This window comes from Diplotaxodon limnothrissa, linkage group LG9 (genome assembly GCF_057381915.1).
Source record: "Diplotaxodon limnothrissa isolate DT_005_m linkage group LG9, D_limnothrissa_male_GT1.1, whole genome shotgun sequence".
NCBI classification, from domain to species: domain Eukaryota; kingdom Metazoa; phylum Chordata; class Actinopteri; order Cichliformes; family Cichlidae; genus Diplotaxodon; species Diplotaxodon limnothrissa.
Genome location: NC_140604.1, coordinates 21,977,000 through 22,048,529, shown reverse-complemented (window position 1 = coordinate 22,048,529; position 71,530 = coordinate 21,977,000). Strand labels below are relative to the sequence as shown.

Here is a 71,530-nt window from a genome sequence, read left to right as displayed (position 1 = left end):
GTGTTGACTGAAAGGCGGCAGTAAGAGTGATTTTAAATAACACAGTATGCTTAAACCAGGTAGATGCTCTGGGAGAGGAAGGGTAATTTTCATGTGACTCACTGTCATGAATTGATGCAGGAAAAAATTCAACCCATCACAGTCAAAAGAGGGGCCTGATATAGCTCATCAGAGCACAGCTCATCAGGTCGATTCAGCTGACGGAAAGGGCTCAGAATCGCAAAGAAAACACAAGATCAAAGACAACCTGATTACAGGTTTATGATACCAGAGATTAGAGAATGATACTGGAGATATTTTTGTGCTGCTAAAACACGTGTTAGATATCAGAAGAAAATTCAAATAGTGATTAACAAAGAGAAGTAAAAATAGGAACACCACAGTATGAAAATCACCTCAAAGTAAAACTGTGTATCAACAGTACAACTACTCATTATGTTGAAAAATCACTTTGACATGCTCTTTGGAGCTGATGTTCACTCTTCATGATCACACATGATGGTGATTTGCAAGAGAAAACTTGCTTGCTGAGATAAATTCCTGGGTAATTTCTTTTTTTATTCATCAGTACTACCTCTGTTTCCACAGCATTGGCACTTGAAGCACTAGAAGCACTTTGAGCAGCAATAACTTTAATTAATTGTTTTCTGTGTGACATTATCACTCCCTCACATCAATGTGAAGGAACACAGCTGTCTTAAGGTCCCACCACTGCATTTCAATCAGGTTGAGGTCTGGACCTTGATTCTTTTCTTTTTCAGCCATTTATTTTAAGATTTGCTGCTGTGCTTGTGATCATTGTTCTGTTGCATGACTCAGTGTCAGGCAACTTTTCGTTATTGAGCAGAAAAATTTGACTCAAGAATATTTTTAATAAACAGAGGAGTTCATGGTCAGTTCAATGACTGCAAGGTGCCCAGGTCCCCTGGCTGCAAAACAAGCCCAAATCATCATCCCTCCACCATCATGTTTGACAGTTTGGCTTCATGTATTCAAATGATATTGTTCCAGAAGTCTTGTAGTTTACTCAGATGCAACTTTGCAAAACTAACCTGTCATGTTATCTTAGCAAAGAAAATACTTTGCGATACAAACCAAAACCAGAGATTGTTCAACTTGAATTCAAAGGACTCAAAGCAATCACAAGGAAGTTGTTGGTATAATACTAATTTATTTCACCCATCAACAGCCAGATTCTTTTTCTCAAGCAACAAGGATTTGCCTTGGGTCACAGACCAGTCCCTCGGCCTAAGAGGTCACCCAAGTTAGGAAATCATCAAAACTCTTTTCAGTTATAAATGTCTTATTCAAAGAAATCTGTCTGCTACTTGCCGAGATATCTTATACATTCAGTGTTGAACCAATGACTCCATGGACTCCAGGAGAAATCTATCAATTTAACTTTTAAATTCACTTTTTCCTTATTGGAGTTTATGCACAACACTCTTCAAAAACTAATTACTTTAACTTGGAACAAACTAACCTTCTACTCTGTTGCAATGATCATTATTCATTTTGGCATTGGAGTTTCTTTGCCTTGTCTTGATTGATGTTTTCATATTGTATTTCGGCTAGTGCATATTGGCGAGGGCGTGCATGGAGGTGGTCTTAATGACATTTTCCTTAATAGATGATTAAATATAATATTATTTATGCACACCTTTCTGTGCTCTGGTCTCACTGGGTATCTTGACTGAGACTCATAAAGGGTCATTTTAATTGATACTTCCAATATGAATTATAAACTTTATCATGTTGCTTTGACTCTTTTTTATTTTACCTTTTCAGCATTTTGTTGCTTTTTTCAATTTGCTTTCATAAGTGGAAGAAAATGAAAATGCTAATAGATTATGTTTGTTTTCCGTTTGTTAGCTTTTTTTCAGTCTAACTCACCCAAGTCTACCCACACCATTTCTCCAAGGATGTATGAAACCAGCTTGCCTTTATAGATCAGAATCAGAATCAGAATCAGAATGGGTTTATTGCCAGATGTTGAGGTTTACAACATTAGGAAATTGCTGCGGTGCTTCAGTGCAGACAATAAGAATTAAAGTGCTATGTAGAAAGAAAGATATGTGCATGAGATATACATGAGATATATACATGAGAATAAGAATTATGAGTGCTACGTAGAAAGATATATACATGAGTGCAGGTGGTGATCAGTGCCAGACATGAAATGATGCAGTGACACAGCGTAGGGTCATGTGTTAGTGGCGGGGACAGTCATGTGGTTATTGTTCATGTGTCCAACAGCAGAGGGGAAGAAACTGTTCTTGTGGCGAGAGGTTCTGGTGCGAATGGACCGGAGCCTCCTGCCTGAGGGGAGCAGGTCAAACAGACTGTGTCCAGGGTGAGAAGGGTCAGCTGAGATCCGGGCTGCACGCCGCAGTGTCCTGGAGGTGTACAGGTCCTGCAGAGATGGGAGTCTGCAGCCAATCACCTTCTCAACAGAGCGCACAACACGCTGCAGTCTCTGTTTGTCCCTGATAGTGGCTCCAGCGTACCACACGGTGATGGAGGAGGTGAGGATGGACTCGATGATTGCAGTGTAGAATTGCATCATGAGGCTCATTAAGGTAGATTATACTCCTAATCTTTTTTATAGTTTACAATAAACCAAGAGCAGTAAAAAATCAGTGGGTGGAAACAGTAATTTGACTTCCAACACTAACATCCCCGTGGCTTTTGCAGTATTTGCGGACCATGTGCACTCACTCCTGACAGGTGTACAGTAACACAGTGCTCAGATCCACTCTGACAGCTTCTCAGTCTCTGCCAGATGAGTTATTATAGGGAGATTCGACTCATCTCCTTTGTTGCAGCATTTAGAGGATTGCCTAAAAACAGTGATTCTCTGTGACAAACACATTTTCCTTTATAAAAATTATTTCAGGGAGTATGAATGCCAGAGCGAAATGTCATGTCAATTTTTGTTTGCTATCAATTAGAGATGGACCGATTTGATATTACGTATCGGTATCGGTCCGATACTGACGTAAATTACTGGATCGGATATCGGAGAGAAATAAAAAATGTAATCGATCCATTAGATATCAAAAAAGCACCTCACAAAACTTGCGACACGGCGTAACTCTCCTCTTAACCGTAGCACGTTGGAGCAGTATGCTCACGTGATAGAGCGGCTGTGTGTATTTGTAGTTTCGCTACCAAACCAGCATTTCATCTCCGAGGAAGTGATCCCAGAGAGAAGTAAAGCAAGTGTGTAAGTTGATCTCTGAATGTTTGTAAAGCATTCCCACGTTAAGCTTAACAACCGATATATGGAGCGACTGCCTCTTCTCTCCCCCTCCCTCTCCTGCTGCTACTTCAATCATGAAACTGATCAGTGATCAGCTGATCGGCTTTTCTGTCGCGAGTCCGTCTCTCTTGTTTGTTTATCTTTGTTTTATTTATTTAATATTACTTTTTACACCAGGATCCTTTTCTATGTAGCTGACGGCTGGTAACTGTGCAGGGGCGGATCTAGCAAAGTTTAGCCAGGGGGGCCAATAGGGCATGAACAGGGAGAAGGGGGCACAAAGACATACTTTTCTTTCTTATTCTCATTTAAAATGTCTAGCTTTTATTAAATAATTATCTGAATCTTACACCCAAAGTTTTAATCTGATGTAAAATGAATAGAAGTCCATTACTGTATATAGTAACTATTAAGTCTAATATACCCTAGTAAGCTATACTACTTTTTCCTTTGGGAAGGTACCATCTGTGCAGTCTGCCGTTCTGTTGAAGAAAGATGTTGAATCTATTTAATTATTCTTGAAAAATAATTTATTTCTGTGCATTTTTTTTTTCACACTGCATCAAATTAAAGTTGATTACGTCGATTAAGCATCATGAGGTGGAGGGTGGTTCCTTATTTTTTCTTTTTTCTTTTTTTTTTTGCTGGGAGTTTTAGAGCCCTATTAGTTAGGTTGCCTACTCTTTAAAATACCAGAATAGGGAGGATGGAGTAGGTTTAAGTTTATTAGATTGATCAGTATTGCTGAACTATGAAATATTTTGGGTGCAATGCATTTTTTGCATACAGGTATAACAGAATAGCTTTAGTTTTTTTTGTTTTGTTTTGTTTTTTTAACTTGAGTATGAACTTATACAAAAAGCAGCAAGATATTAAAAAACTGTTTTATTGATTAAAAAACACACTATATCGGAAGTTTAATTCATATCGGTATCGGCCGATATCCAAATTTATGATATCGGTATCGATATCAGACATAAAAAAAGTGGTATAGTGCCATCTCTACTATCAATAGAAAGGCACCACAGAAACACTAGGAAGACTAAGATAAGAGATAAGATAAGATAGAACTTTATTAATCCCTCGGGTGGGTTCCTCTGGGAAATTCGACTTCCAAAAAAAGCACAGCAATGACCGAAGTTACAGTTACAGAATTGTTATATATATATATATACACACACACACACACACACACACACACACACACACACACACACACACACACACACACACACACATATATAAATACAGAGACAAATATAAATAAAATATACAAAGGGGATAAATAGAATAAATAGGAATAAAAAATAAAAATACAAGTGAATTGCACATTTCAAGTATTGAGTCTATTGCACTGTTGACTATTTACAAAAAGTATTGCACAAGGTATTGTACAGTGAGGTGCAGAGGCACTACAGCTTAGTTGTTCCCTCCTTTGTCCTCCTGTTTCCCCTCCCTCTCCCCTCCAGAGAGGAGTTAAACAGTCTGATGGCGTGTGGGACAAAGGAGTTTTTAAGTCTGTTAGTTCTTGTCTTGGGGAGAAGCAACCTGTCACTGAACAGACTCTTCTGGTTGTTTATGGCCGTGTGCAGAGGATGCCCAGCATTGTCCATAATGTCCATCAGTTTCTTTAATGTCCTTTTCTCTGCCACTGTCACCAGAGTGTCCAGCTTCATGCCGACCACAGAGCTAGCCCTCCTGATCAGTTTCTCCAGCCTGGATGAGTCCCTCTTTGCTGTGCTGCTCCCCCAGCACACCACAGCATAGAAAAGTACTCCAGCAACCACTGACTGGTAAAACATCCTCAGGAGCTTCCTGCAGAAAGAAGAAAACAAAAAAAATGTTCTGTTTGCATCTATATAATTGTTACTACTGAACATGTATAATATAGATAAATCCATTATAATATCAATGGACATGTTTTGGTTTAGCAACAGCCAAAGGGCGTCAAGTTTGGCATCTCTGATGTTGTCATCTTGTTTTGTGAAATCAAACAGGACATTTAGGGTGCTAATGCTATTGCTAGCACAGACTAGCTAGCTTGGTTATGAAGAACAGATTGTCCACTCCTGGTGAAGTGTGAATTTCCAAGCTCCCAGTTGGAATTTTCAATTGGAAAATCCACTTGAGTTGGACTTCCAACTCAAGAAGTCAAAGTAGTCCCACGTAAAAATCCAAGATGGCGGCAGTCAATTGTTGTCTATTAGCCATACACAGAGCACTGACCAGGCTCTATTTGTGAATATGTGGTGATGGTATTTTTAAGTGCCAAAAAAAGAGAACTCCCCAAAAAGCAAAGCATTGTGCTGTATTGCTGGTGATGCATAATGCTCCGGCTTGCTAAGGAGCAAAACAAATCCTGTTTTTTGTTGCTTTTTCAACTTTGCTACTGAAGCGCCTTTAACTTTACTGAATGCAGAATTACTAAAGAAACTGATCTTAGTTCAACTAAATTGTAGAACAACAAAAAGGACTCCACCTCTTGCTAAAAGTAGCATGCAAAACTTTACACATTAATGCAATTTAAATTAGTGGGCTGGTTAAAAATTATGTTTTTTGTCTTGTGGGGGAAAATTAGACCAAAAGCCGAAATCCGTTTATTCCAGGCTGTTTATCTCTGCTGTACAGGTGAACATTTCACTGTGGAGGATTTACGGGGATTGAATCACAGTCAGCAGACTGACCACTTTTTCTGTAGCACCAAAAGTTGCCACTTTGTATTTGCACAGTTACTATCTTTGTTTCCAGGTTGCTGTATTATCCCCTATTTCCTCGTGTGTTAGTCTTGAAACTGTAGAACACAGCTGTTGAAGTTTAATCTTCTCGTGGTGTTAACAGAAACTGATTTATTTTTGCCTTAGCGTTCATGGATTTTTCATTGACATCAGTGACTTTTTTTGAAGGCTTTTGCAAATGTGAAAGTACCCAAAGTCTGTGCATGCTTATTATATAGACTTAGCGGTCCAGAATTTAAACAGACAAAAAATCCCATCTTTTTATGTCTTTTAACACTGTTATGTTAATACTACAGCTCTCTCATGTATCTGTTATTAGGGCTGCATGAAAAAGATTTGATCTAACAAGGGGGAAAGTGAAGGGAAAAACACAGTAGTACCTTATTTATGAATATCTACCAACAATTTCTCATTGTTTATATCACACCAAAAGTCAAAATGTGTTTTTGTGACAATATTCTTTTGCTGTGCATGAAATAGAGCCACATCCTAATGAAATGAGAGAAAACAGCTGAAAGATTTTCACTCATGGTGCTTGAGAAATTAGCATTGCGGGGGACACTGTCACTGCATTTTCACTGGTTTAGTCAGAGCGGGCACATTTTTCTTGACAGGGGTGTCGCTTGTTCTTGTGCAAATTATCACAGCTTTATCACACTGTGCATGCTGTAAACACACAAAGAGTTTAAACGGGCAGAAATCGTGACACCTTGGACATAAAAATATTGGCAACATTGTTTGAAAATTACCCAACATTCTTATCTATCTGTGTGTTAACGAAACATAAACTGCATGCTTATTCTCTTCCCGCACATCACAGCTCTGCGTTTCAACAAGAAACTCTGTTTTATCTAACAGAAAACTCTAGAGCTCCTCTCATTTTAACATGTAAGACAGACATGGACCTATAGGGATTCTGCATTATTGCACTAATGAAAGACATAGCTCACAATGGGTCACATTCATCTAGCTGCTTTGAATAGTGGTCATTGAAAGCCAAAGGCCAACATTAGATTAGTGACCCCCTTTACTTTCTATCAAACAAAAAACTATTTGAAGTATCTACTTGAACCACTTCCTCTGGCTCTAAGGCGCATTTATTCCTACCTCTGACTCATCGCCATGTCACAGATTCTCCTTAAATGACTTCAGCATACACCACGCTGCCCAAGCTCTCACTCACAGTAAAATCACAAAGTTATTCATCTAAGCCAGGCAAACAGAGGACAGGAAACTTAAATAAACCTATGGATCATTTCTCCTAACACCTGATATGAGCATGAGGTCATAAGGAAAAGTGTATTGTTTAAAATAATTAAAGATGTACTTTTATTTATGAATCAAGGCTGCAATAATAAAATACAGTTAAAGGCTGAAGCAATGATGGCAACCAATTTAAGGTTGAATGTTTTGTTGACCCATCGTTCCACCTCAATTATTTTCCTTTGTGAGTTTTTCCATTTTCAGTCACTTTCATCATAATAAATTCTGTAACTAGAGAGCTCTGTCACTTGGGCACGAGGAAAGCTTGCTAAGATTTGTACACTTCATATCTTCTCTACAGAAACCTCACAGGGATTAGTTCAGCATTAAGTAACTTTTGGCTGTTAAAATGAAAGAGTGGACCCACTTTGCAGACCTCAGCATCAGTCCGAGGAACTCCTTGAAGTCACGTCACTGAATGTCCTCATTGAATTAAACTAAATTTGTGTTAAAGAATAATTTTCAACTATCATTTTATTGAATCGAGCAAAGTGAAGAAATGTAACACATATCATCTCAGGCTTTCGTGCCTATTTCTAATTGACTTTAAGCTCAACTGGTCCATCCCCGGGCTTATGACACTGACATCAGGGCCAGAGAAGTGATGGCTGTTTCAGTCAAAAATGTTCAGTTTATCATGTAAAATATGTGTAATGGCTTAATAGAGATATTTATTGTTTTAAAAAACACACTACAGTTTGTGTATGTGGAGACCAGAGACATTGTGTGGCCATCTGTTCACAACTATATTTAAAAAAAAGATTGTAATCTTCCTGACGTGAAGATGTATATTACCTCTTTGTGAACCATCTTTCTTCTCAGAGGGGACGGGCATTTTGAGAGGAAATTTGAGTCTACAAGTCCTTGAATGTCTGCATCCAAAAAAAAACTTGTGCCTTTAGAAATAAGCAGCCAGTTTCACCAGTTAGAGTAAAAAAATTAAAAGGACTGAACATGAATCACTGTGAGTCACTCAAGGATAAAAACAATAACAAATAATTAAGACACTGGGCTGCTGCATGTCACAAAAGTCTAAACACAGACCCTGCATCCATTAGCAGTTTTGAAGTTATTCAGGAAGCCACAGCTCTGGCTTACCATAAAACACTGCAGCAACTTTTTACACGCCATAACTTTCAGCCATTTGCATGTTTTGGTCTTCCAACTCTCTTCAAGTGCAGGTAGGGTTGGACAGATGAGGGGCCGCCTTGGATTCCCGCTGTTCGGCTGACTCCGTGGTGCGCATCAGTCTCATTTTCAGCCAGTCCTTAGGACCAGCTCCAACACCAAGTTTCCACCACATGCTCTGCTTCATTAGTGGGAATCAGGCTCTTCCATAGATTTGCAAACTTTCAAGTTTAACATCTCTATTTCTCTGTTTCCCAGTGTTACCTCTGTAGCCAAAGAGCGGCTAGCTCTTCAGCGTAAGCTATCTGTTCCCATCAAGCTTGTCCTGTCCCTTTGACATCCCTCATCTGAAAACCTTTCAATTTAATTTTTTTATATACTGCCATATCATTATAACATCTTAGGCACAAAGAAAACCTCTCCCTCCTCCAGACATAAATCAGACTAGCGGTCCCCCCTCTATGCATTCTTCCCAGACAAACCAAGTGAGCCACCTCACCCACGTCAAACATAATCCTCTGGAATATTTCTGTGGAACTCCTCACCTGGACTAACCTCTCCTCTCTCTCAGTCTGCCCTGGGTTTTGCTTCAGTCCACTTTCCTTTATTGCCATCTTGGCATGTGACATTCTGATTAATAATAAAATAACTAAAAAGTTAAGAGTTACAGTTCCTGAACAAAAAGCTCGTAAATATTTTTAAAATGTGCTATTTTTTGTTTCACAGACACCCTTTTTAGATTATAGAAAATTTGTGTTTGTGTCATTTGAGGCACGCTTCTCTGTTGTGATTTCACTTCATTACTTAAATCACGCTGCTGTTATTGTGTATATGCTGCTGTTATTGTGTATATATTTATTTATATTTCTTCATACATTCTTATATAGTTCTATATTGTGTATTGTGTATTTTGTTGTACAGTTATTTTATTTTCAACTTTAATTTATATATTTTATCTTATTCTCCCAGTTAAATTTACCCTTCATTCTAATTTGTGTTGTACAGTTATTTCATTTTTAACCTTAATTTATATTTTATTCCTTCCTAGTTAAATTTACCCTTTTTAATTTTTCATATTTATTTCCTATCTTATTCATAGCCTTTTCCTTTTTTGTTTTCTTTAGGTCACGAGCAGTTGTCCAAGCATTTCACTACATATCGTACTGTGTATGACTGTGTACGTGACAAATAAAATTTGAATTTGAATTTGAATAATAAAGGATTATGGGCCGCCAGCCTAGTAAAGGAACTGATGCATGTGAGTGGGCATGTATCTGCCACCCAGAGTCCTCCTGCTACATTTGTCATAAACAGACTGCTGAAAATAACAGGAAAATGCCAATGGTGTTAACTGTGAATTACCTACTGTTTTGTGGGCGCTCATGATGATGCAACAAGGCATTTTTCCAGGCAGTAAAGTAAAATAAGGAAAGATCTGCATCCAGCAATATAGAAGAGATTATATACTGTACTATGATGCAAAATATTAACTAAAACAAATTAAAAAGCAGTAAGTAATAAATTTTAAAAAATGGTTTAATAGGACCATGAACAAATTCATATAAATTCAGTTTTATTTATATAATGCCAAATCACAACAACAGTTACCCTAAGTTGCTTTATAATGTAGGGTAAAGACCCTAACAATCAGATGAAACTCCTTTTTAACAGGAAGAAACCTCCAGCAGACTCGGGCTCAGGGATGGGAGGGAGACAGGATAAAAGACACACTGTGGAAGAGACCCAGAGATTAACAATACCTAATGGTTAAATGGAGAGTGGTGTGTTAGTGCACAGAGTGAAACGAGGTGAGTGAAGACGAAACACTCAGACTCAAACACAGAAGCAGAGACTACGTCTGTCATGCAAGAGGAGAACATAACAGAAGTCTTAACAAATAACTTGGAGAGGCTGAGCTACAGTACTGTGCAAAAGTCTTGACTCACTCCTTGTTTCTTTATATTTGTCTTCCAAGGTCTTGAGCAATAGTTCTCCAGGTTTTCTGAAAGACTTTTATGACCATTAACACTGAACATGAATCAGTCAGTGAACTATTGTGTCATAAAGCATAAAGCTCTTATTCAAAAACAAATTTTCTACAAAAAAACCACCAAAGACAACACAGATAGACAAGCATGAAATAATGTTTTTGCACTAACAACATTAATTCCCAAAGAGATATTGGCTTAAAAGTGAGATATAAGAGTCTGACTGGCCACTACTTCATTTTACAGCATGACAATGATCCTAAACACCCAAAACAGTTAAACGATACCTAGATAGAAAAACACACATAGACTGGTAATGGATTGGCCTCCCCAGGACCTAAACTTCAGCAAACACCCAAAGAAGACTTTGAATGTCCTTCAAGAAGCCTGGAGATCTATTCCAGAAGACTACTTAACCTCCTAAGACCCGAACTCTTCCACAGCATGCATTTTTAATTTCTCTTTGATATTTGGGCATATTGGGGCCCGATGAATGTACAAACAAAAATTACCAGATTTTTTTTTTACCTTATTTTTGCTTTTAAGAAAAATAAGAGCCACATATGAGGGTATTCATTTAAAATTTTGATAGAACAGTAGCAGTATGATGTCCTCGTAAGTGGATATCAGGCACATGTAGAGGAAAATTTGGTATTTTGGTCTAAATAACCCAAAATGTGATGTCCACATATGTGAACGCCAAGTCCTAGGAGGTTAAAGAAACTACAAGAAAGCTTGCCTAAGAGACACCAGGCTATGTTCAAGGATAAAGGTGGTCAAACCAAATATTGACTTTAAAGCTCATTAGATTTGTACAAATTCCATTTTTTCCCTTATATATGCTGTATTTCCATGTATCTCTGTGTATTTTTCCGATAAATCGCACAGTACTATATATATACACAATAATGAGATATAGGTGAAAACAATCAGGGAGTAAGAGGAGGGAGCAAAATTAATGTAAAGCACAAGAAGATCAACCTTCAATATAAATAATGTAAGAATCCAAAAGGCAGTAATCACAGAGACAAGAAGACTCACACTGAACATGAAGACAGAGACAAAGCAAAACTGGAAAATAAACACAAAGTCAGAGAGGAAAGAATTAGTAGGGAAACACTAAACCAAGAGTTTGAAAAACTTCACGAAAAATAGACATGAAACAACAAAATGACAATAACTAAGCATGCCTAGTGTGAGTACAAGAAAATAATTATTATAATATGATGTGTTAAATTTGTTTAGATCAGAGGAATAAGGAAGAATTTGTCTGTGTTTTAAGTTGGCTTAGCTGTAGCCCTGAGAGTGTGTGTAATTGTTTTGAGAGAAAGGAATTTATGGACACTGGGGGTCTGCCTGCCATAGAAGGAGACAGGAAGCTACAGTTGGGGGTTGCTGATGCTGATGCTTGTACTTTTATTAAAACTCATAATTGTTATAAACTTAGAAGTAGGTTTGTAGGAGACTCTCCACCATATCTGTAAATGTAAGACAACAAGAGGCCAATGGCCCAGTGGATGCAGAGTGGGGGTCTCAGTGTTTGTAATATGTTAGCTCTGTTTTGTATGTTGTCTAAAGGAATTTGGTGTAGCTTGGGTGAGGAGATTACTTTTATGACCCCCAGAAAGTCACGTATACAAAGACACATACACACACAGTGCTTTGACTGTTACGACACGCCCACACCTACACGCACACTCACTCACGTGCACTCACATAGACATACGGGTACGCGCAAATACAGGCACTCACATGGTCGTGCATACACACAGACACAGTTTGCAGCACACCATGGGGTTTTATGATGGGGTCACTTCTACAAAACTGTGTTTCACAGACAAAGCAGTGAAGATCTGCAGAGGGACACCGGCCTTGCACGTCTTCCCTTCTAGAAGATGCATGCTTAAATGAAGATGAATAAAGGTGAATAAAGGTTTTGTGAAATGACTACTGAGTTCCGGTGCCGTCTCTGGATGCTTCGAGGAATAAAAAGAACCGGGGTGAAACTGATTTCGCAACACTAGCCCTAAGGTCCTTTCAAAGTTAGGTGGTGTGTTTTTCCCTGCAAGCTGTTGTCTGTAAATATAAAAGGTAATTTTGTTTAACAGGCTGGATATTCGGCTTGTTATTCTATAAATATGAATGAGGCTTCTGATAAATTTAATCAAAGCAGAGAAAACGCCCTTGCTCACTCACTCACACCCTCATCCATTGTTTGCTACAGAGTGGACTCGGTGCACTGCTCAGTGCAGCGCAGACCACTGATGATGCATTATTAACACTACAGCATGTAACACTGCTCCACAATAATGTGTCGAGTATTCACGATTGTCTTTGTTACATAAACAAACCAAGAACATCTGCACCACATTTGAGTCCATGGACACAACAACAAGGGCTTTTTTGTATAAGAACGTGTCATTTTATTTACACCCCTCCACCTACACAAGTGGCATGTTACTGGAGCTGCAACTACACAATTGTATTCTGTTTGACAGTTTATTAAATGTAACCAGTTTAAATGTGGTGGATACACTTATGAGTTATGCTTTTTTTTTAATATATGTATGTAAGGTTAAACAACATGCATACATTATGTGACAAAACCTTGAGTGAAAACAACATTTCTGGGACTCTTTACGATTTAATTAAAACGTTTTAACACTCTGAAGAAAGCTTTTTATCAATATGACTTCACATTTTATCACAATAATGCTTTGTTGTTACAGCATTATAGAAACACAATAACTGGAATTGTTCAACAGGAGTAATTGAAGTGAAGGACGAAAATCTATTAGCATATTTAGGTTGACTTTGAAACAGTAACTCTGGAGCTATTAAAGCAATTTTGTGAACTTAATGTGTTTGTACAAATGAAACAGTTTCCATTAATATTTAGCAAAGAGTAACAAATCCATGTCCTGTTAAATTCTTTATTGTCAGCCACAGTTAGTGTTTTTTTTGCCATTTAGACTCCATAGTTTAGGGAAATAGAAATATATGTGTGCTTTTATCACTGTTTGTGCTAATCACTGCTACCACTACTTGGACTGAGCAAGATTAAGAGGCATAGGGTGACAGCGGCTATGATGCAGATGCCTCATTTCTTTAAATTTTGCTAGGAAGAGGAAAAATATGTGGAGCAATTTATTGAAACATGCAGAAACATACATGGAAATACAGCATATATAAGGGAAACAACTGAATTTGAACAAATCTAGTTCTCCAGGTTTCTTGAAGGCCTTTCAAAGTTTTTCCTCGAGGTTTTTGTTCTTTTCTAATCGCACACTCCTTCAGTAATGTTGAGGTCTGAGATCTAGGGAGCGCAATCCATGGCTGAGAGGGTTTTCGAGTAAAGAAATTTTGATTCAACAAAAGGAAGTGTGATAAATTATGTGTTTTTGCAACAGGTGGAGGAGATAGCAGAGGCTGATCGGCCCAAAGAAGGCAAGCAACAAGATGACTGGACAGTATTAAGATTGTGGGTGATGTAAGGAACAAGAAACATCCTAACACCCAGGAAAGCAGGCAAACGAGTGATTATAGATCTTCCTTATTGAACTTACACATAAACTTAATTTGTCTGATACATGTAGAAACAGTGTTGGTTCATTCCTTAAATCAGGTGACTGAATGACTCATAGATGAATGTTAAGTGACTTAAAAAATTGTCTTTTTTGATCTACTTGAGCATTCAAAGCTCTTTATGTAAATGCCACACTCACCTGTTCACACCCATTCATTCAAGCAGTGTTTTCTGCACCTATCTATCTAACACTCTCACAAATTCATACACTGATGAATGCAATGGAGAGCGACTTGAAGTGTAGTATCTTGCCTAAAAACACGTAGACATGCAGACTGGTGGTTGGATCCCTGGCTGCTCCAGTGTCCAATCTTCTGGCTGGTAGATGACCTGCTCTGCCTCCTGAGCTACAGCCATCCCAAAATAAAGAAATAAGTGGTGGCTCAAGACTTTTCCACAGTATTGAAGTAAATAAATATATATAAAAATAAATATTTTTTAAAAATTCAGTTCATTTCCATATTCACATTCATCTCGTTTCTTTGTCAAAGCCACAGGGGCCCACAGTGGACACGGGCAAAAGAGCCACAGGTTCAAGACCCCTGAGGCAGACAATCATTTGCACCACCACACCTTCCCAACATTTGAACTTGGTGTCCAGTCCACAGCATGTGTATGGCAGCACCAAAGCAACTCCGAGATGCAAGTGACTGTGACAAAACAGCATATTTGACAACCTGGGAGAGAGAACAGCTGGCTTTTAGTCAAGAAGACGAGGCTTAAAGAGGCACGAACTAAAAAGGCTTTTTTCAGACGGATAATGAACCGAGGGGCTTTTTTGCCATGAATAAAATTACAAAGCTCTTGTGGAGTCTTGGAATATAAATAAAGGGTAGAATTGAGCATAATGAGCCCCCCCTTTAAGTTAACAACTGCTGCCAGTTTTGTTTTTTGGTTTTTTTGGTACCTACTGATTTCCTCTTGCATTTTATGCAGATTGTGTAGAAGTGCCTTGCAATTCCAGGCAAAAAGCTTTCAGGGAATCATTTCTGTGACCCGAAATGCACAAAAAATGAACATAGTCAAATTTTACATTAGATAGTTTAAAGTCTCGCCTGAAAAACTTCACTTTAATATTTCGTCACTGCTTTCATTTGCAATGATTTTCAGGGGGTAGAGCCAATCATACTGCTGCAGCAGAAATAAGAGTCATTTCTGGAGCCTGTTTTAAATGTACAGTACTATATATAATACATCTATATAGTACTGTGTATATTTTTTTTTTCCATGAGAACAAATACGATGGATCCTCGACAAATCCTACCAACCAAAAAGGTGGAAGCCGAGTTGCTGACTTTATTTTTTTCTATGTCAGTGCAGCAAGCCATCACTTTCTCAGTCCAATTATTTTGGAGGAACATATTCCATTTCTCCCGACCTTCATTTTAACTGAGAGGGATCCCTAATTAGTTGCCATATTTTTCAAGTCGCTGTCCGCAGCAGATGAGGTGAGCCTTGTAATAGAGTAATAGCTGTGGCAGAACATTAAACCTTAACAGGCTTCCAGAAAGATGTTAAAAACAGCCCGAGTCCACATGACTGCCCGACTTTGAAGAAAACACCAAAATGTATGGTGTCACTACAGTCCTCTGCACAAGATGTGTGAGCATAGGAGACAGAGAGCAGGAGGAGAAGGATGGGGGGTGGAGAGGAAGGAGGAGGTATACACTCAGTTTATAATGGAAGCCAGATTAGAAATCAAAGAATGATGCAGTGAATCATTTTAGTTTGCAGAGAAAAAATACACAAAAATACACCAAGGAATCAGCGCCAAACGCAAAAGAGCTGCAGTTTTGGGGGTTCTTTTTGGGAGGGGGGTTGTCTGCTGTTGCCTTTTCATGTGTTTGCCTTCCTCCACCTTCTGCTGGAAACTGTTCCTCTTTGGCAGCGAATGAGGCGTGAATATGAAGTACCTTGGTACTTGTCACTCCATTGCCTGCTCTCTGTGCTTCTCATTACAACTCCTTCCCCTGGGAATGCATTCTCACTGCAGGGCGAGTGTATTCAAAAGCTTTGTGTTATGCTAGGTGTTCCTGTTGTTCTTTGCCTATGAGTGTATATATAAGCAACAAGCACTTTTAAAGGAGAAAAGAAGCACAAAACAGAGCTTTTACAACTATATTATATAATGTATATTTAACACTGTGGCTGTATTGTGTCATTAGAGGACTAAGGAAAGTGTATTTGTTGGTGTAAGTGCTGAAAAATGTCAAATTCTGTTTGTAACTGTAACTAGACTTGCAAGAAGCAGTGGCAAAAATGCAAATGCAATGGTGTGAAAAAATGTTTGCCCCCTAAACCTAATAACTGGTTGGGCCACCCTTAACAGCAACAAATGCAATCAAGCGTTTGCAGTGACTGGCTGTGAGTCTTTCACAGTGTTGTGGAGAAATTTTGAACCAGTCATCTTTGCAGAATTGTTGTAATTCAGCTGCATTGGAGGGTTTTCACCTTTTTAAGGTCATGCCACAGCATCTCGATCAGTTTCAAGTCAGGAGTTTGACTGAGCTACTCCAAAGTCTTCAAGAATTAGTATACTGGGACATTTATACTTGTCTTTAATGTGTGGTTTTATTCAAACTGTGAAGCACTTTGTCACTGTATGTTTTAAAAAGTAAAGTCAGAGTAGCCTTGTGCTGCACAAGTTGAACAACAGGGTATAACAAGAAAAGTGTCCTGTTGAAATTAGAACTTTTTCTAATTAAAACAAGAAGAATATCTCTTTTCATTCTGCACCTTTTTTGTTAATAACAAGGCAGTTTCCCTGATTTATATGTGAGCATCGTATTTTAACCAATGGACATTTCCACCAGCCCAGAACTGGTTCTATTCTAGGGGGCAGGGATAGCTCAGTAGGTAAAGTGGTCGCCCCATGATCGGAAGGTCGGCGGTTCGAATCCACTTAACGGCTACCCTGAGGTACCCCTGAGCAAGGTACCGTCCCTACACACTGCTCCCCGGGCGCCTGCTTAGTGGGCTGCCCACTGCTTCACTGAGTGAATGGGTCAAATGCAGAGAAAAAACAAGTAATTTCCCCATGGGGATCAATAAAGTATCCATTATTATTATTATTATTATTCTGGTTTAATAGCTGAAATCTTGTTTCATGGAGAGTCTACGGTGGCTCTGAGAGGTCAAATGCACTGCACCTTAAGAAATCACCACCAAATAGAAAACCGCTGCAAAATTAATGGAAGCCAAATAAAACACCACAGAAATAAAAAAAACAAACAATGCAAAAGTAAAATGAAAAAATTATTGTCACGTTACTGGACGCAAGAAAATGACAAAACAGCGACAGAAGTGACAAAGTAACTGTAAATGGCTCATAACAAGTATTATATCAGTCATGAAATTAAAACTCACATTGCCTGCATCTTCTTCTTATTCACAACACGAGTTAATACGTGTCTCAGTGCAATCATTCGTTTTGGTTTCTGTCACTGCTTTTCTGTCACCTTATTGTTTCCCCAAAAAACATTGTGTTTTGTGAGATTTTCATATTTCTATTTCCACTGTGCTTTATTCCACTTTCTGTTGTGTTTTGCATGCTTTCGCAGCGTGTGTTTGACCTCTCAGGGCCACCGTACAGTACAAGGCTTTGACAGAAGTTACTTAAAAGGAAAGAACAAGACATTTTAGGTATCTGTAATATCAGTTCACCTGACTCAACTAAACCAAACTAAAGGATATATACCAGAAACTTGCAGTCAAACGATACAAACTACCACCTTGCTTGGTTTTCACTGTTTGCTGTAAAAAAAAAAAGTCTCTTATCATGTCGGAACGATGGATCTGCTACGGCTTGGTGGTAATGAGGTGACACCCTGGTTCACTAACTCCAGAAAAGAAAACTTTTTTTCTTTAAGTCTTAACTCTGATAGTAAGCCAGTCCTTATCTCTGAACATCAGTGTCCAGCATCACTAATGCCGGCTAACAGAGCAAATCCCTGCAGCCGAGGCTCCAAAATCTTCTGCAAAGCCTTCACAGAAGAGTGGAAGCTTTTAGAGGAGCAGATCTATGCCCGTGGCTTTAATGTGAGATTTTTACAACTCTCATTTGTGTTTAGTTTTAGTATTCACATATACTTGTCACCACAGTGCTATAGGTGTCATCAGATGTGTCAAAACAAGTCAAGCAAGTCATAATATCACACAGATACAGGAGGAATATAGCACAGTCTTCCACACGGGGATCTGGAAGGTGGATGAAGCATTAATCAGCATGCCTGCACTGTCAGTAAACATACATTTTTAATTCAGGTCCTGAATAAAAAATAAAAGTGTTACGCTCTACTGGAAGCCCTCCAAAGGTAATGTTCATCATTATGATTCCACCTCCCTGCTGCAAAGAGTCATATAGCGGATGTTCATTGTGAGCATCTGTCACAGGGTATTGCTTTCCGCAACAACAAAGAAAATGACGGCGGCAACCAAAACTTTAAATATCTATGAAGGGCTCAGAGGGAAAACAAATTAAGACACTTCTGAAGTTTTCATTTCATCGAAATGAAAGTGTCTGCCGACTGATGACGCCCCTCCTTTAAGCTGTATGCAGTCGGAGGTCTTCTGCTCCTTCTGTTCTTCTGATCCCTGTAGTTGCCTGTGGCTGGTTAACATTGTGGCAAACCAATTTCCTCCAGTAAGAACAGTTTGCCAGAAACCAGCTGCAGTTCTCTGACAGAGGGAAATGTGTTTCTATAAATGCACTGAAGTTCAAAGAAGAGAGGAAAAACTTTCACTCATCTGTAAGTGGACTATTTTTTACACTAAAGACCAGATTTATAATGCAGAAGATGTGATGTTAGCCTAAAAGACGTTGTCTCTTTGATGCGAATGGTGAGTTTTTAATGTCCCCAAGTGGCCAAAACATCAGTGTCATCGTATCTTATCCGGCCCACAGTTCAGCACAATTCACAGGTTACTGTAACATGTGAAGTACTGAGAAGTCAAGGAGCTCACAAGCGGTCACACCCCTAAATGAAAGTGTTTGAGTGATATTATGTAATATGAGTAGTGACCTTGGCTGTAAAAGACATAAAATCTTCTAAAACATCACCATATCATGGCACTGACAATATTTATTGATGTCAGTGTAAGGCCCAAGGCACACAGGCCTAAAGACCAACTGGTACCCACCAGTCACTGTGGACAAATTTATAATTCTGACCAGCTGTGAGCGGTTGTTAGAGGTTGCTGGCAGTTCCTGTAAAAATTGATTGCTTGAGCCCCTATTACACAAACCTAGAGACCTCAAGATGTTTAAACATGACGGTTTCAACTGTAAAAAGGTGCAACTTTTACTTCAAAGTCTGATGTTCTCCATTTGCAGTTTGCACTCTTTCAAGTTTCACTACAGTTTGTTGGATAGTTAACAAATGACAGTCAGTATCTTCCACGCAATCTGTGGGTGACTCTGGCAATGTGGTGGAAACCAAAGATAGCAAGACAGCCACAAAAGATCTCGTTAGTCCTTGGTTACTTATAGTTTAATAATACAATATTAACAATCGATCCGTTCTTTTTCTTCTACTTATCCATGTCAGGGTGACAGGGATGCTAGAGCACGTCCCAGCTGTCATAGAGTGAGTGGTGGAGTAACCAATAGCAACCTGTCCTAGAACTCATGCAGATGCAGAAATTCACACCTATGGCCAATTTAAAATCACCAGCTAACTTAACATGTGCATCTTTGGACTGTGGAAGGAAGCTGGAACACCCGAAGGAAGCCCACATGGGGCCTGAAGAACATGCAAATTACACACAAAGGCCCCTGCTGGCTGGTGGATTGAAACCCAGGAACCTCCTTGCTGTGAGGAAACGGCGCTAACCAGCCTTTCCCTATGCTGCCGAAAAGATTAAATACACGTTTATTATAGATTAAGGCGGGACATTCCTGATCCCAGGGGGAACATTAATGTGCGATAAAGTTAATCAAATTTGCTCAACCTTTAGCAGCTGCAACATTAAAGTTATATATGAGAAAATCCACAAGTAATTCCCATCCAGTAATATATGAGCAAGGCTTTCATGTGCTACTAAGTACTCTGCTTCTGCATGTCTACTTTCACTTAGAGTCCCAGGATTAAGCCACATCTGTCAGCTGTGTGGATGTGATTCACCCGAGGACACATTCAGGTATATTCTTCAAAAAAACATACTGTGCAGCAGTGCCCTGCAGGGGCCTTCGGGATATTTCTGGCTCCCACTCACTCAGATATGCAACAGCCCAACATGGCCAGTCAAGCTGCAGAGCTGATAATAAAAAAAAAGGAAGTGAAGTCATTATAGTGGAAACTTCTGCAACTCTGAGATAAACTCTGGCGAGGAGTTCGCAGTGTGTAACTCTATTTTAAATCACTGAGGAAAAAATGAGAGAAAAACAATTACTTTCAACTCATTTGAAGATTTTTTACTCACTGCCAAAGCAGGAGTAATGACTTTTAATGAAGATGGTGAAATAAGAGACATAATAACGGGAGCGAGTGTAGCTGCACATTTCGTGCGTTCCACTCTGCTGGAAACTGCCTCGACAGACAGCTGGGTGGGTGATTTACTGAATGTCTTTTGGAAGGCTGGATCATTTTGTACAGGGCTGCAAGCTTTGAGACTGATACCATACTGAATTGAAAATGATACCCATATCGGAGAGCCCTATTGGCTGTCAGGTTACAGGCGCTTGCATCCATGTGATAAGATTAAAAGATTCACACATGTGCTTATAACTGCATGTTCCAGCAGTAGATCACAGTAACAGTTATCTCACCGGAGAGCAGGCGGCATTAAAGAGGCAATTCCTCTTAAAGATTACTAGAGCGACGAGATGTTTGATTTATTGCGAACCTTAGGGCGAGAGACTCTGTGTGTGTTGAATATGTTTTATAGCTGCGTCACACATACAAAGTGGAAAGGCATGGGCATTCCCCCTCTGCTGCCAGCCAAGCAGCTAGCATATTTCCACAGCTGCATATGCCAGTTCAGCTGAAGTGCATAATCTCATTTCACAAAATGTGCTGCACAGTGAAAAAATAAGCATATTCAGTGTGATTAGTTTTCCTCCCCTTTGCATGTACCAGGGCATAAACATGGTTGACTCTCATTTACAGTCAGGTATTTTAACATGGCAGTCTATGGAAATTGACTGCCAGCTTCAAGTGGCCATTCAGGGACAGCATTTTTTTTGCACTTGTGGTTTGGCTTCATTTTTGCAGCCTTGCGACGTCACTGCAGGATAGGACTCTACTGCAGGAAAACATTCTCTTTTGGTTAGATTACGCAACACTTCAGAATAATACAGCATGAAAAGCTGCTGTTTCCGGAATAGATTTTATCTTTTAAATTGGTGTCCACAAGTTCAAAGACTACAACTGCAGACAACAAAACTGTGTTTTCTATATTACCTTTTGCAGTCTGTTTTGTGTTCTTTTTTGTGACCCAGGGTGTTTTGCACTCTGCAAATAACACAAAATTTTATTTAAGGCTTACTTTGAAATTATTTTTGAACTCTGCCTTTAAACTTTGAATTACAGTGTTGAAAGAGCCACTAAGATCCTTCACAGGTATAAACACAGCATTTTTTGCTGTAGGAGTTGGAGCTGATTTTAACTGTATGCAGTTTGGTCATTTCACCCAATGGTTCACAACTTGAGGGCAATATTCATACAAATGGTCACCATGAGATGATAAATGTGGCAGGAAATGCTATTTCTGAAGTTTGTATTTACCTGTGAAGCTTTAGCTCCAAAATAGTTAATTGCATGTTTGCTCTACATGCAATAGATCCCTGGTTCAAAAGCAAAAGAAGACACAACCCCAACCTGAAATGGTCATGAGCCAGCGTACTACTAGAGTTGGTCCAGACCCTGGATAAATGTGACAGTTGTGTTAAGAAAGACTAGAATGAATGTCTCTATTTGCTAAAACTACTGATAAATAACATACATTTACAGTCCTGATTTCTTCCTGCATATTTTCTATGTACACATAAAACCGTACCAAGACGTCAGACATGGTGGTGGTGGTGTGGTGGTCTGGGGCTGCTTCAGGACATGGGTGATTTGTTGTAATTAATGGAACCATGAATTTTGCTCTCTAATAGAAGCTCTACCTGAAGGCAAAAGTCCAGCCATCATTGTGTGTCACGGTCCCTGGGTCTCATGCCCTTGGTTTTGCGTTTTCTGTTAGTTCATTATTCCTTTTGAGTTTTGAGAAATAATTTATGTTCATGTTCTGTGTTATTTTATACTTCTTTATTAATGGTGTTATTTTGTATTTTCTTGTGTTAGTTATAGATGACTTCAGATGTATTAGTTCCCTTTAGTGTTCCTGTTCTGTTCTTTCAGTCTTGTGTTTGGTTAGTTTTCTACAGCTGTGCGCCTGTTTTCTCTTCCTTCATTACCTTCTGTGTATTTTGTCTGAGTCTCCATGTGTCCTTTGTCAAGTCATCCCTCTAAGCTGGGGGTTTCCTAGTCCCATATTTATATGTTTAATGATTTCTGGAAACCTTGGATTCCCAGGCTTGCTTTGTTTATTACTAACACAGCATAACATGACAGTTTGGCCCCAAAGCTCAAGCACACTTGGGTTATGCAGAAAAGTAATGATCCAATATACACCACCAAGTCCACCTCTGAAAGGCTCGAAAAGTAAAAAGGAAGGTTTTAGAGTGTAATTAAGTCAAAGTCCAGACTTAAACCAGATTGAGATGCTTTGGCGTGACCTAGAACAGGTCGTTCATGCTCAAAAACCCTCCAATGTGGCTGAATTCAAACAATTCTGCAAAGAAGACTGGGACAAAATTCCTCCACAGTGAAGTGAAAGACTCGCTGCCAGCTACCAAAAAGGCTTAATTGCAGTATTTGCTGCTGAGCGTTGCACAATCAGTTATTAGATTTGGGGGACAATTACCTTTTCACACGGCGCCATGTAGGTTTTGGATAACTAAAAAAATCCTTAATACATGAAATCATCCTTTAAAAGCTGCATTTTGGATTTACTCTGGTTATTTTTGTCTAATTTTCTAATTTGTTTGATAACGTGAAATATTTAAATGTGAGAAATATGCAAAAAAAGTCAAATACTTTTTACAGGGCTGTAAAAAATGATTTGAGATGTTCTATATTCTATAGCAATTTATAATCCAGTCACACTATTAAGCATTAGTGAGGTGATGTCATTTAGAAATACACCTATGTTTACCCATCTGTTACTGTGACACCATGTACACCTATCACTGCAGTACATGGTGTTACCACCCGACTCAGAAGCTGCAACAAAAGTATGGAGACTGACACCAGAGTTTCAAAAAAAATAGGTTTGATTTTAAATTATTTTAAATTACATAGGTTTACATGGATTGACGCACAATAAAAAGTAGCATTCATCTAAAAAGCTCCAGCGCATTTTCTTAACTGCAGCATTATATGTGACTCTGTTTTAGTTTTATGCACAAAAGCCTATTGCATATTCTGAAAAGACAAATAACTGAGTGGTTAAATGAACTGTGTAGAATAAATGGTTAATAAAAGCCAGAGATTTTTAGAGATAAAAACTGATCTAAAATCCTGGCTTCAGCCCAGCATGAGGACAGATGGGTTTATGCAGCCTGCTCTCTACATAAAGCAGAATCTTGTCATGGCTGAAGAAGTGCAGTGATTGCTTTTTATCATTTAGATTCAGTTTAGTTAACAGTCACTTAATCGAATTTTACTTCTCCTGATTTGCCCTCCATTGGGCTCAGCATCCCCTGGGGGTCTGCTGCTAGGCCCCGGCGTTTTTAAATAGAGCGCCGCTGCCCTCTGGTGGATTCAAGTGGTGCTGACCACACTGGGAGCACACTAGGTGCAGATGTTGATTTGGATCTTCCAGATGTTTGATTAAATTAGTCAGGGTTGTGACGTCTACAGCGTCTTAATATCTGCCACCACTGACTCCAGAATCCAAAAATGCACCCAGTAAAATAAATGCATTACCAACCAGATTATGAGTGATACAGGCAACGATTTAAGAATATATTACGTTTCTTCATAATTCAATTCAACAGAAATTGACCCAATCGCAGAAACTTTATTGATTATATACCAGCAGCATTTCATTGCCTCCAAAAACAAAACCCCCCATGAATAATAATTTACAAGAATCTCTGTTTATTATCTGTGCCACGCAATAGACTTCCTGCCCCATCTGTCAAGAAGAAGCCATTGCTGTAACAGACAGCGCACATTGTGTTCTGGCAGTTAATGCATGGACGCAGAAAAATCTTTTCACACTTGCAGGAAACGCATGCGCATAGAGGAAACCAACTGGTTTGTGTCAAGCCGAGGCAGACGGACGTGATCGAGCCAAAAATCACCTGTATTCTGGCATTCATGGTGACACAGTGAGTACACATTTATATTTTTATAACAGAGAGGGCGTCTTAAAAACGACTGAAAGCACGACTGGTTGTGCAGTTTTTCTTCTTCTTCTTCTTTTCTTTTTTGGAAAATAAGGCGGGTAGTTACAGGGTCCAGTGAGGCTGAAGCATTCTTATCTGGATGTTCCTCCAGCAACCAGGAATATTAGAATTAATTTCTAGACAATTTGTGCACACTGTCATCCGTGCTAAAATAAAATCATCGATCATTAAACGAACCTAGATATTAGCAGATCTGCTGCTTCTTTTTGCCTCTAAAGGGAGAGAGAATAATGTGAGTGGACGCGAAATTATCAGTATTTCTGATCATAATGATTGCATTATGTTCCTATAAATGGCTGCTTGCTGTAGGGAGACTGTTTTCCTTGTATCGTGTATCCTCCCGAGGATGCGATTGCTGCGGTCCAGGAGTAACGCCTTGTCGCTATCATTACTGCTCATCCCTCACAGATGGAGAGGGGAGATGAGGGAGAGAGGAGGGGGGGGACAGGGGGGCGGGGGTTGTTGCTCATCACATTGGGTTTTGTTACATTCAGCATAATCCAGCAAACCCTTGATTTAAAAAATCCACTGGCTTCTCGAGCTGTTTGCATTCATATATTTATATATTTCATGTCGATCGCTGTTGCATTGTGCAAAAGTTGATCGTGAAGTGTTCGCGCATTCCGCAAGACACGTTTATTCACCTCAGGTAGTTTCAATTTAGCAAGCACGGATTTCAGCACGAGATTTCCGTATCATTTAGGCTTGAGTCGCTTTTTTCCCTCCTCTCAATCCTCCTTAGAACTGCGCGCCGGCTGTCAGATCTCTAATCTCTTGCGATTTCTTGGACTGTGATGTTTTGCGTGTGATGCTTCCGCTTAATGCGGTAATGATCTTCCAGTGAAACCTCTCCTACCACCATCACCACCACCCTGCTTTCCGCGCAGCTCTCTCACTGTAGTCTTCTGCTTTCAGCCCATGGGCTCAGAGCGGGAGGAGATGCGTAAGACACAGGTGCAGGTTCATCAAGAAGCAGCTGCCAGTGTCCTCCAAGCGCGCACCAGAATGGGAAACACCCCCACCAACGCCTCAAATGCCTGCTGCTTCTGCTGGTGCTGCTGCTGTAGCTGTTCCTGGTAAGGAGAAACACTCCACTGAATCCCACACATCCACACACAGATTTATACACTGATGACTTAAGTCCTCTCATTAATTACATTTCCTTAAATTTCACGGGTTCATGAGTTTTGCATGAGTTGCTAGCTGTTGTTGTGTGGCCGAGATGAATCCTGAACTCACTCAAATTTGGTCCAGCAGGACTGATTGGTGTCAGCTGTAGCTAATTTCACAGCTAATAAGACTGTGGGACTTAAGCAAGCAGCGGGCATATGGCATGCGTGTGTACAAGGAGCAAGATGTCAAATGGTGTGGCTACGTACAATTCGGGAGGGAGGGTGTCGTTTGCAGCTGGTTGGGGGCTGCATGCAGTGAAAGAAGATAGTGAAGGGGAGGGTAGTTGCCTTCTTCAGCTAGTGTAGGGCTGGGCTTAGGAATGCAAGGTGCTGTTGTTGCTCCTGAGTGAGCTGCTGCTTTGAGTGCCATTGTCTCCACGCATTATTCTATGTCTCTGCCACAGCCCCACTCAAGTGGATCTTGTTTTTGAGCAATTTTAGTATCTCTGTTTTGCTTTCATGTCTCCCACTGATCACCAATTGTTATTGTGTTTAAGGCACCACACTCAAAAAAATAATTCATTGGATGAACTTAATTTCATCTTGCCACCTATATTCCACCTAAACAAATCATGTTAAATCAATCCATCTTGATTGTGTTGTTTCAACACTAAATATGTTTGTAAGTGTAACATAATTTAAACATTAACATTCAGTTAATTTGATTTTTATTCAGTTAACATGTTTGTACCAAGTTAGTCTAATTAAATTAATTTAAATTCATGTTATATTGTTTAAACACTTTGGCACATCAAAAGTCAGTCTTGTTACATGAACTAGTAAAATATTTGTTTGTTACACCAATGTTAATCTTGTTGAATGAACAAATGTAATTTATGTCTGTAGTACTTACACCAATCATGTTTCAGTTAGTGTTTGTATTGCTTATGTAAACATTACTTTTAATTAAATTAATGAAACATACATAAATGATAACTTGCAAAACCATCTTTTATTTTGCTTGAACATTCTTAAAACAGTTGGCAGGATCCCAGTTCAGCCTAGCTTTCTCCCCTTTAACCATCTCATACCAAGACCACAGAACTTCCAGATCAAGACATGCTGACTGAAAGAAAAAATACAATACAATAACCCTAACCCTAATAATAAAAATGAAATAAGTCTGTTGAATAGTTTGCAGACAAAAAATATTATCCCCAAAGCAACTTTCGTAAAATGTAGTAAAATATGCATTGCAAACAACAATATGAATTTTAACACAATTTAAAGCTCAGACATAACATTCAACATTACTATAATATTACAACATTACTATGTTGCTTGCATACATTAGTCCTCCATTTAATCAGGCTGTATCCATTAATAGTGACTTTATGCTATTTAACGTGTGGAGAAAACATTCAATTTTGAGCATAACTGCTCCACTCAAACAATTTGTGAAAACCAGTGTGCATTTGCCTTTGTAACAATTGCCATCTGGCAAAAATCAGTGTTTACACTTAAACTGTATAAGACTTTAAGTTATGAACAAACAATCTTTGTATAATAGCCGCAGAGCAAACCACATAGTTTATATGAACATTTTATAACTTACAATTTTAAACTTTAAAACAGTAAACACATATTTGCATTGCAGAAACCTTGAAAAAAAAATATCTGGCTTGCATGAGTCCGTTTCAAGCTCATTCACCCCATTAGCTTGTTTTTTAGGAACTGTGCCTTGGATGACAACCTCTGTCCATCCAGCTTCATGATAATCTTTTGCAAGACTTCAAAAGTGCATTTGAGCTCCGGTGGGTAGCTTAGGTTCAGACAGTATATCAGTCCAAATAACAGAGCACAAGCAATTGCAATGCTCCTCAAACCAGTGAGAACCTCCACGCCTTCAATCAGGACACCGATGTTCCCTGGGTCATCTCCAGGCTCCGCACCCTCCTGATGTATGACATACACTCCCATCACAGTTTGTTCCATGGCTTCAGTGTTGGCCTCAGTGTTCTGTGACGTAAAATATAATAATACATTTGTTTGAGTCTACATATGAAAAAAATAAAGGAATTCAGCAATCAGCGTGAATATGCTGATATATTTACTAAATTCTATGTCTCTGGTTTCACACCTCAGAAATTTGACATGAAACAAAACAAGGACCAATTGCAATATCTTTTATTCACACGTGGTGTCACATTTTACCATTTCATATATCGAAATTACCCATAACTCCTGGAGCAAATTACATAACACAGAACAACTTGTGAATATAACTGACCGTATATTCCTTCACAAGTTTCTCATGGTCTTCATTCAGGTAGACACACAAGGACTTCAGGATGCATGCTCGTCTTGCATGTATTGTGTCATCCTAAGAAAAAAGGGAATCCATAATGACAATATTTAACTTTTAGGCAGCAGTTTGAAAAAGGAATACTTAGTTTGGAAGAGTCCAAAAGGCCACATGGTAAATAGACTGGTTCTTATATAGCGTTTTTCTACTCAGAGCACTCAAAGCTGCCTTTATACAACAATTCATTCACCCAATCACTTTTTCTAAACTGTTTAAATGGCCTGTATTTATATAGCACTTTACTAGTCCCTAAGGACCCCAAAGCGCTTTACATATCCAGTCATCCACCCATTCACACACACATTCACACACTGGTGATGGCAGCTACATTGTAGCCACAGCCACCCTGGGGCGCACTGACAGAGGTCGAGGCTGTCGAACACTGGCGCCACCGGGTTTAGTGCTTACTGTCTAACATTCATACACATTCACACTCCGATGAATGCATCGGTGAGCAACTTGGGGTTAGTATCTTACCCAAGGATATTTGGCATGCACACTGGAGGAGCTTGGGACCAACCCGCCAAGCTTCTGATTAGTAGCTGACCTGCTCTACCACCTGAGCTACAGCCACCTCAAAACATCTGTCTAAACCAAATCAGACACAAAATGAGGCAACACTAATGTTTTTTTGGGGTTTTTTTCCCCCATTTTGATCAAAATTAACCATACGATTTTATCAATTACTTATTAATATAAGACTGATGCTTATATAATTTGTATAAGATATGAAAACCTCTTAGGACTTTTGCCTACCATATGTATAGATATCTTTGCTCATAAAATTGCCAGATTATGGGCATAAAAAGTTCTTAAGCACAGATCTAACCCACCTTAGAGATGGCCACCATGATGTGTCTCATTTTTCTGCCAGCCACCCCACCTTTGCCTCGAAAGAGCTCCATCATGCGTGGAGTGTACAAGTCTAGCTCATAAAAGAATCTAGATAGCAGCGGTACTGTCGATATGCGCAGGAATTCCTTGTCAATCTGAAAAACATGAACAATGCACTTATAATATGCACCAGAGGAAGGACATACCAGGAATTATTAGCTGTTTTATCACTATGTTATGTCAATATTAGTGAAGCAAGAAATAACTGGTCAACCATAAACACACTCTAAAAGTTAGACATATAGGACATGCACCTCTTTCTCGGTGAACAGAGCTGGCCATCTGCTTTTAAAATCTGCAATAAAGGGCTGTCCTTGAATAACTTCTTGCCTTCTGTACGAAAAAGTCTTCTGCATTTTCATTGTCACTATATTGTCATTGTTTCTCTTCTGAACCTCTGAAAGCAGTGCAATTCTCTCTTTTTCCAGGCTGTCAGTGGTTTCTCCTTTTGGATACTGCGGACAGTAATTGACTTCTGCTCTTCTAGGCTTTTTCACATTCAATGCTGCCTTACTTTTGTCTTGGGCCTTGTTCTTTAGTGAATTTACCAACACCTCAGCACAGCCCAGGCCTCTCAGTTTGGTCCGGACATTGGCCATTTTATACTTGAGGCTAATTTTCCAACCATAACAGCCATTAAAGGATCCCTGCTCCCTCAGACAAGGATGCTGTTTGACAAGGGCTTCTGCAACTTCATTCAGGTCATTGTCAGTTGGATAGACTTTAAATTTTATTATTTCTTCAGCCAGCCTTTCTAAAAGGTGGGATTTCAGTTTTGGTGAGGGGGTCAAATGAGTTCCACCAGCAATGAACTCAGCATTGGCCTTTTCAAGTTGCAGTTCAGCCTCATAGCTGAAACGAGGGACTGTGAAGACACTTGGCCACACTGACAGTCTTGTAGACGGTGATGAACCTGACGATGAAACGGGCCTTGTATTGTCTGTGTCTGAAGAGCTTGAAAAGGAATGTGTTGGACTTCGCACTGGTTGACATGTCACTCCATCTTCTGTAAAACTTTGCAACTGCACACTATCCAAGTATACAACCTTTAAAGTTGCTTTATCATTAATTTCAGAGATCGCAGTCAGATTTACAAAATCATTTCCGAAATCAGGATCTTGATATTGAAGACGAAAATCCTGTTGCACTCCAAAATTTGTCTTTATTTCCTGACACAATTCCTCAATGGAGTCTGATATCCCAGCTGGTAAAATTAGTTTCCTGGCATCATCTTCTCCGAGAATGATCCTCAGTCTTATGGGCTGGGGCATCATGCTGACCTGGACAAATATCAAATATTTAAAAAATAAATAAAGATGTACTCATTGACTATTGTGCGAGTGTGTGTAACAAATTCTAATGTCAACGATAATTTGATGATGTCACCTTGGCCTCGAGGAATTTTTTTACTGGAGAAGTGAATAGTGCATTTTCCAGATTTGTCTTGCATTCTTCTAATTAATGACAATTCTTGCATAAGATGCTTAAAAGAAATCTACTCTCACTAAATTAAGTAGCAATTGGTCTGCAAAGTATGATGTATTATTTACTGTGCCAGGTGATATAGGGGGAAAATACTTACAAACATCACTCCTGTTTACCCTGCAAGTTAGTGTGTCTCTTCAGAGTAACCAGACGCAGGCCTCCCACTGAATAGGCAGCTAACGGGTAGTCATCGAGTAGTTCCCCATGCTCAATCAGAGACACCTCTCTCGCATGTGACATGTCAAGCTCAAAAGCTCTGAAGTGCTCTCGATACCAAGCAGAGAACTTTTTTACAAAAAAGTATATTCTGCCATGCAAAATAAAAATCTGCAGAATTTCTGCAAACTCTGGCAAACCAAATATTTGCCCATGAACAACTATCATTCCTGTGCTGTAGTTCATGCCATTGTATGACACGCTTTTTGTAATATGGACATCAGTTTCATCTGGTAATCTTTGCTTTATAGCTACTGCGATATCACTTTTCAGAACATCAATTGGTACTGATGAGCCAACATTTACCATTAAAGGTGTCTTATGGTCAGAAGAGTGCAAGTCAGAGGCAATCACGAGCTGATGTTTTTTGGCAAGTGTAACAGGTATGTTCTTAAAACAGTTTGTATGGCGAGCAATTTGTTTAAAAAAACTATGTTTCGCCTCAAATCTCATTGTCCATTTGTGGACAAGAGGCCCAAAATGCCGAATCAGAGCAGGGTAGTGCTCCAAATAATGATGTTTAGGGAGAAGACTGTTGTTTGGAAAAAGTTCTTGGTATCTCTGGCGATGTTCACTGATTTTACACTCAAGGTAGGAAATCGACTCATCAGACTGGACAGGGGCTACAACAAGCTCCACAATGTCCTTCAGATCCAAAACAATATGCCATGCAGGTTCATCCTCTGGAACAAGTGGACCAATAATTAGAGGCAACAAACGAAGCAGAGACCAATTTTCATGTGCATTTCCACCAATATTTTTTTTTAATGAGAAAGTCTGGGGAATTGCATGAGGCCGGTTGGTTTTATCTGCCCATTTATACTCAAAATTTTGGATCAAGTTGTTAAGTTTTTCTAAGGTGAAATACTTTTTAGAGATTAAAAAAGAAAAACAATGCGCAAGCTCCACTGGTATTATGCCCTCTAGCAGATCATGTGCTACATCTGGAGGGTAGCCTGCAGTGACATGAAAATGGCTCAGATTCTTACTCAAAATACAATCTCGCTTAACTCCACAACAAGCACTTGCTGTTTCTTGTGCACGCTTCAAATGGAATTCATGAAGTTCCGGTGTTCTATGCTCAAAATCACCAGCAGTCACTGACTTTATTTCAGATTTTTTAGCTGTACAGAATCTGCATATGTATTCAGCAGAAAAACTTTCCACAAAACCTGCCAGCCCATGGGCTCCTAGGTTGTCAGCTATGACGCAGCTCACAGTTCCTTTAATACACTCGTTCAACTGACTGATGAACACACCATGTTGCTCCAAAGTTACCAGATCTCTCAAAAGTGGATCAAAGACTTTTTCAAACCCAAATGTCCTCAAATCTTCACTCTTGCAAAGGATTGCCAAATAAATGGATGAAAGGGCTGAATGAGAACCAGGTGGTAAATTGCCCAAGACCCAATATACACCACAAAGCTTGTGCTTTTTCCGTGAGGTCCCAAGAGGATTACAAACCTCAAAATCATCAATATAAAGGTTAATAGAAATTCTCAACTTCTCACCATCTAGAAAGCTATTTCTTTTATAATGCTCCCCATCTCGAAAAGATCTGTAAACCCTCTGATCACCATTCAGATTCTCTCTATTTTCTTGAGCTATTTGTTCTTCAATCACTCTATCCAGCAATTTATTGTGACTCAATATTTCCTGCAATAACTGTAATAAAGGGATGTACTGAAATGACTTCCTTTGGTCTATCGATAAAAAATACTCAACAGGCTCTACAACCCTAAAATTTTGTATGTAGTATAGTTTTCTTTTATAAGGAGTGGCAAGAGGGCCACACTTTCCCAATATTTTAGCCACAGGGTTAGAAACACATACAGAATTTGCAAGCTCTTCAATAACAGCCTGACTAATATGGAGGTTATGGCTCTTAAAAATTTCTGTAATTGTACGCTTTGTCAGAGGTACACTAGCTGAACTCAACAGAAAAACTAACTCCTCTAAGAACTCATCTAATCCTTTTGCTGGAACATGAAATATGTGTTCCAATTTCAACAATATTACTGCTAATTTCCGTTCAATTAGTTCGGGCTGATTTTCAACAGCACTATTATCACATTCTGTCACTGACTCACTTTCAAATTCACCATAGGATACATCTTCAGAACAGCTAGCCCTTACATTATCAGAGGACTCTATCACTTGAACTGGGTCCACACGTGTAACTACACTGGCTTTAAAATCTTTAAGTGTGTGTGGATGATGCTTCCTCTTTTTGTGTGTATAAAATGTATTGTAAATATTTGTCTTGAAAGGGCAACCAAGAAACACACAACTAACTGTCTCGTTACTTCGCAGATGTGTTCCAATATGGACAAAAAAATCTCTCTCAGAGAAGACGTCACTGCAGTCACATAACTCACATTTAAAAGTTACTGAACTTGAAGCTGTCTGTGTAAACTGAGATGAATGAGCTTTATAGACATGAGTGTTCAGTCCACTCCAAGTCTTAAATGTGCACGGACAATTAACATATATGCACAGATAATGTTGACCTATTCCGTAATGATGATGTAGTTTATAATGTTGAAGTAATTTGTACCTGCTGCTCTCTCTGGTAACACAATGCTTGCACTGCCACATACACGTCACTGATAAAAAATGAAATATGCATTAGAAAACGTCAAGGAGATTAAACTTCTGCATCATCCAAAAAAAATAAATAACATAATAATAATAATAAGGCAAACATGAACTTACCATGTATTGTTGAGGAGGTGCATAAGAATCTCAGAGCATGGGAATGTGGCTTTATTTTGTGATGTATTTCTGGGGAGAGAAATTAATTAAAACAAAGTTATTACTCTGACAAATTTGTGTTAATATCTACATACTGTGAAATGTGAAGACTGTTACGGTGCGTACACACCGAACGCGATAGACGCGACCAGAGCTTCAGGTTTACATGTAAAGTCAATGGAGGAGCACGATGAAGCGCGACTGGGGGTCCAGCTAAACTTCGGAAGCAGATTTGCATTGAGAAAACGCTTTTCTGCCTACTTCACATGACTGACGCCTTTGAAGCGCGAAGTAAAATACGCGCTGCAGTTTGTGTGGTGCATTTTGTGCATTCGCGCTTATCACGTCTACCGCTCGAGTTGGTAAAATCTGCGGGACAGCAGCTTCTCAAACTCGGCAAGGGACAGAAGGTGGTACAGCTGAAAGCGGCCGTCATCCAGACGGAGCTTCTGGAGCAAGTGGTGAAACTCACCAAACTGCTCACGCTTGTGGAAGACCTGATGGACCCAGGTACGGTGAGGACGTCCTTTAGGCACTGCTCTGCTCTCCACAGCAAATAGAGAAGGGAGACTCTTTCTTCAAACGCTAGATTGACAGCTGCCATTTTAATAACATACCGTCTGGCACTACTTCCTCCCAGATCTCTTCTTCATACGCGTGAAAATTGCATATAAACCTCGACCAGTTCATGCTGGACGCGCTTCGAGGTGCAAATGTGCACGAGATCAGCTAGGGGCGTCTATCGCGTTCGGTGTGAACGCACCGTTAGTCAGCCTAATGCAGAGCACCAGAGAAACTATAACCCGAACAAGTATCCACCTAAATCATTCTGAATTCGAAAACTAAGTGAATATATTACAAAAAAAGAAAATGCACATGCAATTATTGTGACAGATTTTATCTTACTCCTTGTTATTAACTCCCCTAAACGCTGGTTTAGTTGAATTAAACCTTTCATCAATCCAGTTAATGCGGTTGCCGCGACTAAACTCCACTGACAAAAACAGGAATTTTAGATAGAGCATCATAAAACACTCATAAAATCACCCAAACCATGTCGGTCAGTCTTACCACTACTACCAACAATCACCAACTCCGGTTAAGCAGAAAGTAACCTGTCATTCACGGAGCTATATGCGAAGACGTAACGGCTCTACGCGGCTTTCCCGCTCTTCAAAGTTAGCTAACTCCAGAGAAGAAAAACAGTCCTACCAACGCAGATAACCATGAAACACACCTCATTCAAAGTCGACAGAAACAAAAACAAAAAAACGAACTTACCAAAATAACCTCATCAGTTTTTGCTCTGTTGCAACAATTAGCGACTCCGGTTAAGTTTTAAAAAAAAACATTAAATTCACCGACTTACATTTGAAAAATGTTTGGGTCTACAACCTCCCTGCTATATATAAATCTCCACACTACACAGGTAAAAAATTTTAACTAATAGTATTTATCTCTCACTCCACTAACCTAAATAAATATATCAAGAAATATTACTTACCTCACTATCAGGTATGCCAAAGAAGTAACTCCACGTGCGCTCGTTAACTTCTCAACGGACCTTTCCGCATCCGGTGGGCGTGGAGCATGCGCAATACATGACGCTATCAGAGCCTTTGGTTTGATGGACCTCATTCTCATTGGATTGCCATGAACGAATTTAACTCATCAAAGTTTTCTTTGATTTATATTCAACAAAAAAGAATGAATCATTTAATGAGCATAAAAATGATTTCTTCATGTGATGTAAACATATTACTACTTTGTTAATCAAACACATGCCCTAGTTGATTTTTTTGAGTGCAAAGTGGCCTTAAACTAAATCACTTTAGTTGCCACAGAAAGGAGTGCGCCACGCTCGAAAAACGCTGAACAACCCTGCCCAGTGAACTGCACTAAAGCGTAGCCAGAATGTACAGTGTTGTATTTTATCTACACCTAAGTAAAACTAAAGAAGAAAAAATACAATTAGAAAACTAAAACAGAATGCAAGCACAACTACACAACTATAGCAATGCATAATAGATAGCAATAAGACTAAAAGGACAGTTCTTTTAAAAGCAATGAAATATGCACAGGAAATGAAACCGGTCTTAAAAAGAAATAAAAATATGCAGCAGTTTCCTTGAATTTCCTGTTCAAGTTAAAAACAAGAATATGACAAACAAAATAAAGCACTCATGCGCTATAATAAGATGGCGAGTATGACAAAATGTGTTACATATAGCCTGTCAAGAGGCATGAGAGAAGGGAGAGGTTCAGCTGATAAGCACCTGATGGGAAAAAAAACACCCAAACCTTAAAGTGTTCTGGTTTTGTGACTTCACAATGCCAATGTTTACGGTTTTTGGCAATGCTATCACATAGATTTCACAGACTATAATAGCATTTTTGTCATTTATGATCGATTAAACAGAAAAATCTACCGATGTAACACTGAGTTTATTGATTGCTGAGTAAGTGGCCCATGAAAACAACCAGTCATTACAATTATCCAGTGTTTTCACAACTCATTTCCCAACAGAGCTGCAGGATTCTCGAAATGCGATTCAGGATCCCTAGAGCTCTGCAACCAATAAGATTGTTGTATTACTAAAATGGGTATATCTACAGATAGGGACAGTACTGTGCAAAGTCTTGAGCCAGCCCTCATGGCTGTATAGCTTCCTCGGAAAATGGGAATTGGGTGCATGTGTTACTGAAATATGTGCAAACATACATGGAAACACAGTATATAAGACAAAAACTGAGTTTGTACAATTTTGATGAGCTTGACAGTTATTATTTGGTATGAACACCTTTATTCTTCAACACAGCCTGAACTATTTAGACAAGCTTCCTTGTAATTTCTTTAAGTAGTCTTCAGAATAGTTCTCCAGGCTTCTTGAAGGCCATTCAAACCCCACCCTGCTTCAGTAATGTTATGGTCCAGGCTACTGGGAGGCCAATCCATGACTCACAGACAACCACTTTGTGTTTTTTGTTTTGTCCAGGTATGCTTTTACTGCATTAGGAGTGTGTTTGTGATCATTTTAATACTGAAAAATCAAGCCATTGCCATTCAAATGTGATTCAGATGGTGGATCAAATCTGATGGTAATGTTTGGTGTTCATATTTCCATCAGCCTCGATGCCAACACCTGATGTTCTAAAAGAGGACTTTTTGTGCAGTAGCATGAGCTTAATGTTTTTAACTCTGAAGCTATGGAAACTCCCATATGATTTTGAGCCATCACATCACATGTCTGGAGTATTTTGCTTGAAAAGTTTTAGAATGGAAATAGTGCTGAGCATAAGAGTACAAATGGTAGTGAAGGTGTATATTCAGTTTGTTATTAGGACTATTTTGTCCTCTGTAAGTGGTCCCTGCTCCCAAAAAAGCTTCCACAAACAGCAAATCATGAAGAAAGTGGTCATTACAAGTTCCCAGAGCAAAAGTTTACACCGCCAACTGTCTTGGTTTGTCCAAACAATGATTTTTAATTTGCAGAGACATAAACCAGAAAACGTTAAATCAAATAAAAAATCTAATAGTTTCCGTCTGGAATAAAATGAGACGTATGTTGTAGTAACAGCTCAACAACAGATGCACCTCCCTTTTGACTCCAACCTCTCATTCATTTACCAGCACCATCCACACAGCAACCCAGAAAAACATAAACTCAGTGGCCCCGTGACCGGCGCCGGCTCTCGTCGGATGGAGGCCTCAGGGGGGGTTAAACCTGTTTTGGAATTATCAGCTATTTGCTTTTGCTTCCTCTGAGGACAGCCGACCTGTTGTATGCAGAACGTGGTCGCGATAATTCACTCCGCTGGGGATGAGTAATACGTTTTTTATTCTACATCTGTATGACTTTAATTTAATTGTTGCACAGCTTCAAACACCACATTCCCAGGTGGGATGGCTCACAATGGACTCTCACCTGAACCAATTAGCCGACAGCCAGCTGCTACTTCAGGCAGAGAGAAGGTTTTAATTCCACACAGGTGAGACTCACAGGATGAGCTGGACAGTTGACACACTATACTTTTTACAGAAACGTTCCCAGTGGATCAGCCTGAACGTGCTGTAAATGTTCTCTCATTTCAAATGAAGAAGAAACTATAGAATGCATAGTGCTCCTGCTACACTACACTGTAGGAAATCAGTGTTTGCAATAGACTTTTTGACTGAGGATTGCATGAAATTTAAAGTATTTCTGGGTTTTGATATTATCTCAGTCTAGTGTCTACATATAGGGTATGTAGACACCAGCCCATTTTTAATGTGTACCATTTGGGATTGGCTTCTTAGTTTTATTTAAGGGAAGTCATGAGGCTAGACTGTATAATATTAAACCAATGGTTCCTGAGGTTTTTGATTGTTTGCTGCTGGAGAAATTTTAAAGTCCATATAATGCATTTGGGGTATGTCACTTTCCCTATGAATGTAAAGAGTTAGCAGAGTTATAATGTAATATCGAAAGGAGTTATACAAAGAAAAACACTGCTCTTGAGCGCACACCATAAAAACGTGGCCATCACAACCATCACATTGCTTTTGGCCTGTGCATTTTGAGGCCTTAAGGTTAGTGTATTGGTCACCACCATGGTGGCTTTTTGGGAGCCAGAAGTAACTGTATCTGGACAAGAGGGTGGAGTGTTAAGTGATCAGCTAGTTCTAGCAAGCCTGGTTACAAGGCTCTAGCTATATGTGAAAAAGAAGATTTTCACAGGACTACATAGAGTCCTGTTGCTCCTGTGCTTGTGATCGTTGTCCTGTTGGATGAACCAAACGTGGGCCAAGCTTTAGCTGCTCAACAGATGGCCTCACATTTGACTCTAGAATACTTTTGGTATGCAGGGGAGATTGCGGTCAAACCAATGACTGCATAGTGCATAGAGTTGTGTGAAAAGTTTGGATCTACTAATAAGCGGTTTGAATGTCACAGATCCATTGCATACATTGTTTAACTGTCTTCATGATGTGAGAACCTGGCTATCTCAAAACTCTTTAACCTTGAATGACAGTAAAACTGAAGTTATTGTCTTTGACAGCCATATTCCATTGAACCAACTAACTGTTACCCTTTGACCCACTTCCTAGCTACCTCTCCCACGTTGTAAGACTCCCTATTGCCATTCGCTCTTCTGAGACTGTTCAGTCTTTTAAATCTCATTTAAAGACCCATCTTTTTACTCTGGCTTTGATGTAAGATAGTTTGATTATCATTTGGTTGGTTTCTATGTTTGTCTCGTCTTGCGTTGTATTTGTCTTATTTTTATTTCCTAATTTGTGAAGCATTTTGATCAAAACTGTTGTTTTTAAATGTGCTATATAAATACATTTTGATTTGATTTGAAGCCCAAAGTAAAAGGAAAAAAATACTACAGTTTAACTCAGCAAAGCTGAAGCACAAACATCTTGGATGGCTACACCTTACAGACATGACATTAGTGACATTAGTCATCATGACATTAGTCAGATAATCTATTTTCCACAAAAGTACAACCGCGGTGCAGTGCATTGACTTTTGGACAGCTGTGAATCTGCACAGCTAGGCTGCTAATGCCAGTATCCTGAACAATGAGTTTTACATATTAAAAAATACCATATTATAAACGTGCTCTAAATTTGGGCATTTTAACACGGAAGTCTGTGGGTGTTGACTCTATTATGGAGCCAGCCTCAAGTGGCCACTAGAGGAAATGCAGTTTTCGGCTCCAGAGGTTGCTACTTGCATCATCATGTAACATATTTACACAATGTCTGCTTTGAGGCTAGCTGGTACACCTGCAAACAAATTATGAGCAGTCGGCCCTTATTTCTAAATTGTTTAGCCACAAGCAAAATGTTAAAAATGTTCTCTTATTGGCTGTAAGGACAAATACAGTCGTGATGCACGTCACAGCGACTGAGGAACAAATGCATTACTTTTAATCCTGATGGTAATGTCAGCACACTGCATGGCTAATGTAGCTACGGATCCCATTAGTTCTGATCGTAGGCCCAGTGTGACACAAACTCAAACAACAGCAGGTGTTTTCATGTCTCCTTAAGGGCCTCCACATGTATTTTGCCATGCATTGAATTATAACATGTATTTATTCTGTCTGATAACAAATGGTCACATTAGAAGATTTTCCAATTTTGAATGTCTAGCTCAAGCTGCAGGGTGAAAAACTGAAAACCGGGTGACAAACTGCTTTAAAAACATTCATGATCAAAACGTCAAAGCTCTCCGTGTTATTTGTCTTTCAGTTTGACTGTTAGAAACGAAGACGAAACAATACAAAGGTCCACGTTTGAGAGCAGGACGGACAAAACCACTAATTGCGAAGAAAGGTGAGTTCAGCGATACAGAATCTGTGACATTGCTGTGGAAATTCGGTGACATGCCAACGCATCCATTATTCTTTTATTTTCCAGCCCAAAGCCTACTCTGGAAGACACTCGCTCCTGGGCGATGTCATTTGAAAGGGTGATGAAAAGTGCAGCCGGGCGAAGCTGCTTCAGGCAGTTCCTGAGAACAGAGTTCAGCGAGGAGAACATGATGTTCTGGCTCGCCTGCGAGGAGCTCAAAAAGGAGACGAACAAGACTGTGGTGGAGGAGAAAGTCCGCCAGATCTATGAGGACTTCATCTCCATCCTTTCCCCTAAAGAGGTGAGTAAATAATACTTAGAATGATCATATCTAAGTTTATCAACAGAACATCATAAATGTGTTCTCTAGCCTTGATCTTCTCAGATATGTTATAAGTTATCATTTTTAAAATATCAAAACATTTTTCATAATCTGCAGATTAGCTTATTGTAAATACATTTTGGATGAAAGAATAATCAGCTCAGTTTCTTTGTCCCAAGTAGCAACCATATTATCACATATGTTTACTACAGTTCAAATGCTGACAATCAACACATTCTCACTCCTGAGGTGTAATATTGCAGATTGCTTTTGCTGCATTGCAGGCAGCTTTTATGTTCCTTTTTTTTAGCTCTAAGATCGACTTCACCAAAAGTCTCACAGTGGCTGTTTTAGGGTGTAGAGTGTATATAGAGTCAGGGTGTCAAAGTATAACAGCACTGACAACAAGTGGAGTATTATAAATATCATGTTAATGACAGGCTGCAAGAACAGTATTGTTAATAACCCACCAACAGCAAGTGTAGCTACCAGTAACATAAACCAGCCAACAGTCATAAAAAAGGAAAAAAGACTAGCTAGAGACCACTAAACAACATATAAAAGGCATGTGAACTGACAGGTTGAAGTCGCCTTACTAATTTATGGATTATGTCAAAAGAAGGCATGTAAGTAGATATTTTTGAGTCAAAAGTGGTTAAAGCAGTAATTTTACATTTTCAAGCTGGTAGCAGGAAGCCTCGTTGATATATACTCACTGGCTACTCCATTAGTTACATGTTGCTAGTACCAGGCTGGACCCCTTATGCCTTCAGAACTGCCTTCATTCATCATAGCACAGACTCAACAAGGTGCTGGAATCATTCCTCTGAGATTTTTTACATAATGACACAACAGCATCAAACAGTTGCTGTATTGTATTGAGATCTGGTCACCTTGGAATCTATTGCCATGTTCAAAAGACCAGTTTCTAATTTGAACACTGTGGTCATGAAGAGATGGGCGTGGTCAGCATCAATACCCAGGTAGGCTGTGGTGTTTACACGACACTCAGTTGGTATTAAGAGACTGAAAGTGTGCCATGAAAATATCCCACACATTATTAAACCAGAAGCCTGAACTGCTGATAGAAGGCAACAGAAATCTAAATCTTCTTTTGTCCAGTCTTGGTGAGCCTGTGTGAACTGTAGTATCAGTTTCCTGTTCTTAACGGACATCAGATCACTCGGAGTGGTCTTCAGCTGGTGTAGGCCATCTGCTTCAAGATTCAGCATGTTGTTTATTCACTCTTCTGTATATCTTTCTTATAACAAGCAGTTATTTGAGCTTCTGTCGCCTTCTTGCCAGCTTAAAGCAGGCTGACCGTTCTCTGAGCTCTGGCATCAACAAGGCTTTTTCACCCAGAGAACTGAGGCTCACAGGATATTTCCTCTTTTTCTCTTTTCCACTCTGCTTAAACTCTAGAGATGGTTGCGTGGAGAAATCTCAGTAGATTGGGGCGATCGTGGCTCAAGAGTTGGGAGTTCGCCTTGTAATCGGAAGGTTGCCGGTTCGAGCCCCGGCTCGGACAGTCTCGGTCGTTGTGTCCTTGGGCAAGACACTTCACCCGTTGCCTACTGGTGGTGGTCAGAGGGCCCGGTGGCGCCAGTGTTCGGCATCCTCGCCTCTGTCAGTGTGCCCCAGGGTGGCTGTGGCTACAATGTAGCTTGCCATCACCAGTGTGTGAATGGGTGGATGACTGGATATGTAAAGCGCTTTGGGGTCCTTAGGGACTAGTAAAGCGCTATATAAATACAGGCCATTTACCATTTTTAGATCTGCAGTTAAAATATTTAGACCAGTCCAACTGGAACATTCACTTAAATCACATTGTGTTCTGATGCTCAGTTTGAACTTCAGCAGGTCATCTCGACCACGTCGACATGCCTAAATGTATTGAGTTGGTGCCGTGTGATTGGCTAATAAGGCATTTGCAGTAACGAGCAGTTAAACAAGCATCTGAAAGTGTCACGCAGAGTATAAAATCCTCGTGTGGAAGTTGTTTTGTCCTTTTATATGTGCATTTTTTTTAAATCCATCATCCGTGCTATTGAACATTCTTCTGTCTCCTCGTCCTCTCCAGGTCAGTCTGGATTCACGCGTCCGAGAAGTGATAAACCGCAATATGCTTGAGCCGACCTCGCACACGTTCGACGATGCTCAGCAGCAGATCTACACGCTGATGCAGAGAGACTCGTACCCCCGCTTTATAAACTCACCTGCGTACGCAGATCTGCTGAAGAGCCTGGAGGAGTCTCAGTCTCCCTCTGAGCCATAGACTCTCCACTGCCACACAATGCTTTCTAGCGCATGCGTCCCACCCGAAGGAGTTTCGTGTTCATGTTGGAGTCCTGCTATTTAAAGAAAGACAGACGTGAAAATGAACACTACTTATCCAGCTGTAACTGCTGTTTATTTACCCACGATTAGCTTACCAAAACCTTTGGAGCAAACAAGAACAAATGCTCGGTTCAGCATCAGTTACTTGTCTAAAACATATCTATATTTTTATATACTCCCTAACGCTTGACATTGCACTTTTCTACCTTGTTTAATGAGGGAACGCATGTATCTGTGAGCACTGCATTTGTATTTAGGTATATTGTGAGCCTTAATGCATATCCAGTTCTTGTAGAAAGTAGTAGTTTTTATTTAACGGTAAAATTAAGAAGAAGGAAAGTGCCTTGGAATAAGATCTTCTACACTAGCACCTTTGGTCTAAAACGAATGGTGCGACAATGACTTCACACGTTGGTGCTTTTAGCTCTTCTCAAAGATCAAAGTTTTTACAACTTGATGAGCTGATACCCAGAAATAGATCTTGTCTTTGTGTTTCAATACTGTGATACTAGTCTATATTTAATTTAAGCAAAACAGGGAAAAACAAACTGAATACATGACCATGACCACTGATATATTTGTGTATTTAAAAATTTGTGTGAAATAACTATATGAATTCTCACATAAATAAAGCACAATCATACGTTGCGTTTCCTGTCATGTGTCATGAACATTCACAGTAGAGTCTATGCTTTCACCTCATTATGTATCGCACATGTAGTACTGTAGTTTTTGCAGTGTATTAAGAACAGTTTTCAGAAACGACTTACACTTTAGGACAGCCAACAACATATTGGCTGTCCTACTTAATCAGGTAAGAAGGCTGATGAAATCCCAGGTGCTAATATTGTATCTACAATTATGTAAACCCAAATGCAGGAGGAGAGGAATGAAAGAAAGCAGAAGAGAAACTACATGTGTTTAAATGCGAGGGGGGCAGGTGGAAAAGTGAAGGGGGGTGATTTTAAATGCCTGGGATCAACCATCCAAAGCAATAAACAGTGCACGAGAGAAGTGAAAGAGAGTAAAGTCTGGGTGGAACGGGTGGAGACCAGAGTCAGGGGTGATTTGTAAAAGATGGCTAGAGATAAGAGTCAAAGGGAAGGTTTATAATATGCTAGTGCTATGATGGTTTGGAGATTGTGGCTCTGATAAAAAGACGAGAGGCCGAGCTAAAGATTTTCACTGGGAGTGGCCAGAGTGGACAGGAGTAGAAATGAGTATATCAGAGGGAGTTTGGAGACAAAGTCTAGGAGGCAATGCTGAGATGGTTCGGTCATGTGCAGAGGAAGGATAGTGGATATGCTTGACCAAGAATGCTGAATATGCTAGACAGGAGGAAAAGACCTCAGAGAAGATTCATGGATGAGGGGAAAGAGGACATGCAGGGGGTTGGTGTGACAGAGGACGCTGGGATAGGGGGAGATGGAGGCAGATGATTCAATGTGGTGACCACTAAAGGGAGGAAAAAAGAAATCTGAGAAGCTGGCAGCAATAAATATTTGACCTTTTAGCTTGGCGATGTGCCTTAATTAATAATTCATCACCAGACCAGAGCTACATTAATGAAAAAGAAAAACATTTAACAATAGGCCATTTATTGTGAGAGAGTAGGTATTAAACCATGAAATGTAGCCCTAGTTGTTATAATACATACAATTCCTGCAAGAAATGGCTCGTCTCAATGAAAAGTAGCTTCACAATCAAGCAACTACTGTTAGTTACTCTACTGTAACACTGAGGGTTGTGTGTGGCTCCAGGTCAGTATGCAGCATCAGTACAGTCATGCCTCTTGCAGGCTGACAGCCCCGTTCTTATCTATGAGTAGCAGCAGGTTTCTTTTTTTTTTTCCTTTCTTTTATTTTTTAATTAAGTAAGTCAGTGGTCCTCGAGTCCGTGTAGTCTCACGGGAGTCAAGCTCAAAGGACTCTGTTGATGTTTATCAGGTGAGCGGACACACTCGTGTTCATTCGTCGCTGATAGGAGGAAGCTGCTTTTCTATGAATCGCTTGACATCCACCATTTCCTGTAAATACACAAAAAGATGCAAAAAGCATTTCAGACGGAACTCCACGGTCAAATGTGCCTTTTTTTTTTTCTTATTCCCACCCTCACCTCTGGACACGCGCTGTGAGGTAGACCACGGTATGACTTGAAGGTAATGTTGGCAGGATTGATGAGACCTTTCATCTTCTCTGCTGTCTGGATGCCGAATGCGTAGGGAACCAGGGGATCGGCATCCCCGTGGCACTGCAGGACATGCATGTCCTTGTTAGCACTGTTGGCAGCCGCCTGAGAATAGAACAGATTAGGATTATTTTTATTATCTGATTATGAGTGAATGTGAGCTGGCTGTGGGATATCCCGGTAGTGTAATCCAATTGAAGGAGTAGTTTGCTAAAAAAATAAATAAATTAAAAATTTGAAGCATTACATGTATATATACAGTGCTTACTAAATGTATTAGACATCAACCCAAAGTAAAATAAAACCCCACTCATATATGTGCTTATTATTAACCGGTCCAAAAGAAAATACTTGCATTCACAACTTTATGAAGTGTCAATTATCAAAAATTTTAAGAACTACAAATTTCAGGTGGATCTGTCTAAAAGCGTAGGTTGCACCCTCAGAAATGTTTCTACCTGAGGGAAGGATTTGTGGAGAGGAAGCCAGCAGCTGAGAGCGACCACACCGGCAAGTTTCTGTTGAGTCGTCAGAGCCGTGTAAAGAGACAACGCTCCACCCTGGGGGAAAAAAAAAACCACACACAAAAAAAAACATCATTCTCACAAAGATACTAAGCCTAACACCAACAGATTACAACTACACATCAACACAACCTCAGCTTGAGGACAGCACTTGATTAATCCACACTTGATTGATTTAAACAGTCCAGTTTTTATAGCAAAACCTAAGTGTGTGTCAGTTTTCATTGGATAAACGACTGAACAGACTTTTAAATCTATGGGATAATCCACAGGTGGGAGCTAACGGCCACATACCCAACTAAATAAATAATAAACAACTCCCAGTGCAAGTATGACAGCTCCAAGAAAACACAAGTAACTCATCTAAGTCAGAACGTTTGTGACACTACAGGCCTTTCTCACTGTTAGAGGATACAAATACAAAGAATGCGGTTGTAGAGGAAACATGACAAATACACTTCTTCATTAATACACATTTGTCAGTCAAATAAAGGAAATTCACATTTACATACAAGGCTCATTTAGCAGTGTCAAAACATGAGTATGTTTGCATGATTAAAGGCTCTAGTCCTCTTTTGTTCTTTTAAAATAATTTATTTGGAAATAAATTATTTGTATTTTAAGTGCCTAAAGTACATGAAAACAGTGCCTAGTTGTTTTTTCTGCTTTTCTTGCCTAAATTTAAGATGTGCCTGGACACAAAATACATCCATAATTTAAATCAAGTTAATCTTTTCAGTTATCGTGCTGTTTGATATCAAATGAAAGAAACAGATTAGCAAAAAAATAGTCCTGCGCATAAGCATAAGAACAAATTGTTCAATTTTTAGTTCGTTTTTGTATAGATTACACAAACAGTTATTAAGCTTTAGATACGGTACATGTGTTTAACCTATTTTCAGTCTATGTTAGATGGCTGCTGTTGTATTAACTGCTTACAGCATAATAATACACTATATAATAACTGCCTCCTACTATGGCTCCATGGCTTAGTTATGTACACATTCAACTAAAAGGAGACACAAATCCCTTTGGGGTTGCATCAGGAAGGGCATCCGGTGTAAAATATCAGCCAAATCAAACATAAGGAGTGACCCAATGTGGCGACCTTGTGCATGAGGGAGCAACCAAAAGTAGCTTTAATATTTCCTTGATAAGTGCTTACTATTAACGGACCCAAAGACGTGGTTCGTATGATTATACTCACCTTCCTCACTGCACATTTGCAGTTGAAAGAAAACATCACCTAGCATCAAGCGTTTTTTCAAGATTAAAGTTGTACGCAGCGACTGGTGCTGTTACTCCAGGTCGAAGGAGTACATATTTTATTAGAACTGAGTGTAGCTTTTTGTCTGCCTGGATAAATATGACTGAAAAGGAAGTGCTGTTCATATTCTTTTAGTGTTTCTCATGGCTGTGAATTTCTTTCCAACTTAACTTTAAAAATCTGTAAATATCTTGTACTTGAAACAAAAAAAATTAAATGCACAACTTTTCCACGTTTTTTCTCATCAATTTGACACATTTCTCTGGTAAATCTGCTGTTTTCTTCCTATGAAATCACCAGTTTTTCTCTCAATTTTCTCTTATGTAAGTAAACTTAAAAGAAAAATAATTTTCCGCAAGATGTTACCAGCCCTCACCCAGTGATTTTTTTTTTTTTACTTTCAGTGGCAGTAATGCGCCATCATAACACTGCCTGTAAATCACACAAAAAAAAAACAAGGTTATATAACATATCATTCCTGCACATCCCACACTTACCTGCGAAAATCCGCCCAGGATAATCCTGTGTGAAGGTATCCCATTCTTCACTTCTTGGTCTATCAAAGCTTTAACTGAAATGAAATTAAGGAAACCCCTTATGTTTGAATATGACTAAAGAAAAGGCCTGAAAAGGATCAAAATCCTTCTTTCAACATACTGTTCTCTGACGCTCTCTTAATTCCAGCCTCGTCTTCATTTGCATTCGGGCTCAGCCCATAGATATCAAACCTGTAGAAAGGGAGCAGATACATGTGAGGCTCATCCGACATGCAACAGCCACACTCTCAATTGAAAAATGCTCCTTAACTGCGAGGCTTACCAAGAAGGCATGTTCATCCTCATGTTCAAAGTAACAGGCATGATGGGACTGTAATCAGTGGAAAAGAGTAACATTATGGCTTGCCCTAACTGCCCTACATGTGTCAACAGGTTTATACATTTTCACAGCCTTTAATACAGCATTCAAGTCTACTTAAAGCGCTTACGGACTTTCTGAAACTTTCCCAAAACCTGCTTTTCCTGTTATAACTGCTCTAAATACTTACGCATGTGGACAAATGTATTTCACATGTGGTATCCTGATGCCTGCGAAAGCTTCTGCCCAGCCATGTCTGTCATTTTGGACACAGTTATAGTTAAGGTGAAAGCAAAAGTGTCTTGGGTCCTAATGAACACCAATATTACACACAAGACGTAAACAAATCTCTCTACATACCCAGTGTCGCCAAGGCCATGCAGAAATATAACCTGTCAAAACAAACAACACCTATTCGCACATGCTGGTACAAACTAGGCTCTTTATTGTCTAATAACAGCTGCTTTTTTCACTAACATGTGAATGACCTGTGTCGCCTTGTTAACTCACCGCTGCAGTGGCTTTACGGGCAGCAGGCACAATGGCAGGTAAGGGCGCTGACATGTTATTGCCGCACATGCAGCGCTGAGGCAGCTGTTATGTCGGGAGAAGTTAGCTGTTCTTAGCTAATAACGGTGCCCTCCCCTTTGTTGTCAATCCGTGTCGAGATTTGTCCAACTCTGCCGTTCAAATATAAAACAGCTGAAGGACAAAATACCGACCGACCATGGAGGTCAAAGTATCGCTGCCCCCTGTCCCTGCTGGCAGTCGTCAATTTCTTCTTAGAAGTTGAAATGTGATGTTAAAAACAACCACACCGACGGTTAGGGTTCTACTCGCTAAAGACAGGCACGCTTCGTAGTCCCGCCCCCTCCGCGTTTTGATTGGATGTCGTTAGCGGCCCGATTACAAATGCACATCAGCCATTGGGTGAGCGAAATGTCGATGAGCGACTCTTTGAGGGCTGTTAAATCCTCCACAGCCCACTTCTGTATTTGAAAATTACAGATAATGTGACTGCACAGCTGAAGAAATACAATTCAAAATTTTATAAATAATGCTAATAAAAAAAGAAGAACCTTTACATATTTAAACATAAGCTACTTCCAAGAACAATGATGATCTGCAGAGCTGTGGTAACTAGATTGGATTGTTCCAGAAAACATCCAAAAGAGCCAATACAGATCTGGAAAAAAAATGTTTTTGAGCGATGAAACCGAGGTGAATTTGTACCAGGATGATCACAACACAAAGTGTACCACATTATCTGCCAAGAATGGTGGGGGCAGTGTTATGTGTGGATATGTATGGCTGCCAGTGGAAATGGATCACTAGCGTTTATTGATGATGTAACTGCTGATAGAAGCAGCAGGATGAATTATGAAGTGTACAAATACTCTCTTCGCAGATTCAGCCAAATGCCGCAAAAGTGATTACTGATAACCCAAAGCAAGCTACAAAGGCAACTCAAGAGTTTTGTTTAGGTTTGAGTTTTAAGCAAAGAATACTCTTCGATAGTCAAGTCAGTCAACTGATCTCAACCCAACAGAGCATGCTTTTTGGCTATGAAATGGAACAACTGGATGCAGAAACATCCACAAACAAGTAGCAACTGAAAGTGGCTCTACATGTTTTGACTTGGAAGACTTTTTTTTCACACTGGATGCTATTCCTGATGCAACCCCAAGGTAATTTTTTCCTCCTCCCCAAGTCATTTTTCACTTTTTAGTCGTTGCACATATTGATTGTTTGATTTAAAATCCACAGTGGTGGTGTGCAGAGACAATACTACGGGAAAAGTTGTAAAAAAAAAAATAATGGTGAATGTTGAATATTAGTAAGAATTCTGGCAACGTTTGGCTTTTGCTTGGGACATTTTCAAAATATGTTAATTAATGTTATCGTGAGCCAGACCATTTTGGCTGTTTTCTAAATAATAAAAATTGCATATTAACACGGATTATTTTGGAAAACAGGAGCGCCAAACCTCCCAAATCTTTTATTTTGAAACGTGACAGCGTCAACGAGAAATACTTCCGCTGCCGTCTTTGTCACGTGACCTCTATGCCCTTGGTTTGCTACCTTTGACATGTGAGCGACCGAAACATGTCTTTCCCTAAGAAACCAGGCGGTAAAGCACTGGATGTTTTGCAGAACCTCCCGCGGATAACCTTAGCGAACCTACGGCCTGAACCAGGAGCCCGGCAAACGGTAAGTTTTAATCTGTCGTAAATTTTGTAGCTATCTGTGGCTAACGCAGCTAATGTCAGCTAAAGTAATCCAGCGGAGATAGTTGTTCTCATGAGGTTATGTGCAAGCAAGAGGAGATGGTCCTAAATGTTCCTGTGTCGCAGGAGAAACGCCGGGGCAGAGGGCAGTATGGTGGCAACAGGAGCGGCAGAGGACACAAAGGAGAGCGGCAGAGAGGGAACCGACCTCGGCTGGGCTTCGAGGGGGGGCAGACCCCCTTTTACCTGGCCATACCAAAATACGGATTCAATGAAGGGCACAGGTAAAGGCGTCAAATGCCTTTTATCTGTGAAGCTAATCGATGAGTGCTTGCTTGAGTAAGAGGCACGCCGAATTTGCATAAATGACAGATGCACTTGGTTGCCATCAAGCTCGGATCAGAAAACACAAAGCTTTATTTATAACCTGTTTTATCTGTCAGTCAGTACACCTTATCTACACAGCACTACCCACACTGATCTCTTAATACCAGCATTAGAGTCATGCTGTGGTAGGTGGACTGCCATTTGTGAGTGCACACCTGGAGTGACTGGTCTGCCACTGGCACCTTGTTCTGTTCATAGATGAGAGCACAGACTCCACTGAAGAACATCAGGCCCTCATGCCACATTCATGGAGTCTGACAGCCAGAAATGTGCCTGAGCACCCTGCAGGAGGTCATTTTGTAGAGCATGGGCAATGCTGCTCCTCTCCTTCTTGCACAAAAGATCAAATTCTGCCCCATGTAATGTCCCATCCCCTTGTATGTCCTCCACAGTTTTGAAGGGAGGAGATATAAGGAGACTGTGGCGAGTGGCAGAGGAAACCTTCTCGCGATGTCACTTGCATATCTGTCATCTTGGAAGAGCTGGACTACCTGTGCAGCCTGAATGGACTGCAGTTACCATCTCATGCTGCCAGTAGCATTAAACAAAAGTTAGTCATGAGGGATAAGGAGAGAGCAAAGATGCAGGTGCACCTCGAATGAATTCACAGTGGTTTCCACTTCCTAACTAGACAGATTGATATCCCTGAAGTTTAACTCAGTTTGTGTTACGCTGCTATGATCGAGTGTTCCCTTCATTTTTCTGAGCAGTGCATATCGATTTGTACTTCTTCCTCCTCAGTCGCCGTCCGCAGTACCACCCTCTGACGCTAAAACGGCTGCAGTACCTGATCGATCTGGGCCGAGTCGACCCGACTCAGCCTATAGACCTGACCCAGCTCGTCAACGCCAGAGGAGTCACAATCCAGCCCCTGAAGCGCGACTATGGAGTCCAGCTTGTTGACGAGGTTTTTGATCTGTTCATCTGTTTCATAGAGATCAAATTAGGCAAAATTAGGAAGCTTGATTTGTCATCACAGCTGATTTTAAAATCATTTAACAATCATCTGAGGACAAACAGCTACTTCCTGGCGTATTTAGTGTCAACACAGAAACAAGACTTGAGAGACGTGATTATTGATGTTAAATAAATTATAAATGCTATGCTACAAACACCAGAGGATCTCCTTTCTATGGAAATTGAAAGTATAAGGTTTCTTAATGGATAACCTGTTCATTTCCTTTATCTGTTTTATGAGCAGAACATCTTAAATATTGATGAAATGTATTTTCTCTGTCATCAGTAGAGCCTGTGAGCTGAAGACTTTATGCATAGCTGCTGCAAGACAAATAAAACAATTTAAACAGCTTATAGTTTGACCAGCAAAGGTTTTATTCTTTAAGAATGGCTTCAAAATCACTGTGAGGTTATCCAATTGGTTAGAACTGAAGAATTTTAGTAGACATACCAGTAGGTGGCACCACATGACAGTGTTGTCACTGTGACAGTAACAGATTAAGATGCTGGTCTTGACTCCTCAGTATTTTTATTTAGGTTATTATTTTAGCCAGTTCTGACTAAAGCTCACGTGTTTGTCCTGTTCCAGGGCGCTGAGATTTTTGCTGCAAAAATCAACATTGAGGTTCAGAGAGCGACTGAAGGAGCCATAGCTGCTATTGAAAGGAACGGAGGGGTCATCACAACCAGTTTCTACGATCCCATAAGTCTCGGTAACTCATTAATGACTGATCTTATCCACTTGCCCAAGTCGATGTATTTTATTTATTATTTATTTTTAAAAATTTTTTTAAAGTAAAAGGCCTGAAAATGTGCTCTCACTTTTTGCAGATATCCTCATCAAGCCTGTCCCATTTTTTGTCCGTGGGCAGCCGATCCCAAAGCGAATGTTGCCCGGGGAGAATATGCTCCCTTATTACACAAGTGCTGACAACCGGGGTTATTTGGCAGACCCGGACAAAATCCAGCAGGCCCGGCTAGCCCTGGCACAGAAGTATGGTTACATTCTGCCAGATATTTCAAAGGATGAACTGTATCACATGCTGGCCATGAGGAAGGATATACGACAGATCTTCTTTGGCCTTTCTCCAGGCTGGGTTGTTAACATGCCTGAGAAGAAGATCCTGAAACCAACTGATGAAAAACTGATGAAATATTACAGTTCGTAGGTGTTAGGAGAAAAATACTGTTTATTTACAGGGAGCTGGGGGTGTTGAAAGCGTTTTCATTTTGTATGGAAAACTGTAGTCTGTGTGTTGCCATTAAACTTTATGTTGAAAAATATATTTTTCACTGTATTATCTTTTATTAATACAGTTAAATGTAGTCGATTTTATGCCACAAACCGTATGAGGAGTACTACTCGGTGGCCAACATCTGACGGCCTCGTGTCCAAGCACGACCGTGGCCCGTGCTGCATGATGGAAGGAACGTGAACTGTAACAGGTGAGGGGGAAATAAGGAAAATAAGATAACTCAAAGAATGAAAACAGGAAACAGATGCCTGGTGATGTGTGTTACTTGTGAAATGGGTTGCCTAGGCCCTAGAAGGGGAGTTTGAAATTAGTCACAGGCAGCTGTATCCTGGTGTGGACGTTCAAAAGATCCCTCCCCCTGTTTTGGAACACAATCACAGGCAAAAAACATACATACAACCTTGCCTCTGTATGCTTTGGAGACATGAAAGCCGAATCAAGACATCATTCATATCTAATAAAACTCAAATGCATCCTGATGAGATTTCTATTTTGCCCCCTGTTCGCACTATAAATTAAGCCTGTGCCGGAGTGTAACCTCACTGGTTACAGCTTCATCGCATCTCTCCTGAGCTCACGATTACGCACATGTTTATTTTTTTGGAGTCGAAATGGCACACTCCCTATAAATAACTTGGTATTTTGCACAGATATTGTCTTGAGGGAGGCTGCCATAGAATTTGTGCTGTTATAAAAACACTTTATCAAAGGAAGCATATGCCTGTGCGTGTGTGCACCACCACGAGCTTTGTGTTTGTCTTAAACCCACCCCCCACCCCCACTGCCACCTTAGTAAATGCAGGCAGATCTTAATTATGCAAGAATAGAAAAAGGACTGATGCAAAGTTTTCGTTAAGCGTTTAAAAAAAAAAAAGATAAATTTTCAGGTGAGCTTCAGTGAAATAGTAAATTTTCACCCCACGAGCCAAAGGTTTCACTTTGATGACTTTCCTTGTGGTTCCCTGAGTGTTTTCCTGAATCCTCAAGTATCCAATACGGCCGGTGGATACATACACAGCCGGCCCTGCCAGGAAAACCTGCCCAAATCCTTAAAGCATAATACTTTAAATAAATCACGCCACAGGAAAGAAACAGCACAATCATTGTTTATGGCAGAACTACAGCTCTTATCTTCAAAGCAGCAGATCCTTTTGAATTTGTATCAGGTCTCAGACGAGCAACAGAGAGAAAAGGAGCGAGCTAAACAATTTTTTTTTGTTATGTGCAAAGAGGCACAAACATCAGCCCTGTGAGCGTGTGGCTGCCTGAAGGTTCGCACAGAAGAATGACAAAGTGGAATCAAGTATTTTCCTCAATCAGCTGGCTAAAAAGATTTGTTTCAGACTGGCGTTTTGTGTCTGGTTTCTGCTCCAAATAATCTAATGTCTGAGTCTAACCATTTCACACTGTTTAATTAAACATTCAGACATTGTTGTCGGTGCTGAGCACGGCAGATCGATTTGATTATCTGCTGCCTTGAATGAGCCGTTTAAGACAGACGCTGTGCATGGCTGTGTCTCGCAAGTCTCAGGCCAGTGTCAGATAATAATCAGGGCTAATTACAGTTAAATGCACGACTCCTTCTCCGCTGTGTGCCGGGCACAGGTGTGAGGCGGAGGTCTGGGATCAAGTTTGGTTTCAAACTGTGGGACCGAGGACATCCAATGTCCAAAGCTCAGCTCTCTGGAAAGTAAAAGATGTCAACTCAGTTGTGCAATTAAGGCTCTTATCAGTGTAGGATACAATTCCTAATTTACAAAGAATGGAGCTGCTTCTGTGACGAGATCATAGCTTCGCCTCATTAGCCAGTCTCAGTCTGAGCAGCTCTGAATGACAGACAAATGAAATGAAGTTAGAAAGCAGTTTAAGGAGGAAGGAGATAGACAGAGGAATTGGAGGCTGTGATTTAATACTGTGAACACAAGAGCACTGTTTAATTTACTCAGTGATTTTTTCTTACATTAATTAGTCACTTAGTGCAGAAAATAAAATAAGATTCGAAAATGCCACACACACACACATACACACAAGTCAACTGACAAGCAGAAGGCCTTTAAAAAGGCTTCCTCTAAAACATTAATTTCCTCCTTTGCACTTTTTACAAGACAGTTTGTCCCATAAAAAATTATATTACTGGATTTTTATTCATGCTGTTTGTGCTTTTGCCGTACTCTCAGTTACACGGTGAAGTGCATGTCCTCTTTCATTAAAATCTTCACATTTCTAGATGCTGAAATAGCACTTTTTCTCCTTTTTCGGCACACTTGGGCGACAAAGTCTGCAGTTGCTACTTAAAGTAGTGCAGAAATTCTTCAACTTCCGTGGCCTCGCCTGGACACTCTGAACCACCCGGGCTCCCGAGTTTGTCTGAGCTGTGTTTGAAGTCTGGATGAGCTCTGCTTATTATCTCTGCTCAGAGGTGGGGGCATCATTGTGCTCTGTTAATGAGGCCACATTAAGCCTGTCTACACCAGGGGGCATGTAATCCTCTCAGCTGGCTTGACGTTGGGCCAGCCGGGCAGGGCGCTGTTTACACGGGGAGTGTGGAGGCTGACGCTCGGGACCCTGCAGGCCTCATCTGCTGTTGAATTTGCTCAAACATGCGATTGAGAAGTGAAGCTGGAGGCGGGGGAACCAGACCACTGCATAGAATGGTGTCTGAGACTTGACAGAGTATATCTCAAGCTGGCCTGCTGTGCCCATACAATACTTCAACAATGCAATATAGCTTCTCGCCGCGAAGATCACGGTCACCTGAGACAACACTATCATATCCTCTTCACACCTTCCAGCTATAAAACAATGCAGCTCTTTATGAATGAGGCACTGTAAGGAAAGTCAATGGGATGACAGTGAAGCCGAGGCAGAATACAGTGCTGCAGTGTCAGAGGTCAAGACACGGGCCTCCTGCATTGCACCTCTGTGGCTTTGATCAGATTTCTCCTTTGGACAGAAGCCCGAAGAAAGCGTCTCCATGTCAGCAAACTTAAATCACTTTATATCCATAGTACAAGAAGAGCATGGGTGTTGGAGCACCTTCAGAGACGGAAAACTAGAGCCCACAAGCGGAAAACCACAAAACCAAATGAGTGCATGCTCCACATCTAGTAAATATCCAACCAAGGCATTGTCCAGCGTTTCCAAGAGCCTGCTGGCCTGTCCCTTCATAAGGTAGCCCTCTGGTATTCCTACAGGTCCTGACTGCACAGCTCTACCTGTGCCAGCCTGATCATCACTGATCCAAAGTGGAGAAGGAGAGGAGTGTCCCATATATGAGTTCTGTCCAATACAATGGCACATTGTGATCAGAAAGCCACAGAGAACAATCCCTATTCAGAAAGCATAGTGCCCATTCAGTGGCAGCTCGCTGCTTGTTTGGCTATGATACAATGCACTGATACCCTACTGTCACCTCATAGATTAGGATTCATTAATAAAGCCAAACATAAAGGACTTTTAACACGTTTTCAAACATTTTTCAGCAAAGGAAAGCCCTGCTGGTGGTGGAGTTTGGAGTGGGTTATACAATAAAAGGACACACACACACACAGAGAGGTTGTCTAATATTTAGCCCTCTCAGTTCGCGCTGATAGTCAGCCGAAACTAACATTATTGTATTCACGCTGCGCCATTCAAGGTAATTGATTAAATCCATTAGCGCATTTCACAGCACGTTGGAGCATGCGTCCCGCTCTACCCCGCGGATGTGGATTCAACCTATAATTCTGACAAGCTGTGAAACAAGGACACCCCCACCTCCCCCACCACCAAATCACCAGTTATTCTGACGAGTAATTCGACTTTAAATCTGACATATAACCTCCACATTTGTCATGGGTTTTTTTGTTTGTTTTTTTTTTTGTTTTTTTTATTGGTTTCTTTACCAAAGCTACATACCAGCTTATCAGTTTCGACTCTTAGTTTTATATTTGGTCGCCAATAGTGGGAACACGGTTGAAACAACTCACCTTAATTACGTCTATTATTGAGTTTGCCTGCGTGACACATTATTGATTTTCTTAAAGATCTCCATTTCACCTGATTGACTGCGACGTTAAAACAAAGTCCAAAGCAAAAGCAAATAAAAAAACCTCCTATTACGGGCTCATTTCGAGGCTCACTTGTGTTTTCAATATGTGTATTCTAGCAGAACTCGCCTTAAGATCAGTGCAAACCCTTGTGTATTAACCCTCTGTACTTTAAACAGCACCGTAGAACATTTACACTTTAAAGTTGCGCGTAAGTGACTCTGCTAAGTAGATAATGCAGAGCAGGTGCAGGTCTCACGGATGCACAGTATATTGCAGACTGGTCAAAGGAGCTTGCAAAGAAAAGCGTCTGGACTTCTTTAAGTTACTTGAAGACGTTTCACCTCTCATCCGAGAAGCTTCTTCAGTTCAAATGGTGGAGAGTCAGGACCGCAGACAGACATATATTGCAGACTCAAAGTTGCAAATGTCTGCATAATGCACCCATTGTCTGTCTAATGCATGCCGTCAGTTGCAAAGACAGACATTCATGGAAACCGTAAAGGGGAAGCTAGCACCTGTAATGGCATCCAATTGCATTACAGAGGGAGCGCGAGCCTCCCGGGTTTCTGGGCTGGTCATTTCTATTCATTTAAAGTCACTTTTATCCCATTGTGTTTGTAAATGACTGCTGCTATCACTATAATGTCATTGCGTGGACTTAATTGGTGGCTATTTCCTTTTTTGTGTGTTATTGTAAAGAAACTGCGGTCCTGACAGTTTTCTTCGTTTACAAACTGTATAAAGTGTGAAGGAAAGCTTTAATATTCGCAGCAAATTAAATAAAATCTGTTCGTGTGTGTGTGTTGGAATTAAATTAGGATAAAACTTTGTAAAGAAGGTGGCACAGACAGTTTGAGCTGGAATTGGAGAGCGATGCGCCAACTGCAGTTTCTGTGCGTCTGAATGTCTGAGGATTTCAATCCACTTTTTTTCGGGGAGCCAGTCAGCCTGTCCCACTGTTTATTTCATCTTTTTGCTGAGACCGATAAGGTCGGGCAATTTCTCCTTCTTGCTGTCCCGCATAATGGCTCATCATGGGTCTTTGTGTGGGCCTATCAACGCTTTTCTCTGTGTGCGTGTTCGCAAACATTTGCGAGCAGTAATCGCGTTATAAACGCGCCTTGATCACGTTTGATTCAGTTGTGTAAAATGAACTTTGATAAAGACAGTGGATGGCCGATAAGAGCTGAAAGACACAGTGTAATTAGTAACCAGCCTTGCCTCCTGAAAACTTTTGATGTGGGCTCATCAATTCCTTCCCTGGCCCTCAGGCACTATTGATCAAAAGGCGTGATTTGGTTTTACTAATGGGGGTTTAATAGGTGGGTCAGAGGTAAAAACAACAAGGTGTGTGTGTGTGTGTGTGTGTGTGTGTGTGTGTTTGTGTGTCTGTTTTGTCCATTTAAAGAGCGCAAAGCTCACGTGTTTGTATCTGAGTATGTTAACAAGTCTTAAACCTTTTTTGATTATGTAGAAGATATAAAAGTGTCACGTTTTCACCTCACAAACATAAATCCTGTCCCAGTGCAGAACCTCCATTGTGTCATCTACACGTGGATAAAGACACAAATTACGTTGACTTTGAGTTTATTCCGTTTGACAATAAAACGGGTGAAACTTTATTTTTCTAATTAGATTAAAAAAACTGTGGGGTATAGACAGACTCTACACGGACCCCAATCTAAAGTTTCGTAAAATCGTTGATTGGGTCGCCGGGTCAAAGACCTGAGAACACACCTGGAATTCACACCTTAAATCCACTCCTCCTGGCCTCCCATTGGAGGAGCGCCCACATATATAACTCTTCATCATCAGGAGGATGACAGCCAGCAACAGAGCCATCTGCAAACATGTACTTCGGTCAGGACCCCGCAGATTTCCAGTTCTGCAGCTCCGTTTCGTGCAGCGAAGAGTTGCCAATCGCAGACGGAGACCAGATGGCCCAGGTGTGTTCCCCGAGTTCAGGGCCTTCCAGCCCGCTTTCGGCGAACTCGGACTCCAGCTGCACCAGCCCCGAACCCAAATCTGCTGCGGCACAGCAGAGGGTCAGGAGGCCCCTGAACGCCTTCATTATCTGGACCAAAGAGGAGCGCCGGCGACTGGCACAGCTCAACCCAGACCTGGAAAACACCGACCTGAGCAAAATACTAGGTAAAATAATAATCTGTGTCTTTTGTTTCTTAAATAACACAACATGTTTCAGATATGGCCTCAAACCAGGATTTTATTTTATTAGTCAAAGGTCAGTTTTATCAAGCTAGTCAATGTATAGAGCTCTACTGCTGTGTTATTCTGCAGGGAAAGCCTGGAAAGCCATGTCCTTGGCTGAAAAACGTCCCTACATGAAGGAAGCTGAGCGTCTAAGAGTGCAGCACACCATTGACTATCCTAACTACAAGTACAAGCCACGCAGGAGGAAGCAGTTTAAGAAAAGCCCAAAGACTCCAGAAGCATCGACACCTTCATTATGCAGCTCAGGCTTCAGACCTCCCTACAACCTCACCTACCTGCTCCAGAATCACCAGCAGCCTTTCCAAAATGCACACACCTTCCCAAACTCCTCAGCTAACTACACCTCTTGTCACAGCAGCTATGCAAACACCCCTGACTTCCCAGACCAAGGAAAAGAAGCCACAGCCCCAAATAATCCTATCATATACTCAAACCCTCCTGTGTACGCTGCACAGGCTAAAGGGTATTTTGACCCTCAGCAGGGCCACATCCAGGAAGGTTTCTCCAGTCCTGCAGCTCCCATTGGGAATCAGAGGGAGTTCAGGGTCTATGGAGGCCCCCAGTGCCTTCCTGGGCCATCCCTGGAGTTCTACTTAGAAAGGGTTAAGGCTGATATGCTGTATGATCTGGATCGCAGCGAGTTTGAACAGTACCTGGGTCCAAGCCCCCAGAGGCCCGAGTCAGTGGATCCCGGCAGTTACTAAGAGCAAAGCAGCCACATACCCAGACGCTTGCTCTCATGAAACAGTTCAGAATGGCATATTTATTTAAATTATATTATATATCGTAGATCTTGAGTGTGTTGTCCTTCCATGTCATGTCATTAAAAATATAATGGAAATAATAATTAACAAATTCATTTTAATGATCATGTTGTTGTTGAGATCTTAAATTGAAAACGGTGATAGAAAACTATGATTATTTTTAATTAATTTAAACTAAAATAATCAATGTCAGTAACTTGAGGAATGAATCCTGCAGATTTTGTTAAAATCCATGCTGGTAAATAAACTTTGTGCTTTTTGGCATTTTTTAATGTCTTTATTTTATTAAATAAACACAAACATTTTTGGCTTGTACATATTCTCCACTGAGCCTTTTATAATGAAGATCAAATGGTTCAATCAATCAATCTTTATTTATAAAGCACTTTTCATACAAAAATGTAGCACAAAGTGCTTTACATGGTTAAAAGCAGCCCATCCCACCCCACCCTCCAACTCACTCCCCACACTCTCATTAACATAAACGATCATGGATACATACCCCCCACCCACCCCCCCCACACACACACACACAAACACACTTAAAGAGTAAAATTGGGCTGGGCACACATGAGCCAGGTGAGGAAACGGTTCAATGATAGTATTATTTGTCCGAGGTTTTAAAGTGGCCACGGTGTTGTTTTGCAACCTTGCAACTTTTTACTGTGAGTTTTCCTCTTTATAATTCTTAATCAGCATTTAAAGGTTAATTAAATGATTAATAATGGTTTATAAAGCACATGTAAGCGTTAGTCACAGCAGAAACTGGTGTACAAGCAGATAACAAACTATTTTAAATATCTGTAACATTAAACTGTGTCAGAGCTATACTGGCCAGCCTCTGGCAGTCTGTTGACACACTGTTTTATCTCTCTCCACATGTCTTTCATGGCTGAGCGAAGGAAGTAGGGTGGGCGGCGGGGCCATAAACTTCCCAACTTCCTGTTTCATTTTAAAACATTTCACAAAGGCTCTAAAAATATACCCCAAAAATCGACATATCTCCAAACTCATATGACTTTGGCTGCCAAATGTTTACCCATTTAGGAAAATGTTTACTTCCCGTCCCATATTTTGTGTGTCAGAGCCTCGAGGTTGAACTCTGTGCTGGATGAATGTGAGGGGACAGAGGCCTGAAGTCTCCAACAAACAAACAAAAACATGTCCGAGACCACACGATTGAAACCTGAAATCTCCAGAAACTAAAAGTACTTCAATAAGGAGAGCTCTTTAAAAGGAATGGGCCGATAAGGAATGTCTAGACCCCCCAGAGTCTAGACAATGGTGGTGGAGATGAAGATGGAGGCTTAAATGGAGACTGACTGATGAGGGAGAGGCAGAGATGGGGAGGAGGTGGGTTGCATGAAGGCGTCTGCAAGAGAGAATGACAGATGTGCAGTGAGATTTAATGTACGGGAAGTGAAGGCTGATTGCTTTGAAGAAGAAAGATGATACCAGTGATGTCACAATCAGCTTGACAGCATGAGAAAGTGGAAGTGATGTAAAGTTAGATTAGACTTATGCATAAGCTTCATCTGTACGCATGTTACTACTTAGCACTTCTTTTCAGTGTTTCAAAACAATTATCCAACCAAAAATTATGTGTAAACTCTTGTGCTGCACCGCTTTCACATAATAAACATGTAATAGGTCACGAGGCGTCACGTGAGCCTGGTTTGGAGGGAAGAGGGATGAAAATGTTGTGTGGTTGCAGCCGTGGTTCCTCATTAAGCTTGCTACCTGGTCGCTGTAGTTGTTAGACTATTGGATCACTGGCAAAACTTATTATAAGACTTTGACAGATTCTCAAGTGTTAATCATCGTGATTTGACAGGTAACTACTCACTTTGAAGACATTGAAAACATTTATTTACACGTGAAAATAGTCAACTTTTGCAAAATATTATTGCAAAAATAATATAAAGGTATCTATTTATTTTCTGCTGCCTGTAAAGGTCATTGTTGCAGAACGGATTGGAGCCTCTTCCAGCTGTGACAGGAGTGAGACACGTGTAACACGCTGGATGGACTCCCAGTTTATTTATAAAATGCTCCTCGACTCCACTGAAACTGAACTCCAAAGCAAATATATTCTTACCTGCTCCTTGAAAATGTCCTGGCTCTGAAACCTATAGTGTATTTGAGGATGTTTTTGCAGCAAAAAGCTTCAACATAGTACTAAAGGTGGCCCTAACAAGCTAAGTACAACCAATACTTCCTTACTTAAATGTGCCTGGCTAAAAGGGATCTGCATAAGGAAACATCATGAGTCAGTGAAAAGGACAAGAAATCTTAAAAGAGTTGGAAGGAAATGGATGAGCACAGAGGTCGAGGGAAGGACGACCCGTTCTGGAGGAGAGAGCAGAAGAGCTGATTAGGAAAATGAAGATCTAGTGCTAGAGTCCACCCGCCACCTGAATGAGAGGAAGAAATCTGACGTCAGTTCAACTCCCATGACAATATTACAAAACAACACGGCAAGGCGAAATGCAGAAAAACACGGTAGCGCACAAACATTCGGTGCAAGAACGGTCCATTAATGCAACAATAAAATCTACCCTCAGCCCCTATTTTCCCTCTTAAGTTAACTTGAACTTGGAGCTGGTGGTGCAGCTTGTTTTTCTCAAACTTTGGCCCCTCAGCAACAATTAATGAGCAGTTGCAGGAACTTCCTGAAGGAAAAACAACTGTGTTTCAGGTGAAAATATCATCAACAATAAACAGCGGTGGAAATGTCAGATGGGCAATTCAGATATCTTTGTTAGTTTTATGAAACTTAAATATTTACAGGCCTCTGTTTTATCAGGTTTCTGATTTATTAGAGTGAAAGTATTTTTTTTTAATCATCTTTAAACCTGAATTAAAGTGAGATCATCACCTACATCGAGCTTTAATTCTCACATGTGACAAAGACCGCAACGAATATGTGAAGTATTCACAGATTACAAAAGTCTCAGGTCTGAATTTCTGGACCATCTGCAAAATATTTTATGTCATCTTCTTCCCCGGGTATTTTTGCATCTGGATTGCGCCGGTAGGCTTACAGAAGCGTACTGGGAGTTTATCACCGGTGAAAAATGTGAGGAATCTCGAAATGTCAAACATGCTGTAATTCAGCAAAAGCATTCCTCGACCATAAAATAGTATCCGCGTCAGAGATTAAATATGTAATCTCTGCATGTTCAATATTGACACAGAAATAGCTGGGGTTTATATTAAACCTAAAAAGAGATCTGTGTTCACGAACGCGTGGAATTCTTGAGATTTTGTGAGCTATGATTAGCTTTTTTTCTCGTCTCACCTTCTACACGGGGGTCGTCAATAGTTTCCTGCCCTCGGTGCAGTTTGGATTAAGTTGAGGCTGCTTTCTGCAGATAATGCTCATCCGAGTATTATCCTGCAGGGACGTCTGCTCTGTGCGGAGCAGAGTGAGGAAACTCAAACAGGAAGAGCCGTGAAGTGAGACACTCAACAGTTTTTTTTAAATCCTAAAGAAATAATAAAGGCTTCGTCATTTCCCCCCTCTGCAACTTCAACAACATGTAGTCCAATAACATGACATTTCAGGCAGTACAGAAGAGTTTCCAGCTGAATTTAATGTGTTTGTCTGTTCACCTCATTATGATCCAGTCTAATGAAGCCTAACTGGGCCCATCAGATAACCTCACCAGAGCAGTCCTGATAGAAGGGCTTTTCACCAGCATGTCTAACAGGTTTGCATCCTCAGTAGTTGTGCTCACAGGCAGGATCAAGACCCTGGTCACCTTCAAGTAGACCAGCACACGAGCGGGATTTACTGCAGGCCGGAAGCTGAATGCAAAAATAAAACAATAACGCTACACCTCTAACTATGCCCCTATTGTATTATACTGACAAACGACAAACAACAGAGAGAACATGTTTAAAATATGTCTACATAAAACCAAAACGATCCTCATGAGAGGATATATACTCACCTCCCAGCTTAGTTGGAAGTCCTTTTTCCTACAGAACTAATGGCACAGATTCAGCAAGGTGCTGGAAACACTGTTAATGATGATGATAGCGTCGCACAGATGCTGCAGATTTGTCCACTCCACAGTCATGACAATAATCTGCTGTTCTACTGCATTATGCATTGAGATCTGGTGACTTTGGAGGCTATTTGAGTACGCTGAACTCATTTTCATGTTCAAGAATGAGATCCTTTAAGCTTTGTGACATGGTGTTTTATCCTGCAGGAGGCAGCCATCAGAAGATGGGTACACATTTGTCCAGTTCACTGCTGTCCAGTTTTGGAGAGCCCATGAGTTTTCTGTTCTTGGGCTGACAGGAGTGGCACTCAGTGTGGTCTTCTGCAGCAAGTTGAAATGTGTTATAAACCCATACCTTAATTTTAACAAGTAAATATTTGAGTTACTGTTACCTTCATATCAATTCAAAGTAGTCTGGCCACTTTCTTCTGACATCTGGCATCAAAAAGCAGCTGCAACAAGACATTTTCACCCACAGATCTTCTGCTCACTGGATATTTTCTCTTTTTTGGATCTTTCTCTTTAAACCTTCGAAATGGTTGTGTCTCAAAAACCCCAGTAGATCAGCAGTTTCTGCAATACCAACATGCCACATTCAAAGTGTCTTCAATCATTTTTTTTTCCCATTCTTATGGCTTGTTTCACCTTCAGCGGGTCACCTTGACCGTGTCTATATGACTGAATTTACAAAGCTTCTCCCTTATCTGCCTTTAAATCCCTTGACTGATCCGATATTTGCATTAACACGTGGTTGAACAGGTGTGCTTAATGAAGGGGCTGATGCAAGAAGTAAGTCCGAAGATACCTTTCTGTGGAAAACGGGCCCATATTTGGTTATGATGACCTCCGCCCTGTTTCCAGCCAAGATTCAGACAGCTGACTGGAAAGGCTCAAGCAGACTGAGAAGGGAGCTGCTGGGTGTGGCACTGTAACCTGCTGTGCAGATACAATACACTTAGCAAAGAAACTAATGCCTGTCAACAACACTCAGAGGATGATTAGCACAATCCTCAAACTGACCAGAAGCACGTGTGTTTATTTGTGTCTGGACTGATTTTTATATTTCTGTTAAGGTTTAACACCTCAGATGTGCATCTACTGTTCCTTCCAACTTAAAAACACATCAGATAATGTCATCAGAATGCCATGTACGTCATTTATACCATTTATTTTTTCATGAGAAAATAGCGTCACACCTTCTTCCTCAGTGTCTCCTGATGCTCCATGACTCACTGTGCAAGTATGTCCAGAGGCTTGGTTGCCAAATACACGTGCATGTTTGTGTGCGATGAGAGCGAGACACCAATTAAATGACGCAGAGCTGCCTAATGTCATGCTTTTAATTTTTCTTTTCCTATGCACATTTCATTTTTTGCATTTCCTATTATTTAATACTTTTTTTTTCTCTGGAATAATAACAGAGCTGTGAGGAAGAATTACTCTACTTATATTTCCCCTTTTTTTAAGGTCATTTACATTTTGCACATCCATAAACCTTAGTGCTACTACACCAGTCAAACTTCCACAGACCATATATGTAGTTTAGGAGTATGACTGTAACAGGCTTATTGCTGAAACATTACAGTTTTTGTTTTAAACATGAACATGATGACAAAAATGTGCATTATCAAGGCTGAAATGTAAAGCTGCACATGTCTGCATCCCCTCCTGGAAATGAGCCATTGGAAAATAACATCATTGTTCTTGAGCTATAATTACAGTGCAAACTTTGCTAGCTAGACAAATGTAATATCAGAACGTTAACTGGTTGGATTTATAATTTGCGTTATTGTTTGTTTAAGCATAAAGGAAGTAAAAAAGCATTTTTTTTCATGAGAAGACTTTTATTAGCATTATCCTGCAGAGGTTTTAGCCTTGGAAGTAAAGACTGTTTACTTGTGCACTGTTAGTTAGAAGCCGGTTAGCTGAACATGCTAGGTTGGGGCAGATAAACAGACTTTTCCATTATTTCCACTTTCATTGTTGTTTGTTTATTTTATTTCGCTGATATGGGCATGTCGTGTTTTAGTTGTTTTAAATGTGACATATTTTTCTAACATATGTGCTCCGTGCAAGTGTGTTAAACGTCTAGAAAAATCCTGGTTTGTTCACTTATAGCACTAATATAACACGATTAGCATAATAGATACTAGTGTAGCATTGATCATGTTGTAGTAAAGTAAGATGGCAAATGCTTATGTTTATGTTTTATGCACAAAAAAGCTGCAGAGGGTTGTTGTTTCACATTTACATGTGTTTTGTTTGCAAGCTTTTTTGCACCTGTGTAGTATTTCCACACACTGATAACGCTGTATTGAACCCACTTTAAATCCACCACCTCTGTGCACTTCCTCCACCTCTCTCCAGCTTGTCAAAGGGAACCTGTAAGTTTGTGTTGTGGTGGCGTCTTTAACACCTCCGCTGATTGACTTAGCAGGGTCTAAATCCTAAGAGCTCACCAGGCCCCTCAGCAGGTCGCGGACTGTGTGCACGAGGCAAGTTGGTGGCACCTGACAGCAAAGCATTGTGTGCTAAGCTGCTGCTGTAAAACTGCTTTGGTTATAATGCACTGATATCGCAGTTACAGTGGAGGGAAAGCCTCATTGTCTTCATGGCCAGAACCCCCACAAAGGGTCACAAGGCATATCTGAGAGGTCACGATTTGCAGGAAAGCAAAACATAAACAGTCATTGTAAAAAGAAAGTGCAGTCTCAGTTCTACAGTTTTACATATCAGGACATAATAAAAAGTCTTTACTGCCACATAAAAAAAACTAACTCAAAACGCTGAAGAAGTGTGTGAAAAGCTAAGAACAGCTCATTATATAATAGCTTGTCGAACCAACTTTAGCAGCAATAAAAAAAAAAAAAATTTAGCAGCAATAACACAAAGTAATGGTTTTCTTCATTGGTGTCTCACATCTACTTGGAGGAATTTTAACCCACTTTTCATTGCAACATTGCTTCAGTTCATTGAAGTTAAAGTAGTCATCATTGGGCTGCTCTGTGATCCAGTTTCAGCCACTTGACTCTAGAAATCTTTGGTATTCAGAGGAGTTCATGGTGGATTCGATGACAGCAAGGTTCCCAGGTCTTGCGGTGGCAAAACAAGCCCTAATCATCACCCCTCCACCACTCAGTTTGATAGTTGCTATGAGGTGTTTGTGCTGATATGCTGTGTTTGGTTTTCTCAAAACGTGGTGCTGTGGCTTATGATCAAAGATTTCAACTTTGCTCTTGCTTGTCCAAAGGACTTCTATAAATCACCATTTATAACCCTTCGCAGATTGATGGGTAGCAACAATTAGTTTTCTAAGATCTTTGCTGGTATCTTTCCTCCTTGTCATTGTGTTAACACACACCTGAATGCTCAGGCAATGACCACACTAATACTTTTTCTCTCCGTTTTGGCCGTCAAGGAAAACGCAGCGTTTTGAAAACGCTCTCGGAAAAGCAGATACATTTGAAAACGGCGTTTTCGTGTCGCGGTGTGGACAGCAAACCTGGAACTTTTCGAAAACCATGACACATTTTAGTCATGTGATGCAGTCATGTGACCAATTAAACTAAGCTAGCGGAGGGCATTATACAGCAGTTGTTTGTTTGCTCTCAATTTTGACTCCCTTAAAGATTAATATCAGTCTGTACATGATCAGATAGCTTTTCTTCAAATTCTTTCATTCTCACTTGCTTTTGCAACTTTGTACTTTTGTGTTACTCGCAGCAACAACTCCACCTCATTGTTAGTCCATTTAAAAAACTCGGTGCTTTTCCACGACATTTTGCCGCTTTTGAGCTGGAAAGTAAATAAACGGCAGACAGAAATGAGGCAGGTCGAATCGTCTTGCGTTTCACACATTTGCAGGACTGGAACATAAGCGTTTTTGGACGTTTCAATGTGGACGCACAACTCTATGAAAACAACTGAAAACGCTAGTGTGGACACGGATTTATCCGGGCTAGTGTGGACATGGCCTCAGAGACCTGCAAGTGCATCTTATTAACAGCACCTGGCTGCTACACACCCTCTTAAACCAGTAAGGCTGTAATTAGTTTTCAAACGCTGCTTATGAATTTTGGTTTTATTTTGTTGAAAATAAATAACAACAGGGTATAAAATGTCATGTGTTGTTGTTCATCTGAAGTTGTATTTACCTTATTTTAAAAACTGCTAGTGCTAGCTCACTACATCAAGGTATGTAAAACCTTAGACGTGACAGAGGGCGTACTCTCTTTTCAACATGACTGTAGAGTTGATTAGCTTTATAATCTGGTCAGAAACAAAAGGCATGAATCTGGGCTGCAAAATCAGTGTTAATGCTAGTAAATGCAATATTTTCTGCTTTGATCACAACTTTGCTTGACTAATCTGACCACGTAGGTGTCAGAATAACTGCAAAGTGTGGAAAGTTTTCTTTGCAAATATTAGCAGGAAAAAGCTGATTCAACACCCAGAGGCTGGTGAGATGAAGATAAGTCTGAGACAAAATACGTACAAGACAAGCCCAGCATGTCAGAAAAGTGGTCTTGATTCGGGCTTCAGCTCTGGCAGGTAACTCCGAGTAAACAGTTTTCGGTTTGATTGGCAGGTTATTGTTGAGTCTGCGGGGGTGCTGAGGAAGGCCGAGCCTTCTCTCAGGACGTAGCCTCACTTCCCTCGCTCAGAGGCGCTCAGGAGGAGAGCAGCACGCCTTTTAACTTTTTTTTAAATTTGTGCTGTGTTTGTAAAGGCCACATTCCCTGTGCTGGGCTGTGACTTGTGTTATTCTTCCTGTGCTGTTTGCCCTACTCTCAGCTGGAAGGACAGGAAAACCTGATCTGGAAAACTACTTCACGTATGTCATCGGTGATTACAGGACAGCAGCATCCGCCTGTGCCTGGTACTGGCAGCCTCATGCCCAGGTCTTCGGGACCGGGTCAGGCCTGAATAATACCGTCCCATGGGGACGATACTGCGCAACCTTCCTTGCTCAAGGCCTCACTTGTCCTTTCATGCAAGGAACTCTATGTGACCATGCAGCCCTGTTGGCGCTCTTCCTGTGGAGAAATTGGAAAGGAAGCTCCACCAGGCCACCTGAGGTGGCAAGAAACCTCTCCAACTTTCAATTTCTTGCTTTTTTCCGTTTAGTTAAAGCAAGCAGTTACACAAGATAACAGACTCTGCTCAAGCACAAGTCGTGCATTTATAACCTGACTTTGTCAGAGCATTTAACTTCTAAGTAGCAGATCATTTAGGTGCAAATGGCAGCTATGCAAGCAACCAAAACTTAAAAATGACAATTTAATTTCAACAGTAAATTTCATAAAAGCTGATGACTGCAACTAAAAGCAAAGACTGGTTGCTTTACCCCGTTATGCATCATAGCTATCACCATGTGTGCTAATGCTAGCTACCGTGGTTAGCAAAGTGAATCCACACGTGCTACTTCAGTGGTAAAAAAGTCTACAATAGTACTCATTAACTCACTCAAATAAACTAAACCACAGAATTTTCTGGAAAGCGTTAGCACTGTTAGCACAACAAACTGTACAAAAAGCCACTAACTTTGCATACAGCATTAAGAGGTTCCTTTTAGTGACTCACATCAGTCAAAGTTACTATTCCTCTGTTTAATGTCAAAGGGATGACTGTTAAAGAAAAAATAGCCTTCATATAATGAAGAGCTAATAGAGCTCAAAATATTTTTTAAAAATGCACTGTTAAAATAATTAATTTCTACCAGTTTCTAAAAGGTCTTCTTTGCTTATTTTATCCTTCTAGCACGCACTGCCCAAACATACAAGAGTGTTTGCTATCAGATTGGGGCAGTGTCCAAAGCATTTGACACAACTGGTGTATGGATTAATGAGTCAGCTGCAGACAAAAGTGAAGTGAACATAAAAACCCGTGTCGTTCATTGCCTGACAGTGAAACTGCCAACAAGTCATTAGTCAGCAAGTGGAAAATATGTCTGCTAATTCTTTGTCTTGAGACAGCACAACCAAAATGTATAAAATACATTATTTAGTCTAAATGACCCAAAACTCAACAGCAAAGTGTTTACAGAGGTCAGAGGAGAAAGTTTCATATAGATTTCTACAGCACCACAAGTCTTTTTGCACCCAGAGTTATTTCCATCTGGAAAGCTGTCAGACAAACTAATTCTTACTATCACATTGAGAATGTTAACATTGGAGTCTATGGAGTTTGACCCCCTTTGGAGATGGCCTCGACTGGACACTATAATGAAGGTTAACACTTGATTAAACCAAGTGAAATTTATGTGATATTTTTTAGGGTTAACCCTAAAACCTAACCCCCCTAACCTAACCTCTAAAACCATGTTAATGAAAGAGAGGATTGCTTGATAGCTGATAAAATACAATAAAACATGTAACACTCGCTTAAAAAAATATCAGACGTCAACACCTACCTCAAAACTGTACTTAGGAGCATTGCTTTAGTCAACATGCTTACTTATGTTGCATGAAAAACAACAATAGGATAATGCTTTTAGTTCGTATTACTTTTCACATGAGATCAGGTGGTGTTTCCTTTGATGTTGCAGGGTAAAAAAAAGGAAAAGCACCTTTAGATCAGCCTTATTTCTGGCATGAGACACATATTCTAATGTCTGATCCCCTTTTCATTGCTTCCTCTTTCCTCCGCTGCCGCTTTCCCAGGCAGCGGACCCAGAAGAGCAATGCAGGGGGGATCAGGAATGACAAGGCAGTCCGGCCTCCCATTGTACATGAGCGTTTACTCAGCATGGGAGAGCAAGGACAGTGAGCCTACAGGAATACAATAGCCTCATATTTATTTACTGCTTAGTGGCAGCCTGGGAGACTCCTCCCAACCCCCACAAGTTGCTGATAGCAACTTTACAGTAATAGACCACTAATAAATACATCAGAGGGCAAGTAGAGGCTAGACTCTCTGGCTCTGCCCTGAATGTGGAAGACTTCAGAGTTATAAAATACAGAGTTGTGAAGAAAACTGAGGCATATTTCTCATTGAATTATCTTCTCATTGAATAAATTGTGACTCAAAAAAAGCATGTGTTGGTCTTTGTATTTTTGGAAAGATGATGATGCTGCCGCCTCCACCGCCTTTGTGCGCTTTTTACTGCTGAAAATATGGTAATATAGTCTTAACTTGATTAACCAGTTTATCGTTTGAGGAAGTTTCTTATTTATGCACTTAAACGGACAAAAGGCCTCTGCATGTGCATTTTACTGCAATAGATAGAGAGATATATAGATAGATGTCTTTTATGTATTTAGTTATGTGCATTTGAAAAAAAGAAGAAAGATTAAAAGGGTTTAAGCTCAATCTAACCTGAAGTGTAATGCATGTGAGTTCCAGGAGAGGGCTCCCCTCTGTTGTGCTGACCTTCCCAATAGGACTCAACAAACCAAATGTAAAACAGAGAAGCAGAGCTGCTGAGCTCAGAGAACAAAAAGACATTTTACTTAAATGTGTTTTCCATGAAAACTCTGCATAATTGTGCTGATGTGAATCCAATCCATCATCTTTGGACCGAAGGTGAAAAATCAAAGATCACATTCAGCCGAGCTGCTGTTTTCAAACACAGCCTAACAGATGCTTGACCCTCGCTTACATTTGTCTCTTCCCGTGTTTTAATCTGACTGAAAAATGCCTGTAAATCGACCAAACCGGCTTCCACTATCTGACCTACATGACCGCGACCCGAGCCTAAAAAAAATTAATTTTGTGAGAGGCATTATGAGAGTGTGATTTATTGGTTGCCTTGTGGGTGTAATTGTGAGAGCAGAGCTGATGCTGAGTGGCTTTGATGCCACGTCCGCTCCCCTCCTCCAATCCCTTAGCTTCAGAGATTAACTCAGTCACTGGATTAAAATCTCAAAATAGAGAAATCCTTTTTAGATGAACAGGTTGATTAAAAATGAGAAAAGATGAGCGCGTGGTTGACCTGTACGGCCGATATTCTCACCTGGGAGTTCTCAAATTAAAGCTTAGCAAGTTTGCTGATTTAAAACCCAAACGTTTCAAGACGCGTCGTTTTTACTTGCAGGTGAAATCCTGTTTGACCTGAAGGCAAATGAAAGGTTTTCTCTTTATCTTTAGGTTAGCCTTATTTATCTCTCACTCAGAGCTGATAATGAATTATGTGCAGAGTTCTGTGGTATCACAACTTTTACTCAAAATAACCGTTTAACCTTTTGAGAAATACACTGGTGAGCTTTCTTTCTAAGAGTAAAATGAACACAAAGCTACATTCACCAGTAGCTTAGCACCAAGGCCAGAAACAAGCAGAAAATTCTTGTCTCTGTCCAAAGGTAGCAAAATGCACCTACGAGCACCTCTAAAGCTCTCGAACAGTGAAAACCATATTTAAAAAAATAGAAGTGAAAGATGAAGTCACGCATTGCTTTGTGAAATCCTGTTTTAATGATATGGCCTTTGAAATTTCACTTTTTCTGGTGCTACAGTGCTGTCTTGAAGTCTTGAACTACCTCTTATGTCTTTATATTTTGCAAAGAAAATGGGAAATAATTGCAATTTATAGAAATATGTGCAAACATTCATGGAAATACAATATAACAGGCAAAAGCTGTG

At 40.2% G+C, this 71,530-nt stretch overlaps 5 protein-coding genes across 5 annotated transcripts; 3 read left to right on the top strand and 2 right to left on the bottom strand.

Moving 5' to 3' along the window:
• Positions 1–25,226: 25,226 nt before the first annotated feature.
• LOC146625514 (regulator of G protein signaling 20-like) lies at positions 25,227–42,187 on the top strand. The gene is made up of 5 exons (XM_085362859.1): positions 25,227–25,244; positions 25,334–25,494; positions 39,489–39,572; positions 39,657–39,891; positions 41,993–42,187. Exons 1-5 carry the CDS (start codon positions 25,227–25,229, stop codon positions 42,185–42,187), a joined length of 693 nt encoding a protein of 230 aa, XP_085218985.1.
• Positions 27,185–33,496, bottom strand: LOC146625515 (uncharacterized). The gene is made up of 6 exons (XM_085362860.1): positions 33,206–33,496; positions 33,048–33,096; positions 29,044–30,069; positions 28,729–28,884; positions 27,821–27,913; positions 27,185–27,549 (listed from the first exon to the last, which is right to left on the bottom strand). Exons 1-6 carry the CDS (start codon positions 33,226–33,228, stop codon positions 27,238–27,240), a joined length of 1,659 nt encoding a protein of 552 aa, XP_085218986.1. The 5' UTR covers positions 33,229–33,496; the 3' UTR covers positions 27,185–27,237.
• Positions 42,188–43,847: 1,660 nt separating the features above from the next.
• lypla1 (lysophospholipase 1) lies at positions 43,848–47,926 on the bottom strand. The gene is made up of 9 exons (XM_085362251.1): positions 47,593–47,926; positions 47,443–47,474; positions 47,273–47,338; positions 47,047–47,094; positions 46,885–46,955; positions 46,725–46,798; positions 44,895–44,996; positions 44,365–44,541; positions 43,848–44,275 (listed from the first exon to the last, which is right to left on the bottom strand). The coding sequence occupies exons 1-9, from the start codon at positions 47,659–47,661 to the stop codon at positions 44,216–44,218; spliced, it is 699 nt and encodes a 232-aa protein (XP_085218377.1). The 5' UTR covers positions 47,662–47,926; the 3' UTR covers positions 43,848–44,215.
• A 1,219-nt stretch (positions 47,927–49,145) lies between these two features.
• Positions 49,146–51,909, top strand: mrpl15 (mitochondrial ribosomal protein L15). Its single transcript, XM_085362250.1, has 5 exons — positions 49,146–49,293; positions 49,437–49,594; positions 50,439–50,604; positions 51,244–51,367; positions 51,486–51,909. The coding sequence occupies exons 1-5, from the start codon at positions 49,189–49,191 to the stop codon at positions 51,821–51,823; spliced, it is 891 nt and encodes a 296-aa protein (XP_085218376.1). The 5' UTR covers positions 49,146–49,188; the 3' UTR covers positions 51,824–51,909.
• A 5,882-nt stretch (positions 51,910–57,791) lies between these two features.
• Positions 57,792–58,877, top strand: sox32 (SRY-box transcription factor 32). The gene is made up of 2 exons (XM_085362249.1): positions 57,792–58,092; positions 58,240–58,877. The coding sequence occupies exons 1-2, from the start codon at positions 57,792–57,794 to the stop codon at positions 58,875–58,877; spliced, it is 939 nt and encodes a 312-aa protein (XP_085218375.1).
• Positions 58,878–71,530: the final 12,653 nt, after the last annotated feature.

Excerpts from the sequence above, each read along its gene's own strand:
- mrpl15 (XM_085362250.1), top strand. The coding sequence starts at position 49,189 with ATGTCTTTCCCTAAGAAACCAGGCGGTAAAGCACTGGATGTTTTGCAG. Across the intron at positions 49,595-50,438 it reads GGATTCAATGAAGGGCACAG|TCGCCGTCCGCAGTACCACC; the intron begins GTAAAGGCGTCA and ends CTTCCTCCTCAG. Across the intron at positions 51,368-51,485 it reads CTACGATCCCATAAGTCTCG|ATATCCTCATCAAGCCTGTC; the intron begins GTAACTCATTAA and ends CACTTTTTGCAG.
- sox32 (XM_085362249.1), top strand. The coding sequence starts at position 57,792 with ATGTACTTCGGTCAGGACCCCGCAGATTTCCAGTTCTGCAGCTCCGTT. Across the intron at positions 58,093-58,239 it reads CGACCTGAGCAAAATACTAG|GGAAAGCCTGGAAAGCCATG; the intron begins GTAAAATAATAA and ends GTTATTCTGCAG.
- LOC146625515 (XM_085362860.1), bottom strand. The coding sequence starts at position 33,228 with ATGCACCTCCTCAACAATACATG. Across the intron at positions 33,097-33,205 it reads CACCTCCTCAACAATACATG|TGACGTGTATGTGGCAGTGC; the intron begins GTAAGTTCATGT and ends ATTTTTTATCAG. Across the intron at positions 30,070-33,047 it reads GTTACCAGAGAGAGCAGCAG|GTCAGCATGATGCCCCAGCC; the intron begins GTACAAATTACT and ends ATATTTGTCCAG.
- LOC146625514 (XM_085362859.1), top strand. Across the intron at positions 25,495-39,488 it reads TGCTGCTGTAGCTGTTCCTG|TTTGACTGTTAGAAACGAAG; the intron begins GTAAGGAGAAAC and ends TTTGTCTTTCAG. Across the intron at positions 39,573-39,656 it reads ACCACTAATTGCGAAGAAAG|CCCAAAGCCTACTCTGGAAG; the intron begins GTGAGTTCAGCG and ends TTTATTTTCCAG.
- lypla1 (XM_085362251.1), bottom strand. The coding sequence starts at position 47,661 with ATGTGCGGCAATAACATGTCAGCGCCCTTACCTGCCATTGTGCCTGCT. Across the intron at positions 44,542-44,894 it reads TCCACAAATCCTTCCCTCAG|GCGGCTGCCAACAGTGCTAA; the intron begins GTAGAAACATTT and ends TTCTATTCTCAG. Across the intron at positions 44,276-44,364 it reads CTCACAGCGCGTGTCCAGAG|GAAATGGTGGATGTCAAGCG; the intron begins GTGAGGGTGGGA and ends GTGTATTTACAG.